Source organism: Dermacentor silvarum, chromosome 8 (genome assembly GCF_013339745.2).
Source record: "Dermacentor silvarum isolate Dsil-2018 chromosome 8, BIME_Dsil_1.4, whole genome shotgun sequence".
Taxonomy (NCBI): Eukaryota; Metazoa; Arthropoda; class Arachnida; order Ixodida; family Ixodidae; genus Dermacentor; species Dermacentor silvarum.
In genome coordinates, this window is record NC_051161.1 from 183,629 (window position 1) to 254,240 (window position 70,612).

The 70,612-nt window shown below is 47.1% G+C and overlaps 1 protein-coding gene across 1 annotated transcript; it reads right to left on the bottom strand.

Annotated features, from left to right (window-relative positions):
- Positions 1 to 9,034: 9,034 nt before the first annotated feature.
- Positions 9,035 to 60,741, bottom strand: LOC119460510 (UDP-galactose translocator-like). The gene is made up of 4 exons (XM_037721428.2): positions 60,277 to 60,741; positions 55,305 to 55,552; positions 43,513 to 43,596; positions 9,035 to 10,048 (listed from the first exon to the last, which is right to left on the bottom strand). The coding sequence occupies exons 1-4, from the start codon at positions 60,347 to 60,349 to the stop codon at positions 9,401 to 9,403; spliced, it is 1,053 nt and encodes a 350-aa protein (XP_037577356.1). The 5' UTR covers positions 60,350 to 60,741; the 3' UTR covers positions 9,035 to 9,400.
- Positions 60,742 to 70,612: the final 9,871 nt, after the last annotated feature.

A 70,612-nucleotide genomic window follows, 5' to 3' on the forward strand; every position in this document is an offset into this window, starting at 1 on the left:
TAACACTTTTCTTGCTTGTAGTGAAAACATCGTTGGGATACACACCAGCTGGTGTGTTTATCGTACAGTTTGAGACGGCCCACTGTATCGCTGAGGCTTTAGATGTTTTCTAGCAGTGGTGTGATAACTGGTCCCCACAGTACTGCATGGTAGATTACAGCAAGGCAGAAATAAGTGCCATCAAGAAAGTGTTTCCAGAGAGTCAAATCTCCATCTGTGACTTCCATAGACTACAGGCATGGAAAAGGTGGCTGCGCAGAAAGGAAAAAAAACATATCCTATCCGGATGAGGCCCTGAGACTCATGAAACACTTAGCCAGTGCTTCAAATCAGGATGAGTGTGACAAGGCATTTGAAGTCCTTGCTGCCTCAGAGTATTGGAAAAATGAAAAATTCCGCAGTTACTTTGAAGCAGTGTGGCTCTCTGTAAAGGAGCTATGGGTCATGTCTTACAGGCTGGAGTTTGATGTTGTCTTGACCACAAATAACGGCATTGAGGCCCAAAACAGGGTGTTGAAGGCACAGTATGTGAAAAGTGCCAGTGGGAAACGGTCGTTAACAACCCTAATCACAGCTGTCCTCCATGGCTACCTTTTTGACAAAAAAGTGAAATTCCATGAGGCAGCAAGGAGGCAGTCATCAGTATACAGACAGTACAGTGAAAATATTCCTGCATACCTGCACAACCGGCCTCATGGGTTTGTTAAACATATGCTGAGACGGCTTGTTAACGCAGAGGAATACAACCACACAGACATGAAAGAGCTGCCCATTGAAGCCATGTTCTCTGTTCCTTCTGAAAGAAGTGATGATGATGTGTACACAGTCGACTTCACCAAGCCATCGTGTACCTGGCCTGACTTTAGAAAGCACAAGTACCCATGCAAACACTTTTGTGTTGTTTTTAAGTACAGCGACAGGTGGGGCTTTTCCTCTCTTCCGCAGAGTTACCTCAATCAACCGCAAATTACACTTGGAAGCTGTCTAGAATCAGAAACAGGTTCTGAGATTCCCCTTGTCAATGAGCCCAGCCCTTCTGAAGTGTCTTCACAGGCTCTTGGTACAGCAGTATCAGAGCCGGACATTCAATGAGCCAAGCTTTTGTCAAGTGCCTTTACAGCCTGTGGTTGCTATGGTTCCTGGGACAGCAGCCCCCTCAGTGTCGGAGTTGCACAAACGTATAACCGAGGAACTTGAAAAGTTCAGCTGCCTCTTTTACTGCTGCCATGACGTTCAAACACTGTTGGAGGCTAGCGGCTTATTGCAAGTCGCCTTCCGTAAGTTGGCTGAATCTGTGCCACAATGTTCTGGCCTTCACATTCGGGGTTCACCGACAAAGGGATGCTCGTCTTTGAAGCCTCCTCCAAAGAGAAGGCGCCTATAGTGTGCTGTCACTCTGCCATTGATTCGTTGACTTTTCACAGGAGCTTTGGCTCAGACTGCTAGGAAAGAATAAAAAAATTGCCACTTGGTGTTTTATTTTTTCATTTTTAAAAGAAATTGCAAACTTTACAAAACTCAATTTTTACCATGCATAACTTTGGCTTAAACAGTGTTTGGACATCTGTAAATATGTGCAAATATTTTTTTTGAATGTTTAGAGCTTTTAAGATTATTATGCTATGTTTTATACTAGACACCATTATAGTCATGTAATTGCGACATTGGCAACGGCTGTGTGTGTAGAAATGCTGCCTTAATGTTTCGTGTCGGTGACACTTCTCAGTTCATAGATTCTATAAAAATAAGTTTTTAGGCTGGTACTTTCAATGTATGTGTATAAAACTCTCTGTAAATTGCATCCCTTCTGCACTTCCATGAAAGTGCTTGCTTTTATACTTTCCTTTTAACATGTTAATATAGAAGCTATTGTATATGAAAACATGTTATTACATTTTTGTCTGGTGATTACTTCAATATTCAGTAGCGTGCTTGTAATATTCATCGACTGTAGATAAACCACATTTGAGAGAATGCCTAATGTGCATCAAGAGTTTACTTTGAAAATGTGAGGTATGGTTGAGCAATTGTTGTTAAGGTTGAGCTACACAGTAGAGCAATTTCGCCAAGACTACTTCAACAGCTGTGACTGGTATTAGAGGCTGGGCAAACTGGCCATTTTCGAGGGCAATTATGAGAATTACCCTTTCAGTGAAATGCTTTAGGTATACATACTGATACTACTGACTTGAGGGAGCTGTTTAATTATCCAGACTTAATTTTTTTTTCAGTGGCATCCTATGGGAATGGGCATATAAAAAGGGGTTGCATAAGGAACAGGAATGCACAATAGGCGATCGTCTAAACTTAGCATTTATCAGCTAGTATTTTTAAGTTTCCCATTAGGGAAAAGCCCTAATGGAGAAACAAGGAATGAAATAGATTTCATACTCTCTGCCGAACCAAGCATAGTGCAGGATGTAGAAGTGTTAGGTAAGGTTAAGTGCAGTGACCATAGGTTAGTGAGGTCTAGGATTTATCTCAATTTGAAGAGAGAGAGAGTGAAATTAGTCAAGAGGAAACAGGCCAACCTAGAGGCAGTAAGGGTAAAAGCAGACGAATTCAGGCTGGTGCTTGCAAACAAATATGCAGCTTTAGAAAAGGAAGATAAAGACAACATAGAGGTAATGAATGAAACCGTAACTAGGTTGATCTCAGAAGCAGCAATTGAAGTGGGAGGTAGGGCACCAAGGCAACCAGTAGGTAAGCTCTCCCAAGAAACAAAAGACCTAATAAAGAAACGACAGAAGATGAAAATGTCCAACTCAAGAGATCAGATAGAATTCGCTGAACTGTCAAAACTAATCAACAAGAAAAAAGTAAGGGATATTCGAAATTATAACGTGGGAAAGATTGAGGAAGCCGTAAAATATGGACGCAGCATTAAATCAGTAAGAAGAAAGCTTGGCATAGGACAAGGCAAGATGTATGCACTGAAAGATAAGCATGGTAATATCATCAGCAATTTCGATGACATAGTAAAAGCAGCGGAAGAATTCTATACTGACCTGTACAGTGCCCAAAACAGCCAAGTTACTTTCGTTCAAAATAGTGAAGAACCGGATACAGAAGCTCCTTCTATAACTAGCGCTGAAGTTAGAAGGGCCTTGAAAGACATGACCAGAGGAAAAGCTGCTGGAGAAGATGGAATAACAGTAGATTTAATCAAAGATGGAGGAGATATCATGCTTGAAAAGCTTGCGGCCCTTTATACGCAATGCCTCACAACTTCAAGTGTGCCAGAGAGCTGGAAGAACGCCAACATTATACTTATCCATAAGAAGGGAGACGTTAAAGAATCGAAGAATTACAGACCCATTAGCTTGCTTTCTGTATTGTATAAAATATTCACCAAGATAATTTCCAATAGAATCAGGGCAACACTTGACTTCAGCCAACCAAGAGAACAGGCTGGCTTCAGGAAGGGATATTCTATGATGGATCATATCCATGTCATAAATCAGGTAATCGAGAAATCTGCGGAGTACAATCAACCTCTCTACATGGCTTTCATAGATTATGAAAAGGCATTTGATTCAGTAGAGATACCAACAGTCATAGAGGCATTGCGAAATCAAGGAGTACAGGAGGCATACGTGAATATCTTAGCAAACATCTACAAGGATTCCACAGCTACCTTGGTTCTCCACAAGAAAAGTAGAAAGTTACCTATAAAGAAAGGGGTCAGGCAAGGAGACACAATCTCTCCAATGCTATTCACTGCATGCTTAGAAGAAGTATTCAAGCTCTTAGACTGGGAAGGCTTAGGAGCGAGGATCAACGGCGAATATCTCAGCAACCTTCGGTTTGCAGATGACATTGTCCTATTCAGCAACAATGGAGACGAATTACAACAAATGATTGAGGACCTTAATCGAGAAAGTGTAAGAATTGGGTTGAAGATGAATATGCAGAAGACAAAGATAATGTTCAATAGCCTGGCAAGGGAACAAGAATTCAGGATCGCCAGTCAGCCCCTAGAGTCTGTAAAGGAGTACGTTTATCTAGGTCAATTACTCACAGGGGACCCTGATCACGAGAAAGAAATTTACAGAAGAATAAAATTGGGTTGGAGTGCATACGGCAGGCATTACCAAATCCTGACTGGGAGCTTACCACTGTCGTTGAAAAGAAAAGTGTACAATCATTGCATTCTACCGGTGCTAACATATGGGGCAGAAACTTGGAGGTTAACAAAGAAGCTCGAGAACAAGTTAAGGACCGCACAAAGAGCGATGGAACGAAAAATCTTAGGACTAACGTTAAGAGACAGGAAGAGAGCGGTGTGGATCAGAGAACAAACGGGGATAGCCGATATTCTAGTTGACATTAAGCGGAAGAAATGGAGCTGGGCAGGCCATGTAATGCGTAGGATGGATAACCGGTGGACCATTAGGGTTACAGAATGGATACCAAGAGAAGGGAAGCGCAGTCGAGGTTGGCAGAAAACCAGATGGGATGATGAAGTTAGGAAATTTGCAGGCGCAAATTGGAATACGCTAGCGCAAGACAGGGGTAATTGGAGATCGCAGGGAGAGGCCTTCGTCCTGCAGTGGACATTAAAAAAAATATATATATATAGGCTGATGATGATGATGATGATTTTTAAGTTAGTCTCAACATGTACATTTAGTATTGTAGAACTAGAAACAGCCAATGTTGAGCTGCCTAGTTTTTGCCCATCATGTAACCAAAACATGTGACCTGATGTATGGTGCATCAGTCGTTAGTATGGTGCATACTACATAGCCGTTCCACGAAGAGGGGAAAAGTCTCGTGAACCCTCTTTTTTGTGCCTTGGAGGTTCATTAACCTTTTCTCGTACACCTCCTTCGGCCAGTCAGTGGTGCTTGAATCTGACGAAATAAAGAATACTTATTTCTCGTGTTTTTTACATACATGTTAAAAGACACACAGGTCAACTGTAACATTATGTGGCGTTGGTAAGTACAAAAAACAACAGTGACATGCTTCCATAGTTCACACCAGGCATGTAGCCAGGATTTTGTTTGGCTCACAACTACTGAATGGGGGGGGAATGGGAAAACACCACAGGTGGGAGGGGGTAGAGGACCTCCCAGCAAAACTGAAGATTTCTTGGGGGGGGGGGGGGGGGGGCACTCTAACCACTGGCTATGTACCTGGTACACAGCCATAATGGGCTTTTCCTAAATCTATTCATTTACTCGGAACCTAAGGACCCTGAAATGGGCATTGTATAAGGGAAAATAAGTTAAAAACAGATGTCACAAAGTATCCTCTTTACACTGCTTGCAAACAATCTTTGAACAAACAATGCTGCTGGATATCTGCATGAGATTGAAACGTTTGCAAGTGCATCACCATGTAACATAACTGTTTTGTTTTTGTTTGTTTTTTCTCTGGAGTCTTCTTGTAGTATTTTGTTCCAAATATGCAGACTTTGACGGTTTCTTTGATAACTCGAAATGATACATTGTCCAAAGAGATTCTGCACCCGGAGTGGATCATGGAGAAGACGACATTGGCTGAAAATAAACAATAAAGACGATGTAATGACGGCGCCTAGTTTTATGCATGGCAGAAGGCAATATCGAATCTAGCTTTAGTTTTTGTTTAATGGGCAGCAAAGAAACATTAAGATCCACATGCTTCTGGCAAGAAATTCTGGCTCTCCTCAGCCAGAATAATAATAATGATTATTATTAATTACCCAGACTTTTTTTTGTGGTTTTAAAAAGTAACAACTTAAAAGCAGCACCAACATGCTACAGTTTGGTTGGGCCTTGGAATTTTAATATAATATGGAAAAAAGCTCGACACTGACGCTTCAGCTCATATACAGAGTTCATCAGGTCTATGCCTTGCTCTAGACATCCAATTCACACTTCTAGCAGAACCACGGATGGCACACACGGCCGTGTCACGACATGGAGTACAGCCCCACCGCAAATTGTGTATTGTGTTGCGCACGATTGCTTTTTCAATGTAAAAAAAAAAGCGCAGATGCATACAAAACAAACGCCCAAGCGCAGCTCTGCCTTGAATTCAAAGCAAATATGTAAAGAGCACAGGGGCAGACTTTCTCATTTTTTAAAGTCACAATTAGCATGCATGCGTGGTTCTAATGATGACTGAAACCGAAAAATAACATTTTTTTTACGTTTATCAAAATTTCTTAGGATCGGGTCATGTCGCGGTAACCAGAACAATACTCCACTCAAACTTAAATAAATCGGTGCCAGGGGAACTCTGAACTGGTAATCAGAACAATGATAACCCGATCTTCAAAAAGGCAAATCAAGATAAATTAATTGTCTAGTGTTGCGCACTAACCGCAACTGAAAACAAGTTGTTCTGCCAGGTTGAGTCCCTGGTTAAAATTACTACTGCATTTTTAAATGATAAATTACGCGCAGAGCGAAACATTAAGAAGCAGTCGATACATCCTTACATTAAGACGGCTTGTTCAGGTCTCTTGATGTCTGCACAGCATACCTCTCGTTGACGGCAGCCAAGGACCTCTCATAAAGCTTAAGCTCATTGTCTGAGTTCAAAATTAATTAAAAATTAAATTATGGGGTTTTACGTGCCAAAACCACCATCTGATTATGAGGCACGCCGTAGTGGGGGACTCCGGAAATTTGGACCACCTGGCGTTCTTTAACGTGCACCTAAATCTAAGTACACGGGTGTTTTCGCATTTCACCCCCATGGAAATGCGGCCGCCGTGGCCGGGATTCGATCCCGCGACCTCGTGCTCAGCAGCCCAACACCATAGCCACTGAGCAACCACGGCGGATTCGTCTGGCTTCAGGTAGCCATGGGAGTAGCCGTCCTCATGATGATGTAACCCTTGGAGGTACTTTTCGATCACTTTCTGTCGTTGAATAGGCTCACTCATTGTTGTATTCCGCACTTTCACAAGCGAAACAAAACAACGCACGCCGCGAATATGATGCGCGCACCAACTTCCCGCTCACGTGGAATGAGCTGATCTGAACTGAGGCGACACACACTGACCGTGCCGCCAAACAGAGAGGAAAAATAAAAAATAAAATGGTGATACGTCATCGAGGCGAGTCTACGTCATTGAGGCGAGGCCCCGCCCCTGCACGGATTTGTTGTGAAAACAGTCGCACTCGTCGAAGCCGAGAGACCCTTGTTGTTGAGAGCCGTAAATAAACCTCGTTGAGCGTCGACGCCGCGTGCCGGCAGCCGGTGCAAAAATCCGTCTAAAATCGGTTCCTTGAGGTTGAGCCTTAAAACTTGCAAGATATATTATTTAATTCATATATTTTTATTTGATGTGCAACCAGGAACATCCTGCAGTTCTTCGACTAACGCGCTATATGATGACGTGCACTTCAGAGGCGGCGCCCTCTCGTTTATTGGCCGCGTCATCCCCTTCCACCTCCTGATTGGGAGCAGCAGTGACGCAAGCGGCGAAGCGAACCGTTCGCTTTCCGAACCCTTATAAGATTCCGCCCCTAGGTACCACCCTACCCGAGGTGAGGGGGGGGGGGAAGGCAAACACTAACTAGAAAGTCTATGTGAAAAAGAAAAAAAAATGTTTGAAAACTTTTAATCGAAATACTGTCCATACGAGTAAACATTCAGTTTCAAATATTTTTGCTGTAATTAAACAACAAATGCATTTTTTTTAAATTTCACAAACTCTTAGCTCGTTCTTGGTGACCCGTACCAACCAGTGATTCTGGCGCAAGGCTGTGCAAGCCAGCTATCATTGCGCAATGGTGTTGCTCACTTTATAGGTATGTTTATGAACATAAACAGGAGTATCGAAAACGCATGTAGGCCCATTTGTCTCTCTACTCTTTCAATGAGCTGTACCATGCCCCGTAATCCCAGATTTTTTATCCTTTCCGCCCTTGACGATGACACACGAAAAGCGGTAAAGAGTTTTTTCGCTATAGCAATTATATGGACACTAGGCGCATCTTCAGGCGTTGCTGTCGTCGGCGTCGTGAGGTTCTGTATAAAGTCAACCGGCGATGATATCGTCGCCGTGCGCCTTATGCTATGTGTGCGAGTGAAAGCGTGCGAGGGTGAGCCGGCGATCGCGGCACAATCGCGCGCATGCAAAAGCGGGAAGAAAGAACAGTCTTCCAGTCACGCGCAATGCTTCGGAGGGAGGTAGGGAAGGGGGTGGGGGTCACATTCTACTCCGCGCGACCCGAGAGACAGCGCGCGTCCGCCGAGCCCCAAGGCTCCAGGGAGAGGTTAGGAGTAGGAAGGGGAGGGGGTGTCTACGCTGGGCGGCTGTATCTTGAAAACCATCTGCGGTGGGGGCAGAGTCCTCCCTTCGCTGTGTTTTCGCGGCTTAGTTCGCGCTGATGCGAGGGGCGGCACGAAGGCCAATTCGCTCGCTGCTGCCGCCGCGCTTACTACTACAGCGTTCGGACAGCGAGTTCCAAGTGCCCCCCCCCCCCCCCCCCCCAGCTTGGGCACTTTGAAAACGCTGCATGGCAAAAAATATCAATGAAATTATTGATGCTGACTATGTTATGTATTGCATACATTCTCTTTGCGACATATGTATCACCCATCCCTTGCCACGCATTTATTTTTTCTTTCTACAATGTTGCACGGCACAATTCACGCCATTGCCCAAAGCACTTCATTGAGGTTCTTGTAAACAAATGCGGACTGATTGGCTGGATGTCACACAAAGCAGTGTTTCCTATAAATTTTACCATTCAAAAGGTGGAATGCAATAATTGCCGATTGCTTATCATACTTGTGCTGGTCTGAAGCAAGTACTGCAAGCAATACTGCACACCATGCTATTATGTTGAGAAAATTCTTTTGTATTAAAAGAGAACATTAAAAAGAAATGTCTTACACTATCATAAACTTGCAGGGGGCCCTTGGAATGGAGTTACATGAGGAATGTTTAAATGTGCCAAAGTATCTTGCGATATAAAGAACCAGTATCGCGTCAGATACAAGTATTCTCCATTAGTATCTGGTATGTGTATCACAAATCTTGCTTCAGTATTTACTATCTGTATCACATCCAATGCTTTCTGGTGCATAAAAAGAACAGAAAGAAGCTTTTTTCACCACATAGATTTATTGAATCGTACTTGAAGTAAATTAGAAAATGTGAAATCACTTTCATACATAACCTATTTTACATGTGCACAACAACTGGACCGATGCAAACAGGCAATGCATACAGCAAACCACAGTGCACAAGGTAGCCAAAGCTTTTGCTTGCAAACCATGCTCATGTTGAGCCATCACCGACAGGAGTGTCTTAACTGCCTACAAGCGTAGTGCGAGTCAGAAAGATGTCCTGATGCAAGTGCTACTGCAGCATGCTGCATTGAAGGAATGCTTCACTATCTAAGCATGCCTACAGCATGTGCACTGTGGTTTGTACTATGCACTGTAGTTAAACTTTGCGTGATGCAATGTGCAACTGTACCGTACTCGCATTGGGTCGGCTGTAGAGAAAGATGGAGCCCATGACAAGCGCTGCGCCAGCCACAAACTGCCAGCTGAGGTGGAATTCAAAGGCATACACTGACACCACACATGAAAGCACAATAGCAAGTGAAGTGGCAAAGCCCTTGAGGATGTTGTCAGCATACTTAACAACAACTGCAACCAGCAGCCCACCAAGGGCTTGCAGAAGAATGACGATCCAGATGAGCATGTTGTAGCCATAGAAGAATCCCTTCTCATGAACTTCTGCATAATCATTGGCAAGTGTCGTGAGCAAACCAAAGGGGACAGCAAAGGTGCTCAGTTGGACGTTGCGCATCCACACAGAAACATCACTGCCCTTAAGGATCTTCTCAAAGTAGACACCTGCAAATCCGGACAAGCAGCAAGCTGCCAGGATGGCCAGGAAACCAACTAGGGGCCGCTGCACATGGCCCTCCACAATTGCGGGATGCACACCCATCTGCGCCAGCTGAACGAGTGCCACGCCCACAAACAACACCAGAAGCGCCACCCACTGCACAGCTGCAAGTTTCTTGTTGAGCAGCGCCAGTGAGAAAAGGGCGGTTGTGAGGATCTTCAGTTGATAGGTCACCTGCAGAAGGAATCATTCCCACCGAGATTTTACTCACAGTCACTTTTAAGCGAACCACTGCAATTGTAATCCAAATGGAAAAAGAAGGAAAGAGTCTGAAGTGTTACTCTGCAGTCTGCCTTCAGTACAATGCAGGCTACAAGAGCAAATAAATATGCAGTACATAGCAACTCAAAGCGACAAAGCATGAAAGCAACTTCAGTATTACTTTTCTCCCTGAAACAATGACGGCTATGATCTAACTTCCTAAAAATTAACTTCACTGCACACTGCTACAGGCACCCTGCAGCAAATGCATGGCACCTGATGACCCCGTGAACAATGCCACCAGGGCTGCAAATTTGTTCGTGGCATGTGAAATGGTTGACAAAGTGGAGGAGTGGGGCTGGGAACATGGCACAATCACAGTCTTTTGCCACAGTATTAACCCTTTATTGATGAGTGTCGCCTACAGGCAACATACCGTGTTCCAGGTTGCACTGCTTTGTATTTACTGAATATGCACCAACAAGTCCTGCTACAAGTACTGCTAAATACCAGAAAAAAATTTTTGTCTTCCCAAGATTTGGTATTAAGTACAAAGTTTCTGGCTAAATGTCTTCGGCCAACACTGAATGACAAGCAGCAACTGTCATTTGTTGGTATAGAGCAGGAACACAGGACAAGGAAGAAGTTTGGCACGCGACTTGCTTTGTATTGAAAGCACGGTCAGAACAGACAAACCGATGTAAGATCTCTGGCTGCAGTGGTGTCACACACGTGATGTAAAGAAATTGAAATGTATGGTTCACACATGACGAGAACTGTCTGTATAATTCCAAATGAAGCCATAAGTAGCTTGGAGTGAAGCCCACATTGCTGAAAAAGTTTCTGCAAAATATTTCCTTTTCGTTAATTATGCTTATTCTCGATGTGTTTTGCACATTTAGATAGAGAAACATTTTTTTTTGTATTGCCACCTGTAGGTAGTGGGTCGAGGACAAGAGTGGGTCGAGCCCAAGAGAAGAAAGAAGACCGCGCGCCCCCTTCTCTGCTCGAGCCAGCCCCGACGGTCGCGTCTTCCAAGAGCCAGCTGCTCTACGGGTTATTAAACCTTCAAGTCTACTTCTAGAGGCTCGTGACAAACTGGTGGAGGTGCTGGGTAAGCGTCCTCACGGATGTTGCGGACCCCTCCAAGGATCCGCGCTACGAATCCAGTGCCTGTCGACACACTCATGCATCGGGCCAGCCGCAGGATCAGGGGACTGTCCCCAGAAGTCGTCGACGCTACGGTTCCCACCACATCAACCGGTATGACCAGCGCCTCCCTTCAAACCGCCCCAACCGGTACGGGAAGCACGATGTCGAACCGTTACACACTTGAGAGCCCACGGATCCCAAAGACGTTTCATGGCACAGTGTTCGAAGACGTCGAAGACTGGATGGTCGAATACGAGCGCGTGGCCTCCGTGAATGAATGGAACGACACGTAAAAACTCAGACACATCTACTTCTACCTGGAGGATGGGGTGCGTACGTGGTTTCAGAACCGCGAGGAGCAACTGACGTCTTGGCGCGAGTTTTGTCATCAGCTTTTGGAGACCTACACCAGTGCTGATCGCCACGAACGAGCGGAACGAGCGATTCAGGCGTGCGTCCAGTTGCCAAACGAAACTGTGACCAGGTACGTTGAAGACATGACACGCCTCTTCAGACGAGCGGATCCAAGAATGACGGAGGAGAAGTTACGTCATCTGATGCGCGGGGTCAAGGAGCAACTCTTCGCTGGCCTCGTGCGGAGCCCTCCGAAGACGGTCGTGGAGTTCTTGTCCGAGGCCGTGACAATGGAAAAGATGCTTCTGCATCACTCGAGCCTGTATGAGCGCCAAGCGAACAGCATGTCTGCTGCTGACATTTTCACGGCCATAGGAAGCAACTGTGACTGTCTGCGAGAACTCATCCGCTCTGTAGTGCGTGAAGAGTTGCAAGAGGCCGCCGTAACACCGCGCCCTACGGTAAGCTCCATAGCGAGCATTATCAAGGACGAACTGCACCAGGCGCTCCGTGACACCTTGCCTCTTGATAACGCTGCGGTAGTACCTCCTGAATATACCCGTGCAACCTACGCGGAAGCTCTGAAGCGCCCTGCTTCCTCTCTGCCACTGTTCGTTCGTGCTCCTCCTACGGTGTCAGTTCAGTCGGCGCAACCGATACCGTACTACATCGCTGGGTGTACACCGCCGCCCGTTGTTCATGCCGCTCCATTTGCCCATCATTCGGAGCAAGCAGTTCACTACGTCGACGACAGACGCCCGCCCCCTCGGAAGTCGGATGTATGGCGCACACCCGATCATCGGCCTCTGTGCTTCCACTGCGGTGAAGCTGACCACTTGTACCGCCAGTGCCCATACCGGCGCCTTGGGATTTGCGGCTTTTCCGCATACTCACCGCCGCCCCGATATGGCCAGCGACCCTGGGACATTAAGGACTACCTCTCTCAGCAGCGCTTGCCACCACCTGCCAGGCGGCAGTCGCGATCGCCGTCTCCGAGACGATTTTCACCTCCGCCCCAGCGGTATTCTCCCGAGAGGTCGACCAGTCCCTGCCGGGAAAACTAACTGAGGCGATCTTTGGGGGCAAGGTCGCTGACGGACGAAGCGCTGAAGACCTCCGACGGACGCAGTTACGGAAACATACCGATCCGACATCACCTGCAGCTGAAGGGGACGACCGGCTTTCGCTCGATATACCAGCGACTATTGATGGTTATGCCGTTAGTGCTTTAGTAGACACCGGCGCAGACTACACGATACTAAGCGGCAAAATAGCAACGCAGCTGAAGAAAGTGATCACGCCCTGGCATAACTCGCAGATTCGGATGGCTGGCGGCCACATCGTTACTCCGCTGGGCGCCTGCATGACTAGAGTTGAGATTCAAGGATCTACATTCGTAGCGAGCTGCCTTGTCTTACGCGAATGCTCCCGCGACATTATCCTTGGGGTTGACTTCCTGCAGGAGTACGGCGCAATTACCGATCTGCAAGAGCGTCGTATCACTTTCTCTGCCGAACGAGCAATCGATGTGCACGACGGCCAACGGCGCGACGACGTACTCCGTGTTTCTGCTGACAGTGTAACGCTTCCTCCACGAGCCATTGTCCTCGTCGACGTCACATGCTGTGGCTTACGCGATGGCGAAGCGATGGCCGAAAGTAACTTGGAACACCTACTAAAGCAAGGTGTTTGTGTGGCTCGCAGTGTTATACAGATTCGTGCTGGTCATTCGCAATTGCTTGTTACCAACTTTAGCTACGAGCACCGACACCTGTTCCGCGGCACTTCGTTAGCGTTTGCAGATGCAATAGCAAACGTTAACAACTGTTTCATGTCAGAAGTAGTGGAGACAGCAGACATGTCTCTGGGCCATCTCGACATCAATTCTGAACTGTCCACCAATAGCCAGACAGCACTGCGCAAGCTCTTGCTTGAATTCAGGACCTGCTTCGCACATTCTTCCAAGGTACGCCAGACTTCCATCACTAAACACAGGATCATCACCCGTACGAAGACGCACGCCCGATACACCAGCAGCCTTACCGCGTGTCGGCAAAAGAACGCGAAGCAGTACATACGCAAGTCCGGGAGATGCTTGACGATGGCGTCATCGAAACTTCCAACAGCCTGTGGTCATCTCCGGTCGTTCTTGTCAAAAAGAAAGACGGAACGCTACGCCTCTGTGTTGACTACTGCAAGCTCAACGTGACTAAAAAGGACGTGTACCCGCTGCCGCGTATCGACGACTCGTTAGATAGACTATGGCGTGCCCACTATTTTTCTTCTCTCGATTTAAAAAGCGGGTACAGACAAATCGAGGTAGACGAATGCGACCGCGAGAAAACAGCCTTTGTGACTCCAGATGGGCTCTATGAATTTCGAGTGCTTCCTTTTGGCTTGTGTTCAGCTCCGGCTACTTTCCAGCGAATTATGGACACTGTCCTTACTGAACTGAAGTGGCAGGCCTGTCTTGTGTACCTGGATAATGTGGTCATCTTCTCTGAAACGTTCGAGCAGCATCTTCACCGCCTACGCAGTGTGCTAGAAGCCATCCGATCGGCAGACCTCACACTTAAGCCCGAAAAGTGCCACTTTGGTTACGAAGAGCTCAAGTTCCTCGGTCATGTAGTAAGCGCCAAAGGGGTCCAACCCGATCCAGACAAGCTTGACGCTGTGGCCGCGTTTCCAGCTCCTGCCGATAAGAAGGCCATCCGGCGCTTCCTGGGTTTGTGCGCCTACTATCGCCGGTTTATTAAAGGCTTTTCGAAGATAGCGGAACCCCTGACACGCCTTATGAGAGACGATACGCCATTTGTGTCGCATAATGAGCAACAGGCGGCTTTAGCTGAATTACGACAGCGCCTTCAGTCAGCACCCGTTCTTGCATATTTTGACGATGATGCTGATACTGAGGTGCATACCGACACCAGTAGCATTGGCCTTGGCGCAGTGCTCGTCCAGCTTCAAGATGGAGTGGAAAGAGTTATAGCGTATGCCAGCCGCTCCCTGTCCCGTGCCAAGGCGAATTATTTGACTACGGAGAAAGAGTGCCTCGCGGTCGTGTGAGCGATCATCAAGTTTCGCCCCTATCTCTATGGTCGTCCCTTCAATGTAGTGACGGACCACCATGCCCTCTGTTGGTTGGCAAGCATGCGCGACCCTTCAGGACGACTGGCACGGTGGACCTTGCGGCTACAGGAATTTGACATCACCATCGTTTATACGTCTGGCCGTAAGCATGAAGACGCTGACACGCTGTCCCGCGCACCCATTGATCCTGCCAGTCAGGAAACAGAGGATGATGACGGCTTCCTGGGCGCCATTAGTTCTTCAGACCTGAGCAGACGGCAGCGTGACGACGCAGAGATTCGACCGATCATCGATCATTTAGAGGGTCGCGACACAGCCATACCACGCCATCTGTCCCGCTCACTGACATCCTTCTGTCTGCGAGATAACGTGCTGTATAAGAAGAATGCTCGTTCGACCAGCCGTGCTTACCTCCTGGTGGTTCCAAGGGACATGCGCGACGACATCCTCTTTGCTTGCCATGACGAGAACCAACATCTGGTCATTTAGGCTTTTCACGAACACTCGCTAGAGTAAGCGAAATGTACTATTGGCCCGGGCTTTCGGCAAGCGTCAAACAGTACGTTAAAAGCTGCCGTGAATGCCAGCGCCGCAAGACACCATCCGTTAAACCGGCTGGCTTACTTCAGCCAACTGAAGCACCTCACACGCCTTTCGACCAAGTCGGCATGGACATTCTCGGACCGTTTCCTCTTTCTGCCGACGGCAACAAATGGGTGATCGTCGCAACTGATTATTTAACACGCTATGCTGAGACGCAGGCGATCCCACGAGCCACGGCCTCAGAGGTAGCGCAATTCTTCATGCGCCACATCGTCTTGCGTCACGGTGCTCCCTCCACTGTAATAACTGACAGAGGGACAGCATTCACAGCGCAGCTTATGGACGAGGTTTTTGAATTGAGCAACACCAGGCATCGCAAGACGACCGCGTACCATTCGCAGACCAACGGACTTACCGAGCGACTGAATAAGACGGTCACAGACATGCTCGCAATGTACATCGACGTTCAACACAAAACATGGGATCGCGAAGTCCAGACGATCTCGAAGTCCAGTCTCTACGGTCGCAAGTCCAGACGATGCTGGACGCTATGCTGCCGTGTCAAGACGCTGACCTATTGACAACTGACGCCGAGGAATTTGCAGAGGGTGCTGAGGAAGCCCGGCAGCTTGCGTGGCTGCATATCGGCCAGCAGCAGCAGGCAGACGCACGACGCTACAACATCCGCCACAGGGACGTGTCCTACAACCCCGGGGACCAAGTTTGGGTGTGGACCCTTGTTCGTCGTCGTGGCCTCTGTGAAAAGCTGCTGAGCCGGTATTTCGGTCCGTATAAAGTGCTCCGCCGCGTCAGTGACGTAAACTACGAAGTAGTTCCGGACACATCATCGCAGATACGGAGTAGGACACAAAGACAACCGAGCTCAGACATAGTTCATGTTGTGCGCATGAAGCCGTACATTGCGCGTCCGTAACTTTTTTTTTGTTTTCGTTTTTTTTTCTCTCATTCCCTTCTTTGTTTCTACTTTTCATTTATGTTTGTGAGATTGCTTCTTTGTTCATTGACTGTGCCGGCATGACAGCTACTTTTTTTGTGTACTTTCACTTTGCCTGCCTTCTTCTTCTTTGTCTTCTCGGAGGGGGGGATATTGCCACCTGTAGGTAGTGGGTTGAGGGCAAGAGTGGGTCGAGCCCAAGAGAAGAAAGAAGACCGCACGCCCCCTTCTCTGCTCGAGCCAGCCCCGACGGTCGCGTCTTCTGAGAGCCAGCTGCTCTACGGGTTATTAAACCTTCAGGACTACTTCTAGAGGCTCGTGACAATATGTGCCGTCATTAAAGGGTTAAAATGCTTACATTTCTTCAATGACTAAAAATGCTATCTGCAAAAATGAGTGAATGCTTATCAAATCAAGACAGACTGAATATTATGGCAGTGAAAACCTGAGCAGTTAATTCATGATGATGATAATGTATGGGATTTAATGGCACAAGAACCAGTTATGGTCAATCAAGCAAGTGATTATGTGTTGTCAAAGTAGCAATGAATTCCGGAAGGTATACGTAACATGGCTGTATTTGCCACGAGACTGATTACAATTGGCAGCACTGTCACTGCTTTTGTGTGGATAATTGGTCGATGGCGCACACTGAAATATACACGGCGGCGTTTTGCTGGTGAACGATTTGGCGCGATTTTCTGGCAATGGTACGCACTGACTGCACTGAACTGATCTTATATTGCCCTCCAATGCCACATTTCTCCAGAAAATTCACAGAACGTTTCTATTTATTTGAAAGGAGTGCAAACTGTCATTTCACGGGGGACTGCATACTCAGCGACAGTCTGTTCTGGCACTTTCGTGGAACTTATTGTGTACGTTTCGCTTGCGTTCCGCACCTACACTGTTAATATTGTTGCGAAAGTTAATTATACTGCATTCTCTGCGAATATTGCAGGTTTTTAAAAACGTCCATTCCTTTACAACAAAGGTAAGGTTGCAAGTTAATGTGCACTCTGCATCAAAAACTGTGCGCGTACATCTCATTTTTCCTTTTTTTTTATTCGCTGTGAAATACAAAGAGTTCATGAGTTAAAAACAAAATTAAGCAAGCTAGGACACCGGTTCAGTAGGATCACAAACGGATGGTTTAGTAGGATCACTAGGTTGCTTCAGACGAGATTATTTTTATCGCCCTTGCATGTGCCAGAGTGATGCGACAGGGTTGTAATTATTTGAGGTGCCAAAACCATAAGGTTGTTTTATTTTAGCTAATGGTGGCCACTACCTTGTGTTATGCTAACAAGAATGAAGACTGCAAGAAAATTATAATAGCCGCCTTTCAACTCAGTGCTATGGCATCCTGCATTTAGAGAGTGCCGTGTCACCCATGATGCTCACGTAATATGCTATTTCAGCTTTCATTTTGAAGCAGCGAATCAAAAGTACAAAAGCCCATGATATAATTGGAAGTCAAAATGAATTCACGGTAGTGGCATCAGAACCACATATTAAAAAAACACCTCTGGTTGCATAACCACAAAGCAAGATCGTGCAATTATTGCAATTATCATTCCTTTCTTCTTTCTGGTGTTTTACGTGCCAAAACCAGTTCCGATTATGAGGCACGCCGCAGTGGAGGGCTCCGGATATTTTTGGCCACCTGGGGTTCTTTAACGTGCACTACAACACAAGCACATGGGCGTTTTTGCATTTCGCTCCATCGAAATGCGGCCGCCGCGGCCAGTATTCGATTTCGCGATCTCGTGCTCAGCAGCGCAACGCCTAAGCTAACTGAGCCACCGCGGCGGGTTATCGCAATTATCATAATGCGTTTGTCGTTTATGATGCAATATGATGTGGGTGCATGTTTTCTTTACTACTGTGTGATGTCCACGCCACCCCTTCATGTTTTATGGTGTTAGATTGCGGAGTGATCAACACATCGCGATAATCCACTAAAGCGCGGCATTCACGTCTCACTGCCACTTCATTTGTTTAACATTAGGTATAATGCTTTTTGTGATTTACTCGAAACACAAAGTGACAATAAAATTGATATGCTTGTGGCGAGCGGAGGGTGCGACAATCACAGACCGCGCGCTCTACTTGGGCCATCACTGATCTTACTACAGCGCAAAGACGACAGTGCAGGGTCAAATGCTTTTGTACACCGTCAAAAAATGCATACCCACATTTACGACTGTGCTACAACCACAGGAGGAATGATCTTTAAACATATTCATGCTGCACATGCACATGTAAACACGTAGTGCCTAGCAGATGACACGCGGCACGATCCACACTATCCGTGGCTCAGCCAGTGCCTGCCAGGCGGCGACTCTGCTCGATCTGGCGGCCAATAGAGGCTTAAGAACATTTGCTGTAAAGTGCGTAATACATATAACATTAAAATTATGACAATGATTCATGAGGTGTGTTGTGAACACGAAAGATCAGCTACAGAGGGATAGTTACTAAAATGTGTCAGTGCCAGTAACACGGCTGCGTCACCAGGGTCCTTGAATGCAAAAAGAACGAAGGCACGTGCTTTACTATCGCAGCAGCAGCAGCAGCCGCCTCTAGAGAGAACAAGTGCTACCAATCTCCTGGCCTTGTGACTTGCAATGAATCAACGTCGTGTAAAATGTTTAAAGCTGACTTACTGTCAAAAATTGTGTCTGTGCCAGGGAACGTTGCCAGATGGAGAGGGTTATGCTATCAGTAAGCTAGAGCGAAGTGTTTTTATTGCGATAGCAATTATATGCACACTCCAAAGCAGATTTCTGCCGTCGGCGTCGCCGTCGTCGTCGCCATGAGGTTCCGTATGACGTCAAAGGCGATGAAATTGTCGCCGCGCGCCAAACGCTGTATGTGCGAGTGAAAGGGCGTGTGGGACCCGCGCTTTCACGGGGAGTGAACGCACGGCGGAGAACAGACGCGCGTTCTGGGCCGTGCTCCCTTAAGGGCTGCAGAATTAAACGTCTCTTTCCTCCTTTACAATCACCATATATGTAGAGCAAGCGCGACTTCTTCAGACACGTGAAAGGCCGTTGGTGGGGGGGGGGGGGGGGAAGGGAGGCGACGTTTAGCTGCGGCACAAAATGCCTATTTATATAAAAACAGACTTCCGACGCTGCTCGACGAGTGTCCCGCTCTGATCTCGTCGAAAACCTCTGAGTCGCCCCCAGACGCTCCAGCAACAGTCACCAACGCCACGCGCGTTTTGCGAGATCGCGGGCAAAACGCCGACAGCGTCGACAACAGTTCTGTGTGTTGCCGGGACTGCTGCCTGTCCAAGTTTGTACAGCTGATAAAACTATTATCCTTACTCCGTATAGCTCTCTACAAATTTGCTATCGCAATTGATGCTTCGCCTTTCAGGTGAAACTGCGACAACTTTTTCTCTTTCAGCTTCTGTTTCCCGGCACTCCAGTAAGACGTGGAGGATGGTCAGCATCTTGCCGCATTTACTGCAGATAGGGGGGTTCACTATATAGCCTATCCTAATTCAACAGAATACGACCTCAGTTCACAATATTTTAAAGCATTATCATTTTTTGGGTACTTCACGCACTTTCTCTTTGCATGTTTCTCTCTCACACACTTTCCGGGAGCTATCTATGTATCTGTGTATGTTTGTATTTAACCGTTTTCCCGCCTACCGGGGTCACTGGGTAGTTAGTGATTGAATGGGTAGCACATTGAACTGCTGTACTGAAGTAACAGGGTTTGAAACTAAACAGTGGACCAACTTGGGTCACTGAGTATATGGAAATGTGTATATGCGTGCCGCTGTTCAACGAACCTCTTTCACTCCGACACTGGTCACTGTAGACACAGGACTGGGTAGGTACCGCTGTTTGAAGAAACTCTGTGATGCTGACTTTGAGTACTGGATATATGCCACTCGGTCTGTGCTGGTCTCCAATGAACCTCTTTGATGCCAACTTGGGTCACTGGGTATGTCCCAGCAGGTGTGTGCTGCTCTTCAATGAACGTCTTTGATGCCAACTCGGGTAACTAGGTATGTGCCATTGGGAATGTGCCACTTTAATGACGAAAACAATCCCTTAAATTTAACCGATGCTGAGCGGAATTGAGCCCACTACATAAGGGATCCTCAAGGACAGCAACCCTATGCTTTAGCAGGCTGTGCCACAAATGCACTGGGTATGTGGTGCTTTTCAATGGACGCCTTTCACGCCAGTGCAAGCTGTGCCATGATACACTGGGTATGTGCCACTCTACAATGAAGCTTTCGCCAAATAGGGTCACTGAGTATGTGCCACTGAGTGTGCGGGAACGAAGCGAACAATTCTCAGAGCTCACAGGCATCGGCGTGCCATGATTCTTGTCTTGGAGTGCTTTGGCAGTGCCACTAGCAGTGCCGCTTCTCGGCAGTACTATTGGGTAACTCAGCATGTCCAGAAAGAACTCCGGTTTCCGCATGACGCATTTCTCAGCGCTCGCACGCATCGCTGTTCCATGCATTTCGGAGGCCACGTGCAGGCTTCGCGGCGGTGGTGCTAGATGGCGCCGAGCGTTCTTAAAGAAGCGCAAAAGAAAAGTCCCGCTGCAGTACACCGCCTCATGGATAACTCGTTTCAGCAATGGCAATACACTGTGTCACTATATTAATTCCATGCCAACGCATTACTATTCACAGTAATTGTGACGTGTTCCGCTGCAATTTTTTTGCTTTTGGTGGAGAATTTCCTGGACTAATTAGCTGAACCTTGTTAGAGGTTTCAGCGTCCCAAAAGTGTTCCCAATAGCTCCTCGGTTTCTTGCATAGGAATGGTTTCATATCTATGGCAGAGACAGGTATGAAGCAGTTGAATTGGTAAGAGCATCACATGCGTAATGCAAAGACGTGGGATCGTTCCCCACCTGCGACAAGTTGTTTTTTCATCCACTTTAATTCATTTAGTAAGTACAAATAATTTCCCCTATGTTTTCTTTCATGTCGTTGTTTGTTGGCTTCTTATGATATATATATATATATTTTGAGCATCGCTCAAGTTGCCCGCCGCGGTAGCTTAACGGCTATGGTGTGTTGAGCAGCTAAGCACGAGGTCGCAGGATCAAATCCCAGCCGTGGTGGCCGCTATTCGATGGGGGTGAAATGCAAAAAAATGTTTGTGTCCCTTGCATTGGGGGCACGTTAAAGAACCCCTGGTGGTCAAAATTAATCCGGAGTCCTCAGCTACGGCGTGCCTCATAATCAGAACGTGGTTTTGGCACATAAAACGACAGAATTTTTTTAATCACTCAAGTTCTTTATGTTTGAAAGGCAGCCTGAAGAATTTCTTTTGCTTATATAATAATATAGTTAATTTTAATTCGTTTAGTTGTGCATTGTGAGTGCTGGGTTATACCAAACATATATATGTAAGCAGACAAAGTGCATATGTCTTTGGTATAACACGGCACTCAAAATGCACAAAAAACGAATGAAAATTAACTGGTAACCTAAACCAAGGTGAATCCTCACTAATTCATGTGGAGGTAGCTTCACGCTCAGGTGACTTAAGAAACAGTATGCTGTGCCTGTGAAGAGAAGGGAAGCGCAGTCGAGGACGGCAGAAAGTCAGGTGGGATGATGAAGTTGGGAAATTCGCAGGCGTAAGTTGGAATACGCTAGCGCAAGACAGCGGTAATTGGAGATCGCAGGGAGAGGCCTTCGTCCTGCAGTGGACATAGATATAGGCTGATGATGATGATGATGCTGTGCCAAGAACCTTAGTCGAACAACTTACAAGGGAGGCTGTCATGTGCACTGTTTCGGGGACATGCAAGCAGCAGTACGAAAATACCTGCTTTCTTGGTTTTGCTAATGCCACATCAACTAATTGATCGTAATTAAATAATTAATAGAAAAAAATTTGAGTTAGAATTGCCTCGCGCAAGGCACTACTGGTAATAAAATCATCTCCAGTGATTGTCGAATGGGTGCTGAGCCCCTCCTTAATAAATGGAGAAATTTGAAACGTGCCAACCCCCAATTTCAAGTTGGCCCACCACCATAGTACAGGTGGGCCACCCCCAACCAGTAGCATATCTAGGGTTGGACACGCATGGTCGGACACGTGCCCCGGGCACCACTTGAGAGGGGGCGCCGGTCCATCACCACCTAGACTAGCTTAAGGCTGCTACATCACACTAGTTGCTCTGCCGCGCCCATCGTCTGGTGTCCTTTGACCTCGTCGCCTCGTCCGTCAATCATTGTGGCTGAACATTCCGTCATTGTCTTGGAGGGGTCAAAGTTGCACGTGGCTCGCTCGTTTCTCATGCGCTTTTTTTTTTTCATTTATGCTTGTGGATTTATTTGAAAGCGACACTACGTAATTGTAGGTTTGTGATACCGATGCCATTGTGTGTGGTGAAGTGCTGCGTGACCTCCCTTAAGTGAATTACTGAGCCACACGTGACTGTGTGCTTCCTGCAACATGGGCCGCTGTTGCATTCCCGGTTGTAGGGGAAATTGTGACCGTGGGCCAACGGTTCACGTGTTTTGATTCCCGAGGAACGGTAATCACAAGGATTAGTGGCTGCGAGCCATTCCAAGGAAGGATTTCCCGCCAAGCACATATTCGAAGGTGTGTAGGCAAACAGAAGTACTAATTATAAGCAGCAAATGCGAATGTTCAGGTTTTGCCTCGTGTAGTTAATTACGTGGGCGTCGTGCTCTTAGTCGACATGATTGTAGATTTAGTAACAGTACTCGGGAACAGTTGGGTGAGCAATGCAAAATTAAGCAAAGTAAAATTGAGTATAAACGTCAATGAATATGATTTACTGGACGGAGAAGCTGCTGAGTTAACATTTTACTTCACTGTGGTTATAAAGCCACAGTGAGTCGATCTGAGGTTATTTTCAGAATATCACTTTTAGACTTACTTTTACTTTTTTTTGGCGGTGTGAAACAGGTACGCGAATTTCCACTTCCAAACAAGTGACTTCATCACAAAGTTAACGCGCTGCGATAAGACCACAGGAAAAACACTTAAATTTATCAGTGATAGAGCTCGCCTGAGAGAAAATGCTGTGCCCACAGTTTTTCCCAACTGTACGGCTTACCTAACCACAGTGCTTGCTTAACGTGAGTCTTCAGCCTCCAAGAGAGCAAGGACAGATAGTTACACACTAGCTGAGGCTATTGGAAATTCTCTGGAAACAGAAAAGGCCGAAGAAGTGAAGAGTTCTGTGTCGTCGTACTGAAGAGCTGAAACGCAATATAATATAATAAATTGACCGGTGTATGCAACACGAAGTTTTGGACAGTGGTCGTGAACGGCGAGTGTTTTATGTTTCTTTGTGTTGAGATTGATCCTGCTCCTTATGTGAAGTTTTCAGTCACAGTGGAGCCGGATCTTTCTTTTAGTGTTTCAGTTTGCTTAGTGAAACTTCCGTCTGGAACTGCAGTGCCAGACAGAGTGCGCCGCATTCCTTCACTATCCATGCTGCTGGAAAACATGGAGAAACATTCGACTGTGCTGTCATGACCTACGACCGAACCAATAGCACTGGCAGTTTTGAAGCCAATAAGCTGCCTGCTGGATGAACTTTCAGAAGATTTGGGCGTTAACAGGGAAGAGGCTCCTCTCTATGATATAGTACTGCCCAACTGTTGGTTTTTGCAAGTACAGTTAAACCTGGATATAACGAAATTGACAAATTCCCGAAAAACTTCGTTATAAAGAGGATTTCGTTATATGCAGGTTCGGCATGAAAATTCGAAAAAGAAACGCTTACCGTATTTACTATCCGCTCAAGATTTACTTCCAAAACACTAAAGTTGCGATGAACAAAAAAGTCCCAGTTTCGCTTGAAAGGCGAAGCATCGATTAATATATGAAGTAAGGAAAGTAGTCAAACCTCGTTAATATTGTGACGAGCCTCTAGAAGTAGACTTGAAGGTTTAATAACCCGTAGAGCAGCTGGCTCTCGGAAGACGCGACCGTCGGGGCTGGCTCGAGCAGAGAAGGGGCGCGCGGTCTTCTTTCTTCTCTTGGGCTCGACCCACTCTTGCCCTCGACCCACTACCTACAGGTGGCAATATCCCCCTTCCGAACAAAAGCATCGCCTCGATGCTAAAAAAAATAGGCGTAGAAGACAACGAAGAAGAAGGCAGGCAAAGCGAAAGTACACAAAAAAAAAGTAGCCGTCACGCCGGCACAGTCAATGAACGAAGAAGCAATCTCCCAAAGATAAATGAAAAGTAGAAACAAAGAAGGGAATGAGAGAACAAAAAAAAAAAAAAACGAAAACAAAAAAAGTTACGGACGCGCAATGTACGGCTTCATGCGCACAACATGAACTATGTCTGAGCTCGGTTGTCTTTGTGTCCTACTCCGTGTCTGCGATGATGTGTCCGGAACAACTTCATAGTTTACGTCACTGACGCGGCGGAGCACTTTATACGGACCGAAATACCGGCTCAGCAGTTTTTCACAGAGACCACGACGGCGAACGGGGGTCCACACCCAAACTTGGTCCCCGGGGTTGTAGGACACGTCCCTGTGGCGGATGTTGTAGCGTCGTGCGTCTGCCTGCTGCTGCTGGCCTAAATGCAGACGCGCGAGCTGCCGGGCTTCCTCAGCACGCTCTGCAAATTCCTCGGCGTCAGTTGTCAATAGGTCAGCGTCTTGACACGGCAGCATAGCGTCCAGCATCGTCTGGACTTCGCGACCGTAGAGAAGGCGAAAGAGCGTGAAGCGCGTCGTCTCTTGCACGGCGGTGTTATACGCGAAGGTCACGTAAGGCAAGATCCGATCCCATGTTTTGTGTTGAACATCGATGTACATTGCGAGCATGTCTGTGACCGTCTTATTCAGTCGCTCAGTAAGTCCGTTGGTCTGCGGATGGTACGCGGTCGTCTTGCGATGCCTGGTGTTGCTCAATTCAAAAACCTCGTCCATAAGCTGCGCTGTGAATGCTGTCCCTCTGTCAGTTATTACAGTGGAGGGAGCACTGTGACGCAAGACGATGTGGCGCATGAAGAAGTGCGCTACCTCTGAGGCCGTGGCTCATGGGATCGCCTGCGTCTCAGCATAGCGTGTTAAATAATCAGTCGCGACGATCACCCATTTGTTGCCGTCGGCAGAAAGAGGAAACGGTCCAAGAATGTCCATGCCGACTTGGTCGAAAGGCGTGTGAGGTGCTTCAATTGGCTGAAAAAAGCCAGCCGGTTGAACGGATGGTGTCTTGCAGCGCTGGCATTCACGACAGCCTTTAACGTACAATTTGACGCTTGCCGAAAGCCCGGGCCAATAGTACATTTCGCTTACTCTAGCGAGTGTTCGTGAAAATCCTAAATGACCGGATGTCGGTTCGTCATGGCAAGCGAAGAGGACGTCGTCGCGCATGTCCCTTGGAACCACCAGGAGGTAAGCACGGCTGGTCGAACGAGCATTCTTCTTATACAGCACGTTATCTTGCAGACAGAAGGACGTCAGCGAGCGGGTCAGATGGCTTGTATGGTTGTGTCGCGACCCTCTAAATGATCGATGATCGGTCGAATCTCAGCGTCGTCACGCTGCCGTCTGCTCAAGTCCGACGAACTAATGGCGCCCAGGAAGCCGTCATCATCCTCTGTTTCCTGACTGGCAGGATCAATGGGTGCGCGGGACAGCGTGTCAGCGTCTTCATGCTTACGGCCAGACTTATAAACGATGGTGATGTCAAATTCCTGACGCCACAAGCTCCACCGTGCCAGTCGTCCTGAAGGGTCGCGCATGCTTGCCAACCAACAGAGGGCATGGTGGTCCGTCACTACTTTGAAGGGACGACCATAGAGATAGGGGCGAAACTTGATGATCGCCCACACGACCGCGAGGCACTCCTTCTCCGTAGTCGAATAATTCGCCTCGGCACGGGACAGGGAGCGGCTGGCATACGCTATAACTCTTTCCACTCCATCTTGAAGCTGGACGAGCACTGCACCAAGGCCAATGCTACTGGCGTCGGTATGCACCTCAGTATCAGCATCATCGTCAAAATGTGCAAGAACGGGTGCTGACTGAAGGCGCTGTCGTAATTCAGCAAAAGCCGCCTGTTGCTCATTATGCCACACAAATGGCGTATCGTCTCTTGTAAGGCATGTTAGGGGTTCCGCTATCTTCGAAAAGCCTTGAATAAACCGGCGATAGTAGGCGCACAAACCCAGGAAGCGCCGGATGGCCTTCTTATCGGCAGGAGCTGGAAACGCGGCCACAGCGGCAAGCTTGTCTGGATCGGGTCGGACCCGTTTGGCGCTTACTACCTGACCGAGGAACTTGAGCTCTTCGTAACCAAAGTGGCACTTTTCGGGCTGAAGTGTGAGGTCTGCCGATCGGATGGCTTCTAGCACACTCCGTAGGCGGTGAAGATGCTGCTCGAACGTTTCAGAGAAGATGACCACATCATCCAGGTACACAAGACAGGCCTGCCACTTCAGTCCAGTAAGGACAGTGTCCATCATTCGCTGGAAAGTAGCCGGGGCTGAACACAAGCCAAAAGGAAGCACTCGAAATTCATAGAGCCCATCTGGAGTCACAAAGGCTGTTTTCTCGCGGTCGCGTTCGTCTACCTCGATTTGCCAGAACCCACTTTTTAAATCGAGAGAAGAAAAGTACTGGGTGCGCCGTAGTCGATCTAACGAGTCGTCGATACGCGGCAGCGGGTACACGTCCTTTTTAGTCACGTTGTTGAGCTTGCGGTAGTCGACACAGAAGCGTAGCGTTCCGTCTTTCTTTTTGACAAGAACGACCGGAGATGACCACGGGCTGTTGGAAGGTTCGATGACGCCATTGTCAAGCATCTCCTGGACTTGCGTGCGTATGGCTTGGCGTTCTCTTGCCGACACGCGGTAAGGCTGCTGGTGTATCGGGCGTGCGTCTTCGTACGTGATGATCCTGTGTTTAGTGATGGAAGTTAGGCGTACCTTGGAAGAATGTGCGAAGCAGGTCCTGAATTCAAGCAAGAGCTTGCGCAGTGCTGTCTGGCTATCGGTGGACAGTTCAGAATTGATGTCAAGATGGCCCAGAGACGTGTCTGCTGTCTCCACTACTTCTGACGTGAAACAGTTGTCAACGTCTGCTATTGCATCTGCAAACGCTAACGAAGTGCCGCGGAACAGGTGTCGGTGCTCGTAGCTAAAGTTGGTAACAAGCAATTGCGAATGACCAGCACGAATCTGTATAACACTGCGAGCCACACAAACACCTTGCTTCAGTAGGTGTTCCAAGTTACTTTCGGCCACCGCTTCGCCATCGCGTAAGCCACAGCATGTGACGTCGACGAGGACACTGGCACGTGGAGGAAGCGTTACACTGTCAGCAGAAACACGAAGTGCGTCGTCTCGCCGTCGGCCGTCTTGCACGTCGATTGCTCGTTCGGCAGAGAAAGTGATACGACGCTCTTGCAGATTGATAATTGCGCCGTACTCCTGCAGGAAGTCAACCCCAAGGATAACGTCGCGGGAGCATTCGCGTAAGACAAGGCAGCTCGCTACGAATGTAGATCCTTGAATCTCAACTCTAGTCGTGCAGGCGCCCAGCGGAGTAACGATGTGGCCGCCAGCCGTCCGAATCTGCGAGTTATGCCAGGGCGTGATCACTTTCTTCAGCTGTGTTGCTATTTTGCCGCTTAGTATCGTGTAGTCTGCGCCGGTGTCCACTAAAGCACTAACGGCATAACCGTCAACAGTAACTGGTATATCGAGCGAAAGCCGGTCGTCCCGTTCAGTTGCAAGTGGTGTCGGGTTGGTATCTTTCCGAAACTGCGTCCGTCGGAGGTCTTCAGCGCTTCGACCGTCAGCGACCTCGCCCCCAAAGATCGCCTCAGTTAGTTTTCCCGGCGGGGACTGGTCGACCGCTCGGGAGAATACCGCTGGGGCGGAGGTGAAAATCGTCTCGGAGACGGCGAACGCGACTGCCGCCTGGCAGGCGGTGGCAAGCGCTGCTGGGACAGGTATTCCTGAATGTCCTGGGGTCGTTGGCCGTATCGGGGTGGCGGTGAGTATGCGGAAAAGCCGCGAATCCCAAGGCGCCGGTATGGGCACTGGCGGTACAAGTGGTCAGCTTCACCACAGTGGAAGCACAGAGGCCCATAATCGGGTGTGCGCCAAACATCCGACTTCCAAGGGGGCGGGCGTCTATCGTCGACGTAGTGAACCGCTTGCTCCGTACGATGGGCAAATGGAGCGGCATGAACAACGGGCGGCGGCGTGTACCCAGCGTCGTAGTACGGTATCGGCTGCACCGACTGAACTGACACTGTAGGAGAAGCACGAACGAATAGCGGCGGAGAGGAAGCAGGGCGCTTCAGGGCTTCCGCGTAGGTCGCACGGGGGTATTCAGGAGGTACTGCCGCAGCGTTAGCAGGAGGCAAGGTATCACGAAGCGCCTGGTGCAGTTCGTCCTTGATAATGCTCGCTATGGAGCTTACCGTAGGTTGCGGTGTTACAGCGGTCTTTTGCAACTCTTCACGCACTACAGAGCGGATGAGTTCTCGCAGTGAGTCGCCGTTGCTTCCTATGGCCGTGAAAATGTCAGCAGCAGACATGCTGTTCGCTTGCCGCTCATACAAGTTCGAGCGATGCAGAAGCATCTTTTCCATGGTTACGGCCTCGGACAAGAACTCCGCGACCGTCTTCGGAGGGCTCCGTATGAGGCCAGCGAAGAGTTGCTCCTTGACCCCGCGCATCAGATGACGTAACTTCTTCTCCTCCGTCATTCTTGGATCCGCTCGTCGGAAGAGGCGCGTCATGTCTTCGACGTACGTGGTCACATTTTCGTTTGGCAACTGGACACGGGCCTGAATCGCTCGTTCCGCTCGTTCGTGGCGATCAGAACTGGTGTAGGTCTCCAGGAGCTGACGACAAAACTCGCGCCACGACGGCAGTTGCCCGTCGCGGTTCTGAAACCACGTACGCGCGCCATCCTCCAGGTAGAAGTAGACGTGTCTGAGTTTTTCCGTGTCGTTCCATTCGTTCACGGAGGCCACGCGCTCGTATTCGACCATCCAGTCTTCGACGTCTTCGAACACTGTGCCATGAAACGTCTTTGGGATCCGTGGGCTCTCAAGTGTGTAACGGTTCAACATCGTGCTTCCCGTACCGGTTGGGGCGGTTTGAAGGGAGGCGCTGGTCATACCGGTCAATGTGGTGGGAACCGTAGCGTCGACGACTTCTGGGGACAGTCCCCTGATCCTGCGGCTGGCCCGATGCACGGGAGTGTCGACAGGCACTGGATTCGTAGCGCGGATCCTTGGAGGGGTCTGCAACATCCGTGAGGACGCTTACCCCGCACCTCCACCAGTTTGTCACGAGCCTCTAGAAGTAGACTTGAAGGTTTAATAACCCGTAGAGCATCTGGCTCTCGGAAGACGCGACCGTCGGGGCTGGCTCGAGCAGAGAAGGGGCGCGCGGTCTTCTTTCTTCTCTTGGGCTCGACCCACTCTTGCCCTCGACCCACTACCTACAGGTGGCAATATGTACCCGCTTAATGTGTAATTGCGGTTTAAACGTAGTCGCAAAGATTCCCCACCCAGCCCCCATTGCACCCCATGTATTGGCTGACCGCTTAAGCCGTAGTCGCTCATTGCCCACCAAACGGTTAGTGCGTACTATTTTTCTTGTTCTACAGGCACAGGCACAAAATCGGCAAAACCTCATGTACGCATACGTTCGATTCTCAAGTTGCGACGCCCGGACGACAGTCACCAGCGATAGTGAACTTACAACATGGCCACCATGATGTATTTCACTGGGAATTCGAGCGCGCCAGGCGCGATGCCGCCGCTTCGCATTCCGTCGCGGCGGAGAAGGTGCTTCCGATTGCTGCTCGCGCAAAAATGTCAAAATTTGGGGCGAAATCTCTAGGTTGTCGGCGGGGAAAATTCGTTATTTCGAGGGGGTCTCCTGCTGCCACTTTGTTATATAGAGGTCTCAAATACATGTGCTTCTATGGAGTAACGGCGGGGAATAGAAAAACTTTGTTATATCCAGGAATTCGTTATATGGAGGTTCGTTATAAGCAGGTTTAACTGTATTCTGCATTTTATATCGCATTCTATACAGCAAATAGGTTAAAAAAGAAGTGTAGCATGTGTGGTGGTATAGTGGCATTTTATTGCGATAGCAATTATATGGACACTCCAAAGCAGATTTCTGCCGTCGCCGTCGCCGTGAGGTTCCGTATGACTTCAACGGTGATGAAATCGTCGCCGCGCTCTGGATGCTGTATGTGCGAGTGAAAGGGCGCGAGCGACGTGCGCTTTCACGGGGAGCGAACACACGTCGGAGAGCAAACGCGCATTCAGTGCCGTGCTCCCTCAAGGGCTGCAGAATTAAGCGTCTCTTTCCTCCTTTCCATATATAGAGAGCAAACGCAACCTTTTCCGTCGCGCGAAAGGCTGTGGGGGGACGAGAGAGAGGGAGGGGAGGCGACGTTTAGCTATGGCACCAAATGCGAATTTATATAAAAACGCCGCGCGCGTTCCGTGCAAACGCGGGCAAAACGCCGACGGCGTCGACAACAGTTCTGCGCGTTGCTGGTGCTGCTGCATGTTCAAGTTTATACAGCTGATAAAACTACTATCCTTACTCCGTATAGCTCTCTACTAATTTGCTATCGCAATTGGTGCTTCGCCTTTCGGGTGAAACTGCGACAAATGTTTTACTGAAGAGAAATGTGCTGCTTGTATTTGCAAACTTTTTTTTTTTTGGCAATACGTTGGCCATTAGCCATAAAGAGCTTGTTTGGCAGACATTTTATATGTGCTAAGGCGATAAAAAAATGGAGACGCCATATGCGAATGGATATTAGAAAACGTCTGATTTTACAGCATACACGGTAAAGTACGATCAAACAGTACTTCACTTTTCTCAAAGCGAGTCCAAGCTTTTTGCGATTCCTGCTGTAAAATTACCAAACCACTCGTTCTTAGTAAGCGCTCATGCGAAATTTCAGCTTTCGTTAAATTATTTTTACTCTGTGCGTCCCCTCAACGCGATAAATAGAGGCGACAGTAGGCAAAGCCGTGAAGCCAGCGGCGCGGGCAAGTACTGTGACGTCACGGCGAGCGTGGACAGGCCTTGAGCCATTCTACGTGGTGTTGGCCGGACGCTCACTGGGGCGGGTACTTCTCCTGTTAGTTTGGCGCGTTCAAAACTTCCCCACAAAAAAATAAAAGCACAAACAGCAAAAATAAAACATGTGGCCAGCGCCAAGAAGGCGTCAAACCAAAAATCTCCCCCCTGAACGCTGCGCGCCTGGTGACACTAAGACACATAGGTGCTTGTCCGCTGATTACTCAAATACTTGCAGCGGCTCCCCCCTGACCAGTCAGCGCACTTTGTTGTACTAGTCGTACCGCGGGGTTGCATCAACGCAATAGCACCATACAATCTTCTCTCAGAATACTGGGGCTAGCCAGGAGCAACAAAGGGGCGGATATAAGACTCGCGAGTGGCAGGAGGGGACGCATGTCGCTAATTGCCTCCCCACAGGCGTGACGGCGTTAACAAAGCAGCGCCAGCCGCGAGCTCATCTAAATTGGTCACTACGGGGAAGATGTGGCGACAGCAAGTCTCCTTAACCTTCCCAAGAGAGAGAGAGAAAAAAAAAGAAAAAAAAAGGAAAATGAATTATAGGTTAAACTCTACACCGGGCTTACACCCGGTATCGAGACATGAAGCGTCAATGCTCATCGGTGCATCACCACCTAACATAGTGCACACGGTGATGCTCCCAACCCTGCGCCCTACTAGTGACGCTACTGCCATTATAAGGAGGTTGCGAAACTTTTGGCCAATCACGCGAAATGCGTTTTTTTCTGTGGATTTTTCGCTAGACTAAATCTGGCAACAAGTCAGCATTGCTTGAGCGCGCTCTGATGGTTATGGTACTTTCCAGGTTCCAGTGACTTCACCATAGAGTGATGCGGAGCACCGCTGCAAACATGCGAGAGATGGCACGACCTGTAAATAAGTCGGATTTCTGGGGTCGGTTTGTTTAACGAACACTTGTATGCCAGTCTGGCTAGGTGGTTGTAAATGAGCCCTGTATATAAATCCTGTCAATACAGTTTTCTCGTCTTTCTTCATTTTAAACCTTGTGCCTGCACTTCTTGCGTCCAGGCTGCCAAGCACTAAAGGATGAAGAGCTATTTCACCCTTCTACTAGCTCGTTGAGTGGTTGCTCACAACATCACAACAAGGGACGTCTTTTCAGCAGATTTTCTCCATAAAGTACGCATTTTTTATATTGTTTGTTCTCCGTATGAAATATTGTCAACACATAGTTCTAGTGCTAGTTCTTTGGTGTATATACTGCCTGAGATAAAGCCTTTTGTGTCTTGAAAATAATAATGCTGCTGAATAATATTTTCTCGTTTATGAAAACAAAACCTTAAGCTTAAAGGCATTTTTTTTTTAATTTTTCATACAAGCAGAGTCATGAACTGCTCGACCAAAACGAAAGAGAGTGGAGCTGAAGTATGGAAGAAGAGAAAGCTACAGGCGCAGGAAGCCGAGAAGTCGAAGTTCTTCGAGCCCTTCTTTGAAAAACCTGGGACAAGTACTTCATGTTCCCCGGAGGCAGCTCCATTTCCTTCCACTTTGTTAACATCCACACAAGCCGAGGAAGCAACAGTTTGCAAAACATCTAAACACAGTGGGAGAAAGACAGATGCCACGGCTTCAGAGCAGGGGAGGGCAATGGCAGTGACATTGCATTTCCAAAGATTCAACCTGAAGCTACGGAGCAAAGTGAACTGGATTTCACCAAGAAGCCTCAGCCTATTATTTAATGGCTCGTTCAACACCATGACCTAGGGCTTTTGAAATTTGACGAGGGTACTGGAAAAGCCATCCTGTGCAACACTCTGCGAAAGAAAATAGTTTAGCTCGGGGGCAAGTATTTCCAAAATGGTGAGGGACCCTTCTTGCCAACAAACAACCACTCAATGACCAAAGCTTGGTTTAAAATAAAACGAAATTAGGGGATGGTTGTGGTGAAGAAGTGACTTGCTCGTGGCTAGCTTATACTCTCCTTCCAAAAAGGCAGCATTTTTTTTTTTTGCCTTTTTTCCCAATCAGATAAGCTATCATCTTTGGAACAAGAAGGTGGATTCAACAAGTGGAAGGCACCTGAGAGGATTGTTCCTCACGAAAATGTCAAAAATCACTGTATGGCCTTCACATAGTGGAAAGAAATGGAAAGAAATTTAACTAAAAACACGGGAGTAATTGATGCTGACCTTCAATCGCAGGTCGAGAAAGGAAGGCAGAAGTGGCATGATATTTTGGCAAGAGTCCTCCACTGTATAAAATTTCTTGCTACTCAGAACTTGGCATTGCAAGGGCACCGAGAGCGTCTTCAGCCAGATGACAAGCACAATGTTGCAAATTTCCTTGGCCTATTGAAGTTACTGGCCGTTTTTAACTCCGTCATGAAAGAACACCTCGCATACGTAGAAAGTCATCCAGGATCTACATTGTATCTATCACCTAGTGTCCAAAACGAATTCATCCACATGATGGCAGCCACAGTTAGCGAGTCCTTGCTGTGAAAAATCTGTAAAGCCAAGTATTACGGCATTATGTTTGACACGACTCCTGATCAAGCACACCGTGAACAAAATGTCAGAGGTTGTGCGATACATGAAAGTTGATTTCGAGAAGAAATCAGTTTAAATTAAAGAGACCTTCCTCGGTTTTATCCAGCTTAGGAACAAAGATGCTGAAAGCGTCGTTGAGGTGATATTAAACTACTGCCGGTCACAGTACTACGACAATGCTGCTGTGATGGCTGGACAAAAAAGTGGTGTCAATCAAAGAATAGCTGAAAAAACAAATTGGCACACTTCATAAATTGCGGAAATCACTCGATCAATTTGGTGGGAGTACATGCTGCAAACGAAGACACTAGGATGATTACCTTTTTCGGGACCATCGAAGCACTATACATGTTTTTTTCTCGCTCATCGCAGCATTGGGAGAAACTAAAAGACACCATGCCTATTGTTGTTGTCAAGTCAAAGACAGAGACTAGGTGGATTGCAAGGGCCGAAGCGGTGAAGCCAGTCAGCAGGTACCCTAAGGAGATACTTGAAGTTCTTTACAGAATGACATATAACGAAAATGAAATGAGCGAAACCAGAAGTGATGCAATACTGTTGTACAAGCGAATGTTGTGATTTTTTATCTTGCTTGGCTTTTGGAACAAGATATTGGTTAGTATAGATCGCGTCTAAAAAAAAGACTGCAAGATTCAAAAATTAACTTTCACAAGGCTGCCTTAGACACGAAATTTTCATGATGGAAGGGAAACTGGTGAGCGAGGCGCTTGATGAAGCTTAGTCGCTGTAAGGAGTGGGACGGTGATGTTGAAATGAAAAAAAAAAAATGCCCAGTGAAAAGTCGAAAGGAAACTGGTTAACAACTGAGCAGGAAATAGAAAGGACCATGAAATCCACACTCGACCATCTTAATACCGAAATCGATGCGAGGTTCACTCACCTGCAGGACACGGATGCCAAGTTTGGCTTCTGCTGGACATCGGCAAGCTGTGCAATGTCACCGACAAGAAGGAACTACAGTCGAACCCGGATATATTGATTCTGAAGGGGATCACAAAAAACTTTGATATATAGGCAATTCGATATATAAAATGATAGGTCCTGAGACAAACAAACGGTGGCTTACCGAATGGTGCCTCTGAGGGCCGGTAAGTTACTGCACACAACTCGGAAAAAAAAAGCAAGCACATTTTATTTACGCGCAAAAAAATAGCTGATCCTGGTTTGCTTCTTCTTCGCACACAACGACGCTATGAAAATCGGAAAGAAGGAGTGTTGACGTTCGAGGTAGCATGCGGACTATGGGGCTCAACTGATTGCACACACGAGGCGTGCAAGAAGCAAGAAGCGCAAAAGAAAAGAAAATTCACACAGAAACTCCTCTGGAAGATGTCTAAGTATGCATAAGCATTGCGCCACTTGCTGATCTCCACGCAGCCTGGTGTCATTATCAGTGTTATGAAAATTGATCTGACCAGTATAAACGATAGCGCTGCAGTGACATGAACTGCTTGCAGACGGCGGCGCAAGGTGAATTGATAAGACAAGTAAACTACTGCAGGTGCCCGCGCCAAGTGCGCTGATGACGTTCCGATCATTAACGCCGGTATCGCTCTTTAGCGCCTTATCCATCCGCGTCGAACCATTATCAACCGTGACCAGCCGTTTCCCGGCAGCGGCTGCGTATGGCGCGGTCGCGCAGGCCGCTCTCTTGAAAGCGATCTGCGATGGGGACACAGTGTGGCCAGTGCTGATAGCTTTGTGTGCACTGTGTTCTCGCCGCTTAGTCTGGCTTACTTCGCGCGGAAGCAAGACGCGCAGGCCACTATCTTGAAAGCAATCTGCGATGGAGGCAGAGAGTGCGGTGAGTGTTGATAGCTTCGTGAGCGCTGTGTTCTCGCCGCCTAGTTGGCATTGAAGTGAGAGGCAGCACAAAGCTGAATTCACTCGCTGCTGCGGGCACTATCATGAAAATGATTGTCTTACGGGATGGACGGTTTTTCTTGTTAGGTAACACAGAAATGCTTAAGCATTTCAAACAGCCAGTGACATTTCACATCATGAACGCGGGTGACGCGCAAGTGTATGGGTCACCGCGACGCTTCGCCTCGTTTCTCCTTGCCCCCTTCGCTCAACGCCACCTAGACTTTCCTCTAGGTAGCTTTGCTTTGCCGCGCACTCAGTGCGCTCCTCCATAATTTCCTCGGCGCGCTATACTCTTCTCCACCTCCAGGTGCCAGAAGACCTCAAAATGCAAAGAGAAGTACAATGTGAAGTCCTTGGCGTGGCGCCGCGTTCGACCGCGGAACAGCATTCACTCGACCGCGGAACGGACCGCGGAACAGCATTCACTGCAGAGCTTATGCAAGGGGTTTTACACTACAGCAACACGGATCACCGGAAGACCACGGCGTACCACTCCCAGATGAACGGACTAACCCAACGCCTCAATAAGAAGATCGCAGATATGCTGTCTATGTACGTCGACGATGAACATAAAATGTGGGACGAAATCCTCCCTTACGTCACGTTCGCGTACAATACAGGTATCCAGGAAACTACGCAAATGACTCCGTTTGAGCTTGTCTACGGACAACAGCCGATGACAATGCTCAACACTATGCTGTCACATGTAGAAAACAACGACCTCAACGCCGACATTCAAGGGTACCTTCAATGTGCGGAGGAGGCCCGCCAGCTTGCTCGAATGCATACCGTTGAACGGACCAGCACCTCGTGGATGCCAGACGCTACAACTTCTGACGCCGAGACGCCGATTATCCCCCAGGTGATTTTGTGTGGGTTTGGACTCCAATTTGACGACGCGGACTCAGTGAGAAGCTCCTGCAACAGTATTTCAGGCCCTACAGAATTCAACGACGTGTTGGCCAACTCGTCTACGAGGTCGTCCCCGACGGTGACTCCGGCACATCATGATGACGCACGCGGCCCGAAGTCGTCCACATGGTTCGCCTCAAGCCTTACTACACCAGATAACGGACTCTTCATTGTTTGGACTACTGTTTTAGCATCGGGCCGATGCCCTTTCAAGGGGGGGGGGGGGGGGGAGGGGTAAAGCTGTGAACCATGCCTTCTGGGTTGTTTTATCGTGTGTTTTGTTGCCAGCACCTGGCGACGCCCGGTTGTCTTGTCTAGTGTTCGAAGTGAGGTGCGTGTTTCTCTCTCTTTCTTTAGTATGCCGCACAGGCTGTCTGGTTTGGTAGTAGGAATGTTTCGCCCTGCCGTCTCTGGCACGCTGTGGGACGAGACGCTGACTCGTTTCTCGGCGAACGCTGACTCGTTTCTCGGCGAACGCTGGCGGCGTCTTAGACACTGGAACGCAGCGAAGAGTGGGAGAGGGACGCGTCCGCTCGTAACGGCGGCCAGTAGAAGGAACCCGCCGATCGCCTGTGCACGTCGCTCTGTTGGCTGCTCCTTCGCCGCTTATATTTTCTTCGAGTTTCTGCGGAGCACAAGTTCGATCCAATAAACCTTGTTTACCGAAAAAACCCTGCATCGTCCTTGGCTCCGTGACAACATATTGGCTGGCACGGACAATCTGTCTTGTGCGGCACATTGCAAACGGAGCGAAGTGTGGCGCGAATGCCTCGCTAATCGGGAGATCACGAGAGGCAGCGCATGGGTTACGCATGGGTGCAATTCACAGCAGCCGCAGCAGACAGACCTCTGCTAATGCAGCGCTTTGTTTCCATACAGACAACACGCGCTACTCCACCGTCATCTCGTAGCCATGGTCACCGCAAAGCAGGTCTTGCGCGGCACCACAGTGTTCTGCTCACGCTTTTGCCATACCCTCCTCCACCGCTTTCCGCCTCATGGTTCCGCTGCACCCTCCTCCACGCGCTCTCTTCGCTAATGCAGTCTTTCATTTGCCACTGTGCTCTGTGTCCGCCTTTAATTTTCGTTTATTCGCTCGGTTACGAGGGACAATGCTGACGCTGTCACTCGCCGCAGGAATGGGTGCCTAAGAGCTGCACTCCAAAAAGACAACAAACTTTAGAGATTCGTTCGGCTCTGAACTCACTCACTGCAATAGCAGCATTTCTCCTGAGTGATGACCAACATCTTGCTTGCTCCTCATTTTATGGTGGCGTTTGCCCACTACGCAGGATTGGCCAACTTATTTGTTGTTTCCTTTGGTTGCCTGCTTTTTCATCGAGTAATTGCGTTCTCCCACTTCAGCTAACTGGACAAGATCCCCCAGGTTATAGAGTGGTGTGTGAAAGGGGCCCTCGAACAATTATTTTCAAGCCCCCATTTTTCAGTCGCGGGTTGTGTATATTGACGGTTGGAGATATAGATGCAACGAGAATGGCAGCGATAGGGTACGTAATATTGTTACGTAGGAAGACGCAGACGAAAAGCTATATACAAGTATATTTACAAGCAAATGCGCTGCACTTGGCCAAGAGGTAACAGCTCGCACTAACCTCTAATCGTCGTCGTCGTCTTTACACTGCTCACCTCTTCGTCATGGCAAATACTGTTCCGCAGCACTACCCCCAGCGGCAAAAGCGCCGTCCCGGAGCGATTAAAGGTCCAACTCCCAAGCAGTGTAGTAGGCCTTGAGTCTACTGACGTGCACGACATCACTAGATGCCAGAGTAGACGGCGAGGTCGAACTGACATGTTCAATTTCGTACGTCACAGGCGTCACCTGGCGCAGCACGCGGTAGGGCCCTGTGTATTGCGAAAGGAGCTTTTCTGAAAGTCCGACGTGACGAGAGGGCAACCACAGGAGCACGAGTGCACCAGGCGAAAACTGTACGTCACGGTGGCGGGCGTTGTACTGACGCTGCTGAGTGGTTTGCGAGGCCGTCAGTCGAGAGGGCAAGCTGGCATGCATGGTCGGCGAGGGCGATGGCGTCGCGTGCATACTCGCTTGTTGAGATCGCAGCGGGAGGAAGTGCCGTATCAAGGGGCAAGGTCGGTTCGCGACCGTACAGTAGATAAAATGGAGAAAATCCGGCAGTGTCGTGCCGGGAAGAATTATAGGCAAATGTGACGTAAGGAAGGGCAATGTCTCAGTCGTGGTGGTCCTTGGAAACGTACTTGAACAGCACATCGGTAAGGGTACGGTTTAACCGCTCCATCAGGCCATTGGTTTGAGGATGGTATGAGGTAGTCAGCTTGTGTTGAGTGGAGCAGGAATGCACAATGTCGGCAATAACTTTCGACAGGAAGCTACGACCACGGTCAGTAAGCAGCTGTCGCGGGGCGCCATGAAGCAAGATAACGAAGCAAGATAACCTGCCGGTTATCTCCAGCCAATCACCGTCCCTGTGGAACCGTTCTTTCGTGTTGGATTAGACTTTCTCGGCCCCTTTCCCACATCATCCTCTGGGAACAAATAGGTAGCCATCGCAACTGATTACGCCACCCGATACGCTATCATGCAGGCTCTTCCTACCAGTTGTGCCACTGACGTCGTGGACTTTCTCTTGCGTGACATTATCTTGCTTCATGGCGCCCTGCGACAGCTGCTTACTGACCGTGGTCGTAACTTCCTGTTGAAAGTTATTGCCGACATTGTGCGTTCCTGCTCCACTCAACACAAGCTGACTACCTCATACCATCCTCAAACCAATGGCCTGATGGGGCGTACCATTACTGATATGCTGTCCAAGTACGTTTCCAAGGACCACCACGACTGGGACATTCCCCTTCCTTACGTCACAATATGAAGTTATTCAGCTGAAAATTTTCAAAATTCGAAGAGCATGTTTTCAACTCAAATGTGGCGCGGTCTTCTGTCCTCATTTCTCTCACCCCCTAAGGTAACGCTTGCTGACAATGTTAAGAGCCCGAAGCGCCTACGTAGAAGAAGTTCGCACGCTATGGTTGCCTACATGTTCTATGTTCACGTATTCCGGTTACTCCGGTGTGCTGATAACGCTGCTACCATGGTAAAAAACTACTATTGCACATTATAGCACATTTTATTTTTGTCACTACTAATCAAGCAACCTGGGACTGCAGAACTTCTCTTTTCTTCAGTTCAGATTTAGTTCAGCCCAGCACTGCGAACAACAAGAAGGGTGCGGCAACAATGATGCACCGAGGTGAGAAACCTGCACCACATGAACAACATGCAAAACAATTACGGTAATCTTGGTGTATCATGTTTAATTTTGTTCATTTTGTGTAAAACAGCTACATTTCGTTGTTTCCATTGTTCAGTAGGACAACATCCAAACACGTATCTGCCCTCTGTGGCATGGCATTCAAGATGACCTTGAAATTCACAGTCTCTTTGCACTTTTTTTTAAATTCAATTTTTGGGTAAATCAATACTTAGGCTGAGTAAATTCCGCGCTGGCGTAACCTATTTATCCTCGCCCGTACTCCTCCTCCTCCATTTTCCTTCTCTTGTACCCTCCACCGCCGAGGCACAGGGTAGGCGGGGACACGCGCAGCTCTCATTGGCATCCCAAAACCACGGTGGTTGAATAGGAGAGGTGGCCAAATGGCACCGCTCCGCCAATGCGCCGCGAATGACGCGACGGCTCTAGAGTTGCCGCTGCTTTGCATAAGGTGGCAGCAGGGGTACTCTGGGCTCATTTCACTGCTCCGCCGTACTTGAAAGTACGTATAGCCGGCGGGCGTCACGAGCATTCAAGCTGTATTTTTATGTCTCTGACTTTGGAGAGAGTTTGGCGTCGTAGTGCCGTACACCAGAGAGGTCTTCAATAACACTGAATAGTTACCATGGCTTAAAATAGACTTTTCGCAAGTATTTACACTTGCAGCGTGACTTCAGACGAGTCGTTTAATCCTTGTTTATTTGATTGTTTTATTTCTTTATTTAGCTGGATAGAGATTGGTTCTGAGAACTATACGGTGACTTTTATTTTTATTTTTCTTTGTACTGTAAAGTTGGGGATGACGAGGTGGTCGAACGATGAAAAAAAGACGAGAAATTAACGTTGTGTGTCGTCGTCAGCATAACAGAATGGACGGATGCACGGACAAGGCAAATCAGTTTTGAGCGCTTAACTGCTGCCACAATAATATATTGAAATGATAAGTTACAGGCTTAATAAGATCTGCCAGCAGTATCTACAACATTCAAGAGTTTTGACTGCAAGTTTGACTTGGTAAAATTCAGGCTTGTTACAATGAAGAGCAACTAGCACTGTTACATCACAGACAATGTGCCATGAGTGCTGTGTCTATATAGCCAAGCAAAACGTTGGCTTATTGCATTAAACCTTGTTCACCACAAAACTTGCAGCAGCTGCCTTTTTGCCCAGTTACAACATTTGTATAGCAAGTGTTTTGAGACAGGCACAAAATGGCACTGAGTTACATTTCTGTTTGAAGGAAAAGAGATTGAACAACATGTGCACTGTTTATTATTTTTATGTAATACATGTGCAGCCATTCAGTAGATTGGCTGTTGGTTGAGAGGTTATGCATAAATACACTGAAGGAGGAAGGCAACTACACAAATGTTAGTGGCATGTCCTGCCACATGAAAATTTGAGAAACTGTTCTACAAAATACAGTCGACTTTCGTTAACGTGACCCTGACAGAACCAACGAAACTGATCCAATTATTCGGCAAGTCGAATTAAACACGATGCAGAAAAAAACGCTAGAACACACCGCTGATTCATTTGGCAGTATTTGCCCAATTCTAACACGTCCCCAAATCAAACGAGGGCCCACTTTCTATGCGTCCAAAGCAGTAAACTAATGTAGAAATTACATTAGAGCTCCTAAACAAGGTATAAATGAAACGCGCACCTGCTTTTTTTTGCAAAAAATATTGTTGCACAATGGCAGCCGGTTTTTTAAAGCTAGCTTCGCCGCACGGTTAAAGTCAGCTTCGCCGCAATACATCCGCGTTATGCAGCAAAGCACGCAAAAGAGGGCGGTTTTGAGTCTTATTGCACCGCGCAGGCAATTTTCTTATAGAAAAAAAAGGGCCGCGCGTTAGAATCGGGTACATACCGCAATCAAACATTAAGAGCTGTGGTTAAAACTTGAAAATATTTATAGGGAGGGCCGAATATATGCATTTTCAACAAGAGATGACGTATGCTCAACGCATTCAGTGTCCCTTAAACTCCGCCGAGACAGGCGCTGCCACTAAAGGGGTCGCTATTGGAGTCACCATAAAGGTCACACGCGTGCGTGCTGACTAGTCAAGTTCGAATTATCCGGCGAAGGGCAATTTCAGGATCGAAATAACGAAAGTTTGGGTCCATAGAAATACATGGGCGCTGGCAGGGATCTTAGACCGGGATCGAATTAACCCCAAAAAATCGAATTAACCAGAGTCGAATTAATGGAAGTCTACTGTACCTCTGTATTGTGAATGGTACTTGATCCTGCAGGTGAGGTAATCATTTTACCTGAAGAAAATCAGCATGTTCCTCTTTTTTGTATCAAGGGGAGAGGCGGGTCAAAAAATGGCGATTTTCATTAAAGAAATAGGTTTTGTGTTTTTAGTTGTTTCAGCAACATTGATCTCTCCTATTTCACATATGAAGAAATCAGAGCCAGAAATGATCGGGAAAAGTATAATAAACTCGGTTAAAGCACTCGAGGTGGCAAGAAAAGGCCCAGATATGACACATTTTCAAGCGCGCGATGCGTCATACCGCGGTGTCGCATGCCATTGGGCTCGTGCAAGGTGGTAGGCCTAAGCTTTTTCTCTCCAAGGTTAGCTTTGCCGCATCACAATCTCCTCGGGAAGTAATAATAATAATTAACAGAAGTAAACAACTTTTATAACTTTCAATTGCATTTTTCTCAACTTCATATTTTGGGCAAGACAAGGCGTTTGTGTACAACATTTTATGTACTTATTGTGGTCCAATCAAGACCACATTTGATGGGCGTAATTTTTAGGATATGTAGAATGCACTTATCTAGAATTTAATGCAATCACTTTATTTTTTTAAGGATGAAAATTTTTAATGTACTCTGGCACCAGCCACTGAATATGAAGCACCAGATACGAAATTCTCTTAAAATGTTGCTTGCAAAGGGAATCACATTATCTTGCTTATTAGCAATCAGTGGAGTGTTACGGATAAGAAAAATAATTTTGCACTGCTCTATCCTGCTAACTGCTAAGTCCAGCAGCTGCACAAACATGCACTGCTTCTCACTTATGCATGGCACTTAGGACATGAAAGCATCAAGATATCCTAAAACTAAAAGTAGATTTCGAATGAAGAGATCAAGCTCTATAAGTGGTAGAATTTTCATTCGCCCAGCATCATTATTTAAAAAGAAATGTTTCGGAGGAGCATCTCCCCTTAAATGCTCAGCACGCAGTTTTACACAACTGTGATAAGCAATGTTGTGAAGTTATGGATATAAAATTTTTTTTATATTTAGACATTCCAGTCACTTTCTTCGAATGCAATAAATTTGCTAAAATTGGTTTAACAGTTGTTTGATAAAATAATTTATGCAATTCATCTTAATGTATTACATCCTAATGTGATGCAGCGCTCACATTTTGTATCAGATGGTGGAAATCCACTTCTGCTGTCTTCTGATCAAGAAGCTCGCAAGATTGAGTGGAATGTTGTTCTCAGAAAGTACTCTCCCTTCAACTATACACTCCTATATTAAAGAGCTGCATAAAAGTAGCACAACATTGAGATTGCAGTGCATGGTGATAAAGCACCTCTCCTCTGAAATGATGGTAATTTCAACATCCAAGACTTGCTCTGCAATGGTCATGTGGTTCAATGTGGTCATATACTATGTGTTATGCAGAATGTCTCACCTGACATGTGGCTGCATCCAAATGGGTTGCACCAACATAGAGCAGGTTGTTCTGGATGTTGTACACCAAAGATGGCACAGCCACCTAAGTTGAACAGACAGGGAAAGTCACATTGGCAGTAGCTTTAGAAAGACAACAGGATGCTGCTGTCTGAAGCTAAACTGTGTCCGGAGCATTTGCAACTGGGTGTCACTGCAGCTGAGCTAAAAAACTTAGTGAACGTGTAAAATTCCTTTTTCAAGTAAAAGGAAAAAATAGGCAACCGATGTCAACAACTGTGTATCAAAGCATGATTGGTTGGTTGATTGGGATAGTGTCTCAGAGCAACACTTGAACTATGAGAAATGCCCACTGGCATTTTTAACCTAAATATAAGAACACAAGCAGTTTTGCATTCCTTACTGAAATGTTCCCCCAACAGAATGCAACAGCCACTGTGGTGGTTAAAATGGCTTTACATTACGTTGCGAGCTATACAAACAGCAGTTATTGCCACTTATTGTTACTACTACTTGCATTTGAATCAGTTGAAAATCGCAGGTTAAAAGAAAAGCAAGCGATATTAACTAATCTAGTGTCTGGTTTAACCACTAGATAAATGACCGTTGAATCAATTGTTGAATCACTTGAGCATAACCTGTCAGCAGCTGACATACCTGTGGTTGCATACAGCTCAGGCCGTTACGAATGAAAATGCCCGTCTCCTGATGTGTCTGATCTAGAAGATAGCTCCCATCAGGCTAACTTAATATTTTATGGTATCTCTGACAATCTGTCAGAAACGTGGGTGCAGTCCGAAAAATTGGTGCGTGAGCTTTTATCCCTTCATCTTAAGTTTGAGGTCCCCGAGAATATGGTATGTAAAGTCAAAGGACTTGGCTCTTACAGTGCTAATAAGACTCGTTCAATTATAAATTAAACTTTCCTGCTTTAAAACTAAAATACAAAATTCTGGCACTAAAATTTAAACTGAAATCTGCAGGAGTAGCTGTGGGCGACGATTTTTGCCGAGCAACACGCCAGTCTAGGAAAAAGTTACTAGATTTTGCTAAGGCAACAGGCCAACCATACTCACTACGGCTAAACAAACTATTTGTGAACAACAAATGCTATGTTTACTGATCTACCATTTGCAATGTATGCGAAGCTGACATGAAATGTGAAGCATGTTCTTCGGTTCGGTCACGTCAAGGTATCGAAGGAAATAGTTGGACATTACTAGCACATTCGCAAAGGAATAACAGCATATCTGAGTTTTTCACTAATGTGCAAAGCCTACTAAATAAACAGGCTGCAATGTCGTCACTAATTTATTCATGCATTGCTGGCATCATAGTATGTCTTACCAAAACGTGGCTCTCCGCTAAGATAAAGACTAGCAAAATTTTTTATTGCGAAAAAACATATTCATGTTATCACTGTGATCGCGGCGAGCTATCAGGTAGAGGTGTCTTGATTGCAGTTATTGAAACGCTCATTTGAAACTCTGTTTAACTCCAATAGAATTTGTTTGCATGCACGCTGTACTCGACAACAGAGATGCCATTTTTTGCACAAGCTATCGGCCTCCAACTGCTTCGCCATCATATTGTGATGACCTTCATGACGTATTAAACAAAATAGTTGTCAGAAACCCTAACTCGCCACTTTTTCTTCTTGGTGGCTAACTTTCCCCATATCATTTGGCACAATGACATGGCAACGTCCCAGTGTTCTTAGAGTACCCGGTTTATAAACACTTGGTTGGACTTCCACTTCACCCAGCTTGGACAGAAACCTACGTCCGTATCTGCCTCTTCGTCTAATATACTAGACCTGATTTACAGCGCGAACCCTGATGTAGTTTCTCCAATTCTTTACTTAAAAGGCTTAAGTAATTGCCATGCGCTCACTTTTCAACGCGAACAGAAGACAGGGAGACGTTCTTCAAGAACAGCAGGACAACCTGTTCAAACAAAACAGAACAGAGACACATCTTCTTTGTCCTCGACAAATCCCACTGACCCACTAGACGGAGTCCGTTAATGCCCCCATCATCGTTGTCGTCTGCCTAGAGCACATACGTCATTTCTGCCTCCCTAAAAGAGCATCGCCCCGATGCTAGACGGGAAATGTCACTTGTGGAAGTGAGGGTCTCTCGCATAGTCATCGCTCACATATGGCTTGATGCGTACAACATGCACAAGTTCAGGACGGTGCGGACGGCGCTGCATCCAGTTGGGACTATCGGGGACGACCTCGCATGTGACATCACTGAGTCACCGCAATACTCGATGTGATCCGAAGTATCGTCTCAACAGCTTCTCGGAGAGGCCTCGTCTCCGTATGGATGTCCAAACCCACACTCTGTCGCCGAATTCATAAGTTACGGTTCTACGGTGAGCATCATAGCGGCCTGCATCGTAGTCTTGCTACTGGCAGATCTGCAAGCGCGCAAGCTGCCGACCCTCTTCGGCGTGTTGCGTAAACACATCAGCGTTCGTGTCAGTGTCGTCAAATTCGTGTGGAAGCAGTGCATGCATCCAACATCATTCATATATCCCGGCCGTGAACAAGGCTAAACGGAGTCATGCCCGTAGTCTCTTGCTTCGCAGCGTTGTACGCAAACGTGATATATGGGAGGATACCATCCCAATTTTTATGTTCAACATCCACGGACATTGAAACTATGTCTTCAATTGTTTTGTTTAGGCGCTCTCTCAATCCGCTGATTTGTGGATGGTAAGCGGTTGACTTCCGATGAGCCGTTCCATTTAGCAGCAAGACGTGATCTAAAAATGCAGCCATGAATGCGGTTCCTCGGTAGCTTATTACGACGCTTGGTGCGCCGTGTCGCAACACAACATTCTCAATGAAAAAATCGCGCCACCTCGACTGCTGTGCCTCTATGGATGGCATTTGTTTCAGCGTACCGTGTCAGATAGTCGGTTGCAACGAGAACAAAGCGATTCCCTGCAGTAGAAGTAGGAATTGGGCCCAAAATATCCATTCCGATATGATAAAATGGTGTTCGAGGAACCTGGACAGGTTGTAGGAGACTGGCTGGTTTTGTCGGAGGTGACTTGCGCCTCTGGCAGTCGAGACAAGTGAGAACGTGATGTTTCATGGCGGTGGTAAGTCTCGGACAGTAGTAGCTTTGCCGCACTCTGCCCAATGTTCGCGTGTAGCCTAAGTGACCAGAATTCACTTCATTGTGACAGGCTTGAAGTACTTCCGTACGAAGAGCTGCAGGAATGACGAGCAGATAGGGGGACCTGGTCGAACAAAAGTTTCTTTTGTAAAGAACTTTGGCCCGTAAACCAAATGATGACAATCCTCTTGCAAAAACTCTAGGTGCTTTCGCAGATCTTCCCTGTAAGTAATTGATTAGTAGTACAAGCAACTCAGGGACGTCGCGTTGTTGTTGAGCGATGGCGAATGCGTCCAGAACACAAAATGATGTTTCTTCTTCTTCGAGTGGAGAAGCCGACTATCGGCGATCGAGACAGGCAGTCAGCATCCGTATGAAGCTTCCCCGACTTGTACATGGCCGTCATGTCAAACTCTTGTAGCGTTAGGCTCCAACGCGCCAATCGTCCAGAAGGATCTTTAAGGTTCGTCAACCAACACAGTGAATGAAGGTCACTGAGAATTTTGAGAGGGCGGCCATACAAATGTGGGCGAAATTTCATAACCGCCCATACCACGGTGAGGCATTCTTTCTCAGTTGTGGAATAATTTGCCTCTGTGCATGAGAGCGTCTTTCCGTGTCACTCTTTCCGTGTCCTCCTGCTACTGCACAAGAACAGCTCCCAAGCCAACATTGCTGGCATCAGTGTGGAGCAATGTAGGAGCGGTCTCATCAAAGTGGGCAAGCACTGGAGGTGTCTGGAGACGTTGCCGCAAGACGTTAAATGCACCTTGCTCTTTGTCGCCCCATACAAAAGCAGCGTCATCTCTCGTGAAGCGAGTTAATGGCGACGCAATGCAAGCAAAGTCTGCAATAAACACCGGTAATAGGCGCAGAGGCCGAGGAAGCGCCTCACAGCCTTTTTATCGGATGGTACGGGAAACTGTGTGACGGCGGCAATTTTTTCAAGATCCGGGCGGACCCCGGCGTGGCTGACGACGTGACCAAGAAACTGTAGTTCCGCAAAGCCAAAGTGGCGCTTCTCCGGCTTCAGGGTGAGGCCGGCGGATCGTATGGACTGCAGAACCGCTTCAAGCCATTCAAGATGTTCTTCAAACGTTGCGGAGAACACAATGACGTCGTTGATGTACACTAAGCAGGTTTTCCACGTCACACCCGAAAGCACAGTATCCATGAGGCGTTGGAACCTAGCAGGGGCAGAGCACAAGCCGAAAGGCAAAACCTTAAATTCGTATAGGCCGTCTGGCGTCACAAAAGCAGTTTTTTCACGGTCTCACGGGTCTACCTCGATTTGCCAATATCCGCTTTTCTAGTCCATTGAAGAGAAGTAACGTGCGTGTCGAAGCCTTTCGAGGGAATCGTCGATATGGGGAAGCAGGTACATGTCTTTCTTTGTCACCTGATTTAGTTTTCGATAGTCCACACAGAAACGCAAGCTGCCGTCTTTTTTCTTGACTAGAACTACAGGGGATGCCCAGGGACTCGTTGATGGTTGGATAAGGTCGTCTTTAGGCATTTTTGTCACCTGTTGTTGTATGGCTTCACGTTCTCTGGGAGCCACACGATAAGGATTTTGGTGAATTGGTCTTGCCCTATCCTCTGTAATTATTCGGTGCTTTGTTAGAGGCGTCCAACCTACTCATGACGTCGACGCAAAGCAGTCGTTGAACTTGGCCAATAGCGTAAGAAGCCGTTGTCGTTCGTGCTGTGGCAAAACAGTGCTAACGTCAAGTACAGGAGCTGAGTCTTGTGAAAGCGCTTCTTCGAGTAGTGAACAGCTGCCGCGAACATCCGCAACACCGTCAAAATAAGCCACAACCGTGCCTCTTGGAAGGTGCCATCGCTCTATGCTAAAATTTGTTAGCAATAAGTTTGTGCACCCGTCGGTGACATTTACAATTCCTGGTGCGACCGAGATACCGTGAGTATACAACAAAATGGTTGTTTAGTCGGCAACTCCTTCGCAATGAAACTGTGTCACATGCCACCGAAACAAGGATACATGTCCAAGGTGGGATTACGACGTCCTCTTCTGTTAGACGAAAGGAGTTGTGTTGCGGCGATAAGCAATGGACTAAACCAGGGCTCTTATAAAATGTCACCATGTGGTCTGAGATGGTAATTACGGCACCATATTCCCTTAGGAAATCCATTCCAATAATCAAATCTTTACAGCAAGCAGGGAGAACGATGAAAGCCACCAGGAAAGAAGAATCTCTAATGTTAATTCTAGCAGTACATCTTCCAGTAGGCATCAGTAATTGGCCGCCTGCCGTCCTTATGTGAGGTCCCGTCCATGGCGTCTTTACTTTCTTCAGGCGGAGGGCGACTTCCTGACTTACTATAGAGAAATCGGCACCAGTGTCGACTAACGCTGTCACCGGCTGCCCATCCACGAAAACATCAAGGTCAGCGCTCACAATTTCTTTGGGGTCAGTGGTTATCGGCTTCTCGGCGTTCTGCTGCGGGAGAGTTGGGGGCTTTTTATTGTCTTACGGCGGGCCTGCAACCATACCCCCAGAAGTCGCCGCCTTCAGTTTCTCCGGCGGGGTCTGGGCGACCGTCAGTCCTTAAAGGTCAGCAAAAGTACATCCAGCCGAAATCTGGCGTGGAGGGGTTGGAGAGCACGACTGATGGCCGAAATCAGTCCAATCATTGGGCATGGATTTGTCATTTGGGTGTGCTATGGGAGGTCCCAGAAAAGCAGCGTCGTTGCGGCATAGCATGGAGTTGTCATTTGCACGTCGACCATCAGACCAATGATGAAGAGGTCGAAATGATGTGTCGCGATGCCAGCAATAGCGCGAAATATGGCCGGCACCTCCGCAGTGAAAACACAGAGATTGGTTATCGACGGTGCGCCACGCGTCAGATCTCCAAAATTGCGGCCGTCTCGTAGGGTTGTTTTGCGGCGTGGACCAAGGTGCGGCGAATGTCGGCTGGCGGTATAACTGCATCGGCAGCATGGGTGCGCACCTCAAAGCCTCCTCCTGCGGCGGCCACCAAGGAGCGGCTGTCAGAGTCTGGTGGTACGGCGGTGTGGTTGTAACGGGTGGTGGACATCGAACAACGGTGGCGTAACTCATGGGATGTTGGTGGTCTTGAAGATCGGCAGTCGGTAACGCCTGCCTGATTTTGTTGCGTACCACTTCGGCGATGGTCGCGACGAGTCTATCCAGTGTCGGTGTCAGAATCCTGTGAATTTCTTCTGTGATGAGCTCTCTGATCAATTTACGCAAGGGGCTCTGATACTCTGTAGTCAATGCGGCAGCATTGATTGCGGTGCTGGTGGACAGCCGATCGTACTGCCTGCATCGTTGATGAAGGGCCCCCGCTCAATAGCCGTAGCCTTTTTGATAAAATCAGCAACAGTGACTGGTGGATTCCGCACAAGCTGCACAACAACTGCTCTTTTACACCTCGCATGAGGTAGCACAACTTTCTATCTTCGGTCATGTTCCAGTCGGCTCTACGAAAGAGACGGGCCATGTTATCAGCGAACATTGTGACAGACTCATTGGGTTGTTGCACCCGTAGCTCCATCAACTGTTGGGCGTGGTCACGTCGGTCGGCACTTGCAAAAGTATTTATAATTTTCTGCCGAAAGTCATTCTGCTCAGTCCACTGGTTAATCTGTGACGCACTCATACTTGTCAAGCCAGTCTTCGATGTCTTAGAAGGCTGCATTGCGATAGCGATCGGGAACCAGCGGATGAAGAACGGTTACCTGTTGTGGACTGGGAGACCGGCTGCTTTGGTGCTTGCGGTGGGCTGGTTTTGGCCATTTCCAGATGTGTGGAGCTCCTGGAAAGAGGTGGTTGAAGAGGAGAACTCCGGGACAAGGCCTAATAGTCGACGACTGAAGCAATGCATGGGTGTCGTAACAGTTGACAATGCGTCCGGGCTAGATGAACGACTCCCAGAAGGAGTCCGGAGCATCTGGCACAGTCAATACTGTTGCGAAAGCCCGAAGTCCGAGAGGCCACGAAGATTCCATGGATGGTGACGTGCCAGGTACCGGGAGAAGGAGAAGTCCAGTGAGATCAGAAAAACTGTTTTATATACAAAATGTACATTATTTTACAAGAACGGCTCCATGATATTGGAGCCGTCTGCATGCTAACATTTTTGCATGTTCTAGTGTTTACATCTCCGAGCGTTCTACATGGTCGAGCGTCCCTAGACACTCAAGACCCGCTGTTTTATCCCTTTCGTTTCCCTCTTTAACTCGACGAGGGAATACACTTTAGTTCTTTTAGCCAATGACAATGTTCGAATAGTTTGCAAACTCCCGCCCATGATGTGGCATCGTTTCCCGCTGGGCTTCGCCTCCAATCTTGCCTGATCACCCCCGCACACAGGCAACGGTTAGCCGCCTCTCCGAATTAGCCGCCTCTCCATGGCGGTCAGTTCGCGGAAACCACCATTTCCAGGAAGGGTGGTGGCTGTTGTCTCGAAAGGGGGCTCCAGGTTGGCGCATCACAGTCATCGCGGGCCTCGTCGTAGTTCGGGCGGGCAATGGTGCTTCACGGAAACACACCAAGGGCGACGTTGCCGTTTCAGCTACGCACGAGGCCGAGGACCCAATGAAGTGTGGGGACTAATTGCTCATCCATCAGTCCCAGGTGACTGACGGTGAGACTTCCCGGCCGCGAGAAACGACAAGCGTGAAGAGTACTTGATATGTTCACGTCTGTCGATTAGGCCTCCTTTGCCCCGAAGGACTGCCAGACACAACAGCACCTCCGCCACCAGATGATGCATCGGGAGGTCGAGTTGTTCCATGCAGCTCGGCCGGTTTGATGCCTGCTTTGCTCAAAGCCATGGGGCCGCTGCTTCCAGGAATGAGGCTCTTTCCGCCAAAGGCCTCTTCATAGGTTGGCTCTGACTGGACTGCAGAAATGCAAGATGACGAGCTCCAAGGAGTGACCTTTGTCAGCCACAAACAATGCTGCAAGCGCCACTGTAGGCCACTCTCATCGCCAGACTTTACCAATTCCAAAAATATGACAACCCCCTATCTAAAGAAAACCCTGAAACACAAGGTGTGCGTTGATCCAGACAAGTACCAAAAAATTTCCGATGATCTGTCTTCACAAATAGACACCGACTGGGTTTATGTAATGAAGCTAAGTAATTATGAATCAGAGCTTCCACAGATCAGGAAAGCGAAGGGAGAACTGACCTTCAGTAATTCATAGTCCGTAACACTTAGCACAAGCGAGCTACATAATCATTACATAAGGCCGAAAATGTCAAATAAACAAATGGGAAAACCATCTAGTACAACTTACTACAAACTCGCGCAAACAGTAACTTGCGCAACTTGTGCATGACATGCCAAACTATATGCAACTGACATTTTGCATTTCAATTCTATAGCTGTCGTTGCGTAATCACACCCCTTTATATCGTGGGTCTAACCTAAGCCGACAAGGCCAACAACCTAACAAAAAAACTGTGGTATTCTTTACACTTGTTAAACTTTCAAGATTCAACTAATCTCCCACAAAATGAATACAAAGACAAAACTATTTGCAACTTGCTTTCCTGTTTTCTCTATTTTCGGGCCTCAAATGCACCCCTTTCTTTCAAACGCATTCGAGGAGGTCGCGCGGGGGTTGTGCATTCCGGGGATTTGGCAAGGTGCCGTCGCGAAGAAGGCAAAAGCCACTAATTCGCCTGACGCACCTCGTGGCTACGACTGTAGTAAAGTAGCCTCCAAGTATACTGGGAGGGGGATGCATTCACAGAATTGCGTGCACACTGTCCCATTATCTGCGAGGCAGTCGCCATTCATTGCCCCCGCGAGTGATCGGCCACGGTGGCAGCATACCGGAAGCTTCCTTTTGTACCTCTGCCTACAGTGTACTTTACGCAATGCGGTCAGGTGACAGTTACCACGCCTGAATCCTCGCGAAACTCTCATTTTCACGAAGTGCGTCACGACGATCTCCGACCTCAGCAAATGCCTAAGCTTGGGAGTTACCCTCCTTCGCTTTTTCACATTATCTGGCTGGATCATGATCTTAGCGCGTTTAGCAATGTCGCCTTGGCGCTTCGCACGTTTGACTCTAGACGCTCCACCTTTCTCACTCGGCGCCTACGCCTTTTTTGTTTGGCATGCTTCGTAGAGACTGTGGCATCAGCACATGCACTTGAAATTTCATTGCCCTCTCGAGTTTCACAGTGCATCTTCCTTTGTAATAGAGCATGACCAGATTTGACCATTGAGCAAACTAGCTCGTCATGAAGTCTACCTTCAGTTGGCCTAGCTCTATCACTGCCGTCGACAGCATGCAAAACTCCTTGCTGGCCTTCGAAGTCAGCCTCTGTTTTCAAAACAGCCTTACTAAATGGCGAAACAGCCGTTTCTTCGCGCTCGTGAGTGTGTGCGTGAACTACTGGCACAACAGCCCTCTCAGCGCTCTCTAAACTAGCACTATCAAGACTAGCATTGTTACTGTCGTCTTGGCCTTCACAGTCGGCCACTAGTTCTAGGGCGGCAAAACCACCGCTCTCTTCGGTGACCGCATTCACCTCGCTTCCGTATATTAACACGTCTAACTCATCACTGCTTACAGCTGCCTCTGGAATTGTTCCATGGTCCTGTGACCGATGCTCAATAGGGAATAAAAAGGCCCCTCACCAGGTCTGGCCATATTGAGCTCACAAGCGCAGTGCATACAATGCGCGCTAACGATCATGTCTGCCAAGTATTACATCACTACGCACCACAGAAAGAGCTGAAATTTCAAACGACGTTTGCCCTTCTCCTCACAGGCACCACACTCCAAGCCAGAGGGTTGACGTATATGTGTAAGTGCGCCTACGTACATGCCTGTGCTGTGACGTCGCTCATAGTGACACGTGATTGGGATCTAGCTCAGTCTTCACTAGTTAATGCTTTAGGAAGTATTTATAACCTATCCATTTTAGCACCTTTACGTCCAGGTTAAGTTCAGTCAACTTAAGCAGAAGTAAATCGGGAATCACAGAGTCGAAGACTTTGGCAAAATCAAGAAATTCGCAGTTGATGTCGGTATCCAGACACATGACTTCGAGAATTATTCAAGGCAACATCTTTTATCTGTGCAATCTGTTGCTTCAATACATGAATTAGAGTTTAGAGAAATGATAAAACACACAAACTACTCTGCCCCGTGGCAAGAGAGATGTACTACCGTTTCATCGGCTTGTTCCCACGTCGTGCAGTCACGTAACGAAACAATGTCATTTTCTACCGTGTTCCAACACGCGATCATGCTCTGTGATCTGTTTGTATCTGCCTCATTGTTCATGTAGCACTGGCACTGTCAGCAGAAGTGCGCTGTGCAGCAAAAAAAAAAGAAAGACTCAAAAGGAGAGAAGGCAAGACCTGTGACGCATGCGTCACCCGATCCTCGAGTGGGAGAACGCAGGGTCAGAATTTTTCTTGCGGAGGGTAGACAGAGCAAGTGAAGAGTGTGTCTATGTTGGCTGTGAAGCTCGCTTCCTGAAATCATGGGTTCGCGGCACTGAAATATTTATATCTCGGCCATTAATGAATCAATTTTAGAGGTCACGTAAAAACTTCCAGCGTATAACCGAAATTTTCTCTGTGGCTTGGTGAAGGGTCCTTTAAAAAAAAACCTTTTTGCCCCTCAGTCTTATATTTCGTCTCACACTGACCACAGCCTTTAAGTCGAGGTGCCAATGTGCCGCACAAACTATTTTGAGTGACTCATTCATCCCTACAACAAGCAAGGACTGGAATTCCCTTTCTGCATCAGTCGCACTCCATCACCCACTCTAACAACTTCAAGACCGCTGTACAGAATGCCTTTTGTTATTATTTTTGTCTGTATTCTTACTGCATCTTTTTCTTATTTTTCTTATTTATTATTTTTTTACTCCACTCCTTTCCGTAACGTCTTCGGGCCTTGAAAGTAGGTGAAATAAATAAATAAATAAATAAATGAATATATAAATAAATACAGAACAAAGGTACAAAGCAGCATTTGAAAGGGACTACATTTACACAAAGGGCATTATTAAAACAGGAGAACATTACAATTCATTACCAACAAAAAAGATACATTTCTAACAGCAGCATCAAAATGTCACCCCTCTACTCAAATGGAAAATAATAAAATACAAAATCTGCATAAAGCAAGACATAACAGGCTGCTGACAAACTCTCTCATCTAGAGCATGTTCTGACAACTGAGTCTTGAGGCTAACAGGTTGTCAGATAGTAAAACAACAGACTCGGGCAAAACTATTCCACATGCCTTGTGTACGAAGTGAAAAGATGCTGTTTGACTCATTTTCTTTTGTCTCTTCCTTGGAACCAATAAGTACAATGTCTAGCTGCTTCTGCCATTACTATTTGAATGCACTGCCAAGCTATTGTGAGAACTCCTCAAAAGGCTGCAAGGTGTTAGCCATGGGTACCAAGATTAGACCCATTCCTCAATCCTCATATTTAATTCTGTACTGAAAAAATATAAGAAGAGGAAACTTGTTCACAAACTTCGCAACCCTGGAAAAAGATTTGTTTTATGTTGCCCACAAAAACAAATACCTGTATTTCATTTTTTTATGCATGTTACAACACAATTAAAAAATGCTCCTCAACAACGTAATCATGCAATACAACTTCTCATGTATGTGCACTTGCCTTGAGTGTATCCATGGGCTGCAACACTACAATGCGGTGAATAGAAGAACGCCACTTCTGGAAGCTGCCTTCATCCACACGTACCATGATGAGGCACGTTGCAAGCTTTATCACTTCAGCCATTATAACAGCAGTACTGGCTATGAAAAGGTCCTTCTGTGTGCGAGCCATCCGCATGGTTAGGTTAAGGGCAGCATTCTGAACTGTCAGTGTCACCAGGGAGGCATACTTGAGTGCCTGCTGCGTTCCTGCACATGTGGAACGATTACACACATGTATCCAGACACCTTGCACCATCCTAGAAAAAAATTGGCAGTTTCACCCGATGAACAAAGCACTGACTGCAATAGAAAGACTTAACGTTGCCCTTGAACTTCTCGGATTGTGTTCTCACTATATGTGGATCCGTTTAACTTGGATGTGACATACGCGGGTACACCAAAATTTCTAGCTCCCTTAAAAGCTTTAACATGCCATTACACAGGTGCCACTCCGCTGCCCGTAAAGATCCGCTCCAGTAAAATTACATCACTTTCAGGTTTGAGCACTGATATTGTTTTGTACGAAAAGTGTACAATCATTGCATTCTACCAGTGCTAACATATGGGGCAGAAACTTGGAGGTTAACAAAGAAGCTCGAGAACAAGTTAAGGACCGCACAAAGAGCGATGGAACGAAAAATCTTAGGAGTAAGAGAGCAGTGTGGATCAGAGAACAAACGGGGATAGCCGATATTCTAGTTGACATTAGACGAAAGAAATAGAGCTGGACAGGCCATGTAATGCGTAGGATGGATAACCGGTGGACCATTAGGATTACAGGATGGATACCAAAAGAAAGGAAGCGCAGTCGAGGACAGCAGAAAACCAGGTGGGATGATGAAGTTAGGAAGTTTGCAGGCGCAAGTTGGAATAGGCTAGCGCAAGACAGGGGTAATTGGAGATCGCAGGGAGAGGCCTTCGTCCTGCAGTGGACATAAATATAGGCTGATGATGATGATGAATACTTTTAATATTTTATTAGTCTGAGAAGACTTAAGATAAAAAGCAGGTACTGTGAATGTTATGTTTTATGACATTTGTTTCTGGGCTGCCATTCTTAAAATTCCGAGGAATAATTTAGTCATGAACGTAAGACCTGGTGTGTGCAACTTTAGTGATTGAATATTGCAGCAATATAATCAGCATGTATGGCATGAATAAGCATATAGCATACACATACCCACGGTGGAAGAATACGAGGTGTATGAACTGCCCGGCGCAGTGGAGAGAGCATCTCCGAAACTTGCTATACTGCAGTTTCTGATGTTCAGCTTGTAGATGGGGAGGGTAATTTGGAAACTGTGGAGGCCCGTCTTGTACATTAAGTTAAAGGGAAAATGAGAGCACACGGTCGTGTTGCGTGCACTTTCTCAGCAATGTGGCAAGCTTTTTAGCGCATAATGGGGAAAAAATGCTTTGTCCCTCATTTTAACATGGGTTATAAGTCCTGCTGAAAAAAATTCTGGCTGTTTTTTGCCCCAAAAGACTATGATCGCCTAAACAGTGTATGCAATCCCTTCAGCCGACAGACTATGTCTGCAAAAAACATTTCAAGCACCAAGTCATGTGCAATGAATTGACAGCTCAATCTAGAATACTGTTACAATGCATAAAGGTACTTTCCTAATGCAAGTGAAGCACAAGAAAACAGGGATAGACGGAGGGTACAAAACCGTGCTGTTGTACAAATGTGCTGTTGTATTCCGTCTATCCCTGTTTGTTTTTTTCACTTCACTTGCAGTATGTTGTACCAACAAAGCCGCATTTTTACACTTATCAAGTATTTTCCTATGCTTTACTGCACCAATAAAATTTTCTTGTACATGCTGGGTGCATCTGTAAACACTCATGTTATCTCTGTTCAGTAAACGCCTGTACTTTCGTAGGTGCCCCTGACACAATTACGCGATTTAATGGTTTTAGTTCGTCACATAGAATCACATAAGTTCAATTCGAGCACTATTCCTTTACTACTTCCGTTATTGTGAATGCAACCTTTGGCATGGATAAAAACATGCCTGAACGGGCTAATTTCATTGCTGCGTGTGCGAACTGTATGAGAAATCATGCATGATTAAAAAACTTGGACGCGAATGGCTAGCAAAAATGAAAGTTCGAAACTTGGTTGATGACAGGCACTTAACTAAAGAAGATACTTGAACCAATGCCTTGTACCAACAGTGAATGTGAATTTCCCAGCATGCAGGTGTTCAAATCTACGCAACAATACGGGATATAGACTAGGAGCATAATACTAAAAATCAATAGATGTCCACCAGACTCCTTCGAGGTATTTCATCTGCGGGAGTCGCTATTAAATGCAAAAAAAAAAAAAAGTGGAAGTGCCATGGATTTGGTTGTTACAATCCCTAATAATAATAATAATAATAATAATAATAATAATAATAATAATAATAATAATAATAATAATAATAATAATAATAAAAGGACATCATTGCAAATACAATTGCACAAAATCCCGCCAGAGATGGCATACGTGTGGCATCTGCGTGTTGCACTGATATGTGCAAGAATCTGTCTTTCTGCAATTCCCCGGCACTGTCATTTGACAAAGGTCTAGGTAGGTGTTCGGCTGTTTCGAATTTGTGTTTCTTGCTTCATTTCATGGTTCTTTATTACAAGGTTAGCGAAGGGGCTTGTTGGTGAATCATCAGGAACACTTTCAATGCAGCGCAAAACGTAACATGGACCCAAGAAGGCACATGGAACCATGTGTATTGTCTTTTTATTTGTGCCTTATGTCCATGTTACATTTCGCATTGCATCAAAAGTGTATTTATTACATAAGGTGTAATTTAACGTACTACTAACCGCTGAGTGAAGCAGCCCTTTGACATTCGCTGTTTTTCTCAGCTTCCCGGCACCCCCTCCCCCCCCTATTAAAAAAAGAAAGGGCGCAGGAAAATAAGCTTCAGAACACGTTATATTACTGTTGAAACTCGATTTAACTAAGCGATGACCAAGCTCAAATTATTTTGTTAGATCGGGAAGTTCATAAAATCGGGAATAGGATATTTTGATCCTTCAAAATCTAAAATATTAACGCTACATAGCGTTAAGGCCCATTCACACTTGCGACTAGGCAAGGTCGCACTTGCGACTAGACAAGGTCGCACTTGCGACTAGACAAGGTCGCACTTGCGACTAGACAAGGTCGCGCGACCAAGTTAGTCGCAAAGCGACCAGTCGCAAGTAGTCGCAAATGGTCGCTTTTCTCGAAATGCGACCGTTTCGGGCCAGTAGCTCACTGCTCGATTTTTCAGTCGTGCGACCGCAGTCACAGAACAGCTGAACCAATCAGATGCGAAGGAACAGGACGTCCGTATACACTGATGCTTATTTTGCGCGGCGGTGACATTTCAAGCAGACGTGAATGGCATATCTTGAGACATTTTGGTTTAGCAACTCGTAGGTCGCATTTGTCAGTGTGAACATTGTTCGTCTTGAGTAGCTTTCTGGTCGCCAGTCGCAATCAGTCGCGCGACCTCGCCTAGTTGCAAGTGTGAATGGGCCCTTAGAGTTCCCTCTTGAAGAAAAACCTGTTTGTGTCAAAATTAGAAAGAAATCACCACTTTTTTTACTCATTTACTTCAGAAATCGGGTTTTGTGGCCATTAGTTTTCTAAATTCGGGTTGATGTCAACATTGAACCCTATTGGTACCTACCTGCCAGGAAATGGAAATTTCTTTGTTTGATAGGGTACTTTGTAAAATCGGGTTTTGTTAGATAGAGTTCTAACTGTACTTATTATACTTGGGCGTGCATTTCTAATGCACATAGGCCAAGCTGGCGGGACCCCGACGGATGGCCCCTAGAGTTACTGTATAGGCTGTAACTCTAATGGCTCCCTCTCTCCCGCGCGATCTGTTCTAGAAAGCGCGCAACATTAGTGATTCTGTTCTTTCGCTTGGAGGTCAGTCCACCATGCACATGTCTAAATATATGCGGAGCGCCACGGCGACGGCGAAAATTCGTTAAGTGTCCCTATAATTCCTATAGTAATAAAAGGGGTTGACGTTACAGAGAAGGGAAAATAACAGAACAAATCACTTGTGTGTTGCACAACAGCGGTTAAATGAAAAGACGAACCCCTATAAGTTCCCCCTGTCAAAATCCCCCCCCCCCCCCTCAACATACTTTTCTGTTTGTTCCCACATCTGTACTAAAGGTGAAATTCGGGAAAGTTGATTATTCATCATTGCCAAATACCACCGGGTAAAAAACAAGGTAGGGACGAACATAGAAGATACATTACACAGCACTATCATACGCTCCGTCCCCCCCCCCCCCCTTTTTTTTTTCTTTTTTTTTTACGCACTGGTATTTGACGAGCGCAGTCGAGGACGGCAGAAAACTAGGTGGGGAGATGAAGTTAGGAAAGTTGCAGGCACAAGTTAGAATCACTTAGCGCAAGTCAAGGGTAATTGGCAGTGGCGCACCGACCGGGGGGGGGGGGGGGTATCTGGGGTTGTAACCCCCCCCCCCCCCTGAGGCCGACTTAACCCCTTTTGTTTAATCCCTTTTCTTGCGCATTTGAGTACTGCCACTAAGATGTAAGACGCGCAACCGTCTGCACACTCGCAAAAAGCGCATTTTTTGACAATTTCCCGTGAAGAAATCGCAATTAGGGCTGCTTAGATGGTATTGGCAAACTGTAACCCCCCCCCCCCCCCCCCCCCCCTCTGGCAGATATCCTGGGTGCGCTACTGGTAATTGGAGAACACAGGGAGAGGACTTCGTCCGGCAGTGGACATAAATATAGGCTGATGATGATGATTTGACGAGCCCACAGCTGACGGCATCCCCCCCCCCCCCCCCCTGCAATAAGCACTGATTCAATCGCTAATCAAAATTCCACAGTCATCTGCTTAGCAGCAAGAACACGCAGGAGAGAAGACTCAGCCACGTACCAGTTTTGATTTGTTCAGCGACGGCAGCACTAGATCCGACAAGTAAAACTTCGTCCTTCCTGATGCCGGTCATGACTGATCACAGACAGCGGGATATTTCTTCGATGTCGGCACGTTAGATGGTTAGACGGAGTCACGTGGACGTAGTGCACGAGAAGATGTATCAAGCTTGGAAGCAATGGCAAGTCGCGCACCGAAGACACGGCGCACGAAACGGACGCGTGTCATGCGCGAGTCCGGCCTGCCTACGTGTACGGCCTCGGCTCAACTCAGCTCGGTAACATGTAAAGCAAGTAGGCGCACGTCGGAAATCCCGTATAGCTGTATCAGTGCGATGGTGCACGTGGAGCGATTTGTAGGTGCTTTAACACCACGAGAGGTAGCAAGTGGTTCGAAAGGGAAAGGTTGGCGCTATTTTCTGCAGCCCTTGAGGGAGCACGGCTCAGCTAGGGTACAGTGTACTAGAACATGGAGAGTGCCCGGAACGGCTGCATTTTCAATGCATTGAAAGTGAAGCCAAACGACCGTAACGCCGCTTGGGGCGCTGCGATCGGTAGCACTCAGCCCGCCATGGCTCAGAGGTAGAATGTCTGCTTCCCACGCAAAAAACCGGGGTTCGAATCTCGGCAGGAGACGATGTGTTTCCGTTTTTTTTTACTACTTCATGCGTTGATTTTTTTATTCTTTATACTGCTGCTTAATACTTGCTTCCGTTGCTATGCAATGCAACAAAAAGTTAAGCAGAAGCTGAGGGAATAATAACAAAATAACAATGTTTTGCAGTGAATGATAATGTGTGCAGCGCCACCTCACGGTAATCAACAAAACTATTCCAACCAAAGCATGGCCTCCGAGAACTGCACGCGTGCAAAACCCGCCGACGCCTGCTTGACAGGCTCCGCTGTGCGCTCAAGGCTCATTCACACTAGGCCGACACGGCACCGATTTTGTTCAGCCGACTGTTGGCGACAGCATTTTCCGTCATGTAGACCGCTGTCGCCAACAGTCGGCTGACGCTTCGCTGCTGTTGCGGCCGGGCGCCTGCACGGCCACCGGAAGTTGAAAGGCTTGTCCCGGAAGTCGGGCGTCTGCTACGCTTCGCAGCCGCGGGTTACCATTCCTAATTGCAAATTTTGGCATTTAGTTGACACGTTATTGCGCTTTTGAAGATTACTTTTCGTTGAGATCAGAACGTCTACGGTACCGAAACATGCGACGTGAATATGGAGCAGAATATAGCGGCGCAACATAAAAAAATGTCACTTGTGTCTTGGTTTCAGCGGACAAGGCGCAGCTCGAACGGGATTCACGCTAGCGAGCTCTACGACTGGTGTTAGGACGCACGTCTTATAAATTAACAGTCGCGAAGGCACTTAGACTAGCTGAAATCAAGTCACGCGTATGAAAAGACAATAAGCGAGGTCGATATCAAAACGGGGGAAGCTGCCTGATAACAGTATATATCGATTGTGGGGACTGCTACATGCCGAGAAGAAAAATAACGTGAAAATGACTTTGGGCACTGTTTGCTCGGATAACCTTGAAGGCCAATCCACTAGAACCCTCCGCAGTACAGCAAGCAAAGAAATTCAAAATATTTGTAACCAGGCCGTGGTATATTCTTTTGAAATTAGCTTTCTTATCATCGCAGACAAAAAGTGCTGCCCACGTCAAGTTTTGCTCCAGACGGAAAATTTATGGCTTTATGAACACATTTATTACTATCTTTCAGGGACAGTCAACCAGTGTGCACATGCAGTTCCTATTGCAAACTGGCATTTCCAACCAAGATTTGCCAAGTGGTTACAGCTTTAACCAGCATTTTAGTGATAGTTTTAGCAAATGATAATGAGGAGTGCATGACAAAATGTGCTTCAGCAAGAGTGTGAAGCCTGCAATTATACCAAAGGATCAACGATTATTTTACAATGTTTTTATCCTTGTTACCGGCCACGCAGTCCCTGGAAATGAGGTTGACATTAATGTATGCAGATTAATTTTTAAATATGCTTGCAGCTTCGTAATTGAAACAAAAACAACATAAATGTACACAGATGAATTTCAACTGTTTATTGCACTAGAAATATGGAAGGCCTCTGATGAAAAAAGGCCCTGTCAACAAACTTTACTAGTGCTTGAAAATTAAAAAAAATAATAATTACGTTTTATTGTTTACAGTACTTTTTTTTTCAGTGTCACTTCGGAAAACGCTTCCTCTGACACAGTTTGTCACAAACTCCACGAAGAAGATGTTCTTGTTTGCCGTTTTAATGTGTAGCACGTCACTGGCAAAGACGCCATGCAAAGATGTGCAAAGAAGGTCGCGCACATGCAGGCGATTTTTTCTAATCAACGTAGCATTCACTGCAGGGCAAGTTATACGTATACGTACGCTAAACGAGCGAAGTGCGACGGCTTAACGTTATTATGTTTATTATGTCGAGGCCTGTCGTACCTTTTGCAAATGCTTTGGAAAGGAAAACAACGTGGGAACTGCGTCAGGCTGTAGCCGAGTCCGTGCGCGCGTTCTAACGAAACAAGTATCAGTAAAGTGGTCACTGCAAAGCCTGCTGCCTGGGGATGGTGTCCATTTGTCTCTTCTTAAGTTTGCGACCCAACGCTGGTGCAAATCCGGCCTAGAGCGAGGGAATCTGCGTAACAAGAGGAACAGCTGTCAAACTGACACTGATACGACACGAGTGTTTCGCTACGTATCGCGTATGTTGTGCATAATATCGTAATACTTACAAGTGAAACGTTTTGCCAGACGACTTCTCTGGTCTGCTTGTACAGTTTATGGCGCAACAAGCAGGCATTTTTCGATGAAATGCGAGCGACACCGGCCCATACGCATCAGTAGCTATGCCACCCTAGCTATGCTTGCACGGCGGCCATTTGCCCAACTTCCGGGACGAGCGGTCGAGCTTCCGGTGGCCGCGCGCCGGATAAAACCCCTATATTTATAAAAGTAGCGCCATCCACTTCCCTCCTCCTCCGTTCCACTATCGCGCTCGGCGCGACCAGCACGATCGAGGCGCGATATCGACAGTGGCGCCGCCTGCGTCGGGCCTGCCGTGGCAGACGACAGCTAACGCGCTACCAGAGGAAATCCGAGGAAAACTTCGATCGCGCCCTGCGGAGACGTTTTTGAGGCGCGATTTTGCTTCGTCAGTCAGTAACTGGTCTTAATAATGCCGTTTTGGAAGTAGCAACGCGACGATGCGAGACGGCGCAAATATCAAGTTGCAGCAAGCGTTTGCGCACGCCGGATGGTAAACAAAAAAAAAAGCCTTTTGCCCTCGCCTTGTCGGTTGCGGCAACTTAAGGCGCAGCAGCATGCCATCACAACGAAGTTCTTGTCCCTAACACGTTTGATCCGTTTGTGCGTACAGCACTTTCGTCGCACAGGCCCGAGAATGGCAGTCGGAGCGCGCTGGAAAGAAAGAAATATACAAAAGCACGACGCGAACTTCCACGTGACACGGATTGGCCAATGGGGGAGCGGAGGAGGCTGGGGCGACAGGAGGCGGCTAAGAGAGGGCGAGGAGGAAGCGCCGGAGTGAGCGCGGTGGCGGCAAGATCTAAGAATGGCGCTACTTTTATAAATATAGGGGCTTTAGCGCCGGAGAGCTCGAAGCGCCATCCAGCGTACTAGACAATGGTTGAGTGGGCCGAACGGCGCTCTGCCGCTGAGGCGCCGCGTGTGGAAAAATAGTGCGAGGGCGCTGCGAGCGAACTGGATTGGGGCGGAGACGCGCTCCGCGGCATATTCAACGTACTTTCGCTGCGGGCGCCGAGGCCGATTGCGCATAGTACGCTCTTAAAATAGCGCTTTATTTCAACTGCAAATGTATGTTCAAACCATTTTGCCAAACATATATATTTGAGGCATGGATTATACAGCGCGACGTTTTCAATTTTGCTGTCGTTGTCAAGCGCGTCGTCTGCTAGCGATCGCGCGTTCGCTACACGGACGCTGGCGGCCGCCCAGTTTTTCTCTCAGAACCTCTGTGCAGTACATTTTTTAATGGTTTAGTTGCTTCGGTGCGCCCATGACTCTTGACGGCCGGTGCCAAATGTAGCTTTAGCCAGGTGAACTGCTGTTCTTACCACTGTCCTCTATAAGTAACTGGTATCTCCGCACCATGAAGGCTATGTAAGAAAATTCTTCTTGTTGGTGGATATTGATCAGGGCCAATGATCGAAGAAAACAATATTATAGTAAAATAAACCAGATTTATTAACTGCGTGGCGCGAAGAATGACCAATGTAATTCTAGGTAATTAAATCAAAGGGTACATAGACACATATATTTATGATATATATAGGTAAGGGAAAAATTAACAAATATTCTAAATGCAATCTGAAATGAAAAGGTCACAGTTTCGCCCTAAGGGCGAAGCAATGAATGCGATAGCAACACAGCAATGTCATACGAAGTAAGGTGAGCGGCTTTGGTAGCAACAACACGCAGAACTGTTGTCGACGCCATCGGCGTTTTGCCCGCGTTAGCTCAAAATGCGTGCGGCGTTGGTGACTGTTGCTGGAGCCTCTGATATAAATAGGCACTTGGTGCCGCAGCTAAACGTCGCCTCCCTTCCCTCCCCCTCCCCCACGGCCTCTCGCGCGTCTGAAGAAGGCGCGTTTGCTCTACATATATGGTGATTGTAAAGGAGAAAAGAGACGCCTACTTCTGCAGCCCTTAAGCGAGCACGGCGCAGAACGCGCGTTTGTTCTCCGCCGTGCGTTCACTCCCCGTGAAAGACGCGCCCCTCGCGCCCTTTCACTCGCACATACAGCGTTCGGCGCGCGGCGACGATTTCATCTCCAAATGACGTCATACGGAACCTCACGGCGACGGCGACGCCGACGGCAGAAATCTGCTTTTGAGTGTCCATATAATTGCTATCGCAATAAAAGTGAGAACTCGCGACCAGAATAATAAGCGCACGTGTTTGCAGTAACAAACACACTTATTAGTGAATACTGGAAATAAAACTCTCATTCGCAGCAATAATATTCATAGCAGGCAAAACCATCTTATATATATATATATATATATATATATATATATATATATATATATATATATATATATATGTGTGTGTGTGTGTGTGTGTGTGTGTGTGTGTGTGTGTGTGTGTGTGTGTGTGTGTGTGTGTGTGTGTGTGCGTGCGTGCGTGCGTGCGTGCGTGCGTGCGTGTGTGTCATTGATATACTGTACGACGCCGAATAGTAATTTCCGTTCGAATGTAACGCATGACAGCACTATTGAAATCTCAAAGGTGAGTGACTGCATGCAAGTGAGGACTGTTATTCCGAATGATTTTGCTGCCGCAGAGTCGTGGCTGTTGCGTAGAGGCGCAGTTTCTGAGAGAATTAACAGATGGGTGTTAACAAGTCCTGCTTAACAAGTTCCTAGCTCTCATTCAATATACACGCCCCGTTTTGGGGCAGCCTGTAAATCTGCTAACTTGATTCAGACAAGGAAAACTTTGTTTGACAGTCTCACCATGTTTGCAACCCATTAAAACTGGGTGCCCCATGTGGTACGTACACTTATCTTCTTCAACGAACGCAACAGATCTGCACATATCTCTGCGTGTATGTGAGACATGCCGTTCCTTTAATTGTTTCATGAGGGTAGTTATGACAGTGCACCGGATAACTGAACGCAGCCGTTTATAATATACAAGCTGCAGATAGAGTTCAGCGGTCATACATTTGGGAACGGCATTACATTTATGCATGCATGCATAAATGTATAATGCCGTTCCCAAATGTATGACCGCTCAGCTCTGCAGCTTGTATATTATAAACATGAAATATAGGATAAGCGTAACATGTTTTTCTCGGAAATCAGACTCGAGAATAATTTATGTTGTTTACACCCCCAGAAATAAGCCGAAGAACGCAGCCACCTGCTTTTTTTTTCTTTTTTTAATATAAGCAAATTCTTCGGCTTTACGTGACAAAACCACGATATGATTATGAGGCGCCCGGTTTAGTTTTTGCCACCTGGGGTTCTTTAAAGCGCACCTAAATAGAAGTACACGAGTCTTTTTCCATTTCGTTCCCACCTGGATTGAACCCGCGAGCTCCAGTTTAGCAGCGCAAAGCCGTATCCACGATATAGGCACTAATTAGGCTATCGCGCAGGCTTTCTTTCTTTTTTTTTTTCTTTTTTGAAGTATCGACTGGAAAAAAAATTCCACGTACGGCTTACGGCCAAAGATTAGCATATAGAATGGCTAACTATAAAATCGTTTTCGGCGCTCGAGGGCCGACTGCAATAAATAACCCCGTACCAATTACTCCGCATTCTGTTAAGCGAGAAAGGCGGGAACTTGAATGGAATGTTGCACTGCAGTTTACTCTTCTTTTTAAAATCCATATCAATGCTTCCCGTAAATGTACAAGGCGCCGGATGGGGCAGATATGCTTTACTTCTTTGAAGCGGCAAGCAGGAAGGTTACATATGTTGCTTCGTCTGCGATTCGCAAGACCTACTGATAGAAAAATATATGCGTAACAATACACACGAGAGATACATGCTGCTTGAAGAACGAGAAAAGTATTTTATCTCCAAAGGGAACCGTACAATAACATAGTAGAATGAAAGCCGACACTGCGGCCGCAATGCACGCGCAATCATCCAGCGGCATTAGAAAATAATAAAAAATAAATAAATAAAAGAAAGAAAAGGAATTCATTCTTAAGGCATAACTACATGTCATATGTAATTATGAACCCCATTTGATTGGTCTGAACGCAAATACCAGCGCGCGAAGTTGTACGAATGACCCTGCCGAGCAGTATCGCCAGCAGTTTCCAACGGCGCGACCTTGAAGCGGCCCAATCCACTTCGACCGCAGCGCCGCCCCAGTATTTTTCCACGTCGGGCGCCTCACTGCAAAGCATGCGCCGCCCCAGCCGCTCGTCCCACTCGACGATATTCTAGTACACTCTAGGCTCAACTATAGTGCCTAGAATATACTAGACAGTTTTAGTTTAGCGTGGTTACCGGAATAGCGGGCGTACCGGAATAGCGGGATCGAAGTGCGCATGCGCAGAACGCTAACCGACCCATACCGTTTACCGTGCACCGCCGGTGATGCCTTCCGCCGGAGCCCACCAGACGGCGACACTGTTTGGGACCGTGCTAACCGAGCGGCGCATCACGCTTAGGAAAATTAAAACTGCGCTAAAACGAGACACGAGGACGAAGTGGACAGGACGATCACGCGTCGCTTGCGCTTCGGATGCACTTCGGATGCGCGTTCGTAAGCGCAGTCGGTTGCGGCGCGTTGTAGCTTTCGAGCAAGTAGCATGTGGTGCCTCCGCATGTCATTGCTGGGTTTCTTTTTTGTGCGCGTGGTTCGCACTTGTGTCTGTTCACGGACGGAACCGAGATGTCGTCGCAGAAAACGAGGCGTAAAGACAGCACCTGTTTTGTCCCATATTGTACAACTGGATAGCGCTCAAACAACGAGCAAGTCTCATTATTCAGCGCGCCTGCTGACCGGCCAGATCGTTTTGCTGAGTGAGAGAAGAATTTAAGAGGGCAGATCGAAGGCTAACTCTGGCGGCTGTCGCTTGTGAGAGACACTTTAATAATTGCTACATTGAGCGCTCGTTCAAAATTAGTCGACGGTGTTTCGCCGCCCATGAAAATGTGCCCTGTTTAATTACCGTCATTTATGGTAATTAGATACAACTTGGTGTGAATTTAGCATTTGTGGGCATGTCTCGCATATAATACTTTACTGTGGAAAAAGGTTACACTTCTTCGGAAACCACATATTTATTTATTGGCATTTTTCGCAGAAACACCCGGTATCGTGTAGCGTTATAATGATAACTGTGCGTACGATCGTTTGTAAGTGCAACGAAATCATATTCTTTCGATTACACTTTGCACCTGAACCAACGTTCCGTAGAGCGAAACGGGCTGGGACAGCCCATTGGCGTCTGTCGCACACGCGCGCGTTGGCTAGAGACGCCGCTCGGCATAGCACGGTCCGTACGGCTATCGCCGTCTGGTGGCCGCCGGCGGAAGGCATCATTCTCCGTGCCACCGGAAAGCCCGCGGTCGGCACACTAGTAAGTATATTCTAGGCACTATAGCTCAACACATGTACAGTGTACTAGAATATTGGGTAGTGTGCTCTCTGCCCTATGCGGCGCACGCTTCCAGCTGAAGCCGCGCATGTCGCCGGAGCCGGAGGCCGCTAGGGGCGCTGGAGCTAGTTCCACCTGAAGACCCATTGAAGACCCGTGCCAGCGTGCGCGCTCCCGTCACTGCCATTCGCTTGCTGCAGTCTGCCCACGAGAACGCGAATCGACTTGATTTTGATTGTTTTTGTAAAGTGCAACGTTCGTCGACTTGCCTCTGCAACGTCCTCGGACTTCCTTTGTGCTCGTTCTACGGTGCGCTAAGAAACTCCGGCGCAATTACTGTTTTTCACCAGGGTGCCGGACAGGCTATAGTCGAGTGAAAGACTCGCCGAAGGCGTCTCTTGTCACCGTCCCACAAGACGAAGAAAGGAGACATCAGTGAGAAAGAAACTTACACCGTGAAGACAAGAAGCTTGATCAGACATGTGCCGTGTGCCAATTGCACTTTGAGCCACGTTACATAATTAGAGACTTCGTTGACGTCGTTAACGGCAAAGCGTTTTTTTTTTTTTTTTTTTTTTTCATTTCGCCGTACTGCATATTCTTAGGCATTCTCTTAAAGTGCTTTGTATCTAGTGTGTGCTCTGTGAGAAAAAAAATGGTTTGTTTTATTTTGTAAACATTGTTATTGTTGTACGTACAAAGAAATATTTTCCACATGCACTAGCAGCTGGAGATTTGTAATATTTTTGGAATCTGTGCAATACTTTGAGTATTCTTTGGTTGGGCTGATTTTGCTTATTTTTCACTGCAGCAACAATAGTGTACATCGCTTTTGTTTCGATGCTGTTCCTAATAAATTTGCACGAACTTGAAAGTGCATTCGAAAACAAAAGCAATTTTATGCGCTCAAAGAGCAATACCGCCTGCTCGCTGAAATCATCGCTCGAATTCAATTACAATTATACAATTAGAAATAAGCTTGTTTGATATTTTAAGGAAAATAATTTTTGCATAAATATATGCGCCGTGTTTTTCTTTCCGGCGATGTGTACCCACACGTCGTGTATATGCATTTATGATGCAAGAAAACTGCCCGCAACTTGACCAAGTGCGGTCAGCTTGGGCAGCAGTCCACTGCTAATGAGAGCGGCGCTAGCTCGACGCTGGCCTTAGTGGACCGCAGTGGACGATTACACGGTGATAACTAGTACTATATATATATATATATATATATATATATATATATATATAATAAGCAAATCATAAGAATTAAGCCAACAAACAATAACACCAAGGACAACAGGCTGTCCTTGGTGTTATTGTTTGTTGGCTTCTTTATGGTATGCTTATAAAAATAATCGGGCCCCTCGGTTCCTTTTCTTCTCGTTCGTTATATATATATATATATATATATATATATATATATATATATATATATTGTCACGTAGTAGTGACGCTGATGTAAACAGTCGTAAAACTGTGTATTACGACACTGATTCTTTATTGGGCGAACCTGTGTCCACAAAAGCAAGCTACACTCGAAGCACAACGAAAGCGGCGTACACAGTCGGCGATCGTCGAAAATCTGCTCAGCGGCGAAACGCGTCGGCTTTTATACATGAGTCATCGAATGTTCCAGATTATTCCCTGGTGCCCGCGTGTCTTCCAGAAAGTTCTAGACAATTCGCGTCGGTCATACAATCAGATAACATAAGCGTCGGTGAAAACAGGCAACGGAAAGAAGCATCGATAACGTTCTAGAAACTTCCGATACAGGCACGTCCTGCGCCGAGCAATAACGTTTAACATTTGTTAGCCGATGGAAAGCGGCCACCGGTGAAAGATAAACACGTATACGTGTCAATATATATAACGAATCATCGTGCTCATATATATAAAAGGAATTATCGTGCTCACGTTATCGTCACAGTAACTGCTACAAACTGCCGCAAGCTGCCCACTGCGGTGGCGAACCAGCGCCCAAATTCATGCACTCGCGAGGCCATCGATAACGCCGCCCGAGCCGTCGCAGTCACAATGGTAAAGTTTATATATAGCACAAAATGCGTATTTATGCCTTTCCGGTAATACAGATAGCAAGAACTCCTTTAGATTTACGCTATGCAGTGAAATAACCCGCATAGCGTAGGCGCAAGACTGCAAAACGTTTCAGGTGAGAATGTTTGAAGCGCCATCTCTCGGAGGCGACATCAAG

Bases quoted from the DNA above. Each gene is read 5' to 3' on its own strand.
- LOC119460510 (XM_037721428.2), bottom strand. From the start codon at position 60,349: ATGACCGGCATCAGGAAGGACGAAGTTTTACTTGTCGGATCTAGTGCT. The intron at 43,597-55,304 runs GCAAGTGCACAT...TGTTCAACTTAG, and splicing joins AGCCCATGGATACACTCAAG to GTGGCTGTGCCATCTTTGGT. The intron at 10,049-43,512 runs GTGAGACATTCT...TTCCTTCTGCAG, and splicing joins TGGATGCAGCCACATGTCAG to GTGACCTATCAACTGAAGAT.